The following is a 69,626-nucleotide window of genomic DNA, read 5'->3' on the forward strand; positions in this document are numbered from 1 at the left end:
AAAAAAATTAAAAAATATATATATATATATGTGTATATATATATATATATATATATATATATATATATATATATATATGGAAAGGAAATTGAATGACAGAAGATTTCTCATTTGAAAGTATGGTGGTCAGAAGGGAGTGGAACAACATTTTTAAAGTGAAAGAAAAGAACTGTCAATCCAGCGAAAAAGATCCTTCGAGAAGGATAAAGACATCTCATGTGAACAGTAACTAAAAGAATTTATGGCCAGCAGGTGTGCTTTGAGAGAAGTTCTCAGGTAGGAGGGAAATGAAGCAAGAAGGAAATTTGGAATGTCAAAAATGAAAAGAGAGCAATGGGAATTGTAAATATCTAGGAAAATAGACTATTTTTCGGTTGAAGGAAAAACCATCACATTGTCTAGTGGGATTTTTCAAGTATTTAGATCTAATACATACGGCAACTGCAACACAATGGCAAGCGGGTAGAGGGATCAACATGCTGGTGAGGTTTCCACAGTCTACTTGAAATGCTTACCATTCTACGTGAAATGGTAAAGTAGGAATATGATGTAGACTGTGAAATAAACTTAGAAACATATTTATTTTAACCCCTAGAGAATCCACTAAAAACAATACACACAAAACATATAGGCAGAAAATCCAGTTGATAATTTAAAACAGAACACTAAAAAGTATTCAAATAATTTTTTAAAAAGCATGGAAAGAGAAAACAGAGGAAGAAAAAGGAAGAAAAATAGATGATAAATAATGAAATGGTAGCCAAACCCAAACATATCAATAATTACATTAAATGTAAATGGTTTTTCTACAGTCAGCAAGAATATATTGTACACTCAAAAATCTGTTAGGAGGGTAGATATCATGTTAAGTGGGCTTTACACAATAAAATGAAAAAAAATAAATGGCCTAAACACACCAAAAAAAGAAAATATATATATAAATTGTCAAAATGGATTAAAATCCATGACCCAACCATAGGCTGTCTATGAGAGACTTACTTCAGATACGATATAGGTGGGTTAAGAATCAAAGGATAGAAAAGTATATACTAGGCAAACACTAATCAAGGAGGCTGGAGCGGCTAAATTAATACCAGACAAAGTAGACTTCAGAGCAATGAAAATGACTAGGGATAAGGAGGAACTTTACATAATGATTTAAGTGCCAATTCACAAAGAAGACATAACAATCCTAAAGGTCTATACACCTAACAACAAAGCTTTAAAGTGTTTGTTGCAGAAAAGTAATAAAACTGAAAGGAAAAATGGACAAAACTATGATTATAGTTGTAGACATCAACATTCCTCTCTCAGTAATTGATAGAAAAAATTGATGAGAAATAAAGGAAATAAAAGAATACCTCAAATTGACCTGACCCAATTGGCATTTATAGAACACTTCACTCAATAACAGTTGAATGCACATTTTTCTAAAGTGTCTTTTGAACATTTTCAGTATATATTATAACCTGGGTCTTTAAACCAAACCCTGAAACAGTTTTAAACTGTTTTAAACTGTTAACTTGAAATTATACAAAGTATGTTCTCTGACTATAGCTGAATTAAATTAGAAATATCTAACTCACATATATAAGAAAATCCCCAAATAGGAAATTAAACATCACACTTCTAAATAACCTATGAGTCAAAGAGGAAGTCTCAAGGGAATTCAGAACATAGTTTAGATGTAATGAAGATGAATATATATCAAAATTTGTGGAATGCAGCTAAAGCATAGCTTGGAGGCAGGAACTTTAGAGCATTAAGTGCTTATATTAGAACAGAAGAATGGTCTCAGATAAATAATATAAGCTCCCTCCTTAAACTAGGAAAGGAAAAGTAAGATAAAGCCAAAGTAAGCAGAAGGAAGGAAATAACAAAAACAAGAGCAGAAATCAATAAGATTGAAAACAAAAGCAATAGAGAAAATCAATGAAACTAAGAGCTGGCTCTTTGAAAAGTTCAATAAAATTAGTAAAACTACAGCTAGACTGACAAAAAAGAGAGAAAACACAATTTACCAATATCAGGAATTAAAGAGAAGATATCATTACAGACACCCACACACACACACATTACGGGGATGATAAAAGAATACCACAAACAACACTATGCACATAAAGTCATCAACTTCAACAAAATGAATGAATTCCTTGAAAAGCACAATCTTACCCAAACTCACCCAACAAGAAATAGATAACATGAACAGTCTCATATCTAGTAAATAAATAGAATTTTCAGTTTAAAATTTTATGAAAAAGAAAATAATCTAGGCCCGGACAGTTTCACTAGAAATTCCACTCAAACTTAAAGAAGAAATAACACCAATTCTACATAATCCCTCCCAGAAAATAGAAGAGGACGAAAGTCTAGCCCCTATTATGAGGTCAGCATTAATCTGATACAAAACCTGACAAAGGCAATTCAAGAAAAGAAAACAACAGACATATATCCCTCATGAACATATGTGCAAAATCCCTAATATAATATTAGCAAGTCGACTCCAGAAATAAATAAAAAGAATAGGGCTTCCCCGGTGGCGCAGTGGTTGAGAGTCCGCCTGCCGATGCAGGGGACACGGGTTTGTGCCCCGGTCCGGGAAGATCCCACATGCCGCAGAGCGTCTAGGCCCGTGAGCCATGGCCGCTAAGCCTGCGCATCCGGAGCCTGTGCTCCGCAACGGGAGAGGCCACAACAGTGAGAGGCCCGCGTACCGCCAAAAAAAAAAAAAAAAAAAGAATAACACTTCATTACCAAGTGAGGCTTATCCTAGGAATGCAAGGCTGGTTTAACATTTGAAAGTCAATGAATGTAATCTAGCATGTTAACAGACTAAAGAAGAAAAATCACATGATCATACCAATTGCAGAAAACGCTTTTGACACAAATTTAATATCAATCCATGACAAAACACTTGAAAACTAGGAATAGAAAGAAATTTTCTTAACCTTAAGGGCATCTACAAAAACCTATAGTCAATTTCATACTGAATGGTCAGAGACTGGATGTTATCCACTAAGATCAGGAATCAGGCAAGGTAGTCCACTCTCAGTTTCCAGCACTGAGAAGTTTCTTGCAATAAGGCAAAAAAAGCAGGGGGGCGGCATCTTTTCAAAGAACAAACTTTTGATTTCATTGATTTTCTTTATTGTTTTTCTATTTTATTTATCTCTGTTCTAGTCTTTATTATTTTCTTTCTTCTGCTAGCTTTGGGTTTAGTTTGCTCTTCTTTTTCTAGTTCCTTAAGGTGTAAATTTAGATTGTTGATTTGCAGTCTTTCTTTTTTTAAATGTAAGTCTTTATGGAGATACATTTTTTTCTTAGCACGGCATTCACTGCATCCATTAAGTTTGGCATGCTGTGTTTTTGTTTCCATTTGTCTCAAGATATATTCCAACTTCCCTTGTGATTTCTCCTTTGATCGATTGGTTGTTAAATAGAGTGTTATTTAAATTCCACACACTTAGAAATCTTCCTTCCTTCCGCTATTGATTTTTAGGTTCATTCCATTGTGTTGGGAAAAGACACTGTATATTTCAATCTTTATAATCTTTTAAAGCTTGTTTTGTAGCCTTACATATGGTCTATCTTGGAGAATATTCCATAAGCACTTGAGAAAATATGTATTCTGCAGTTGTTGTATATGTCTGTTAGGTTCAATTGGTTTCTACTTTGCTTTATATATTTTAGACCACTGATGTTTGGGGCACATACGTTTATAATTGTTACGTATTCTTGGTGAATTAATTCTTCTATCAGTGTGTAATGTCATTCTTTGTCTCTTTTAATAGTTTTTAAAAGGTTTTAAAGTCTATTTTGTCTGATACTAGTGTAGCCACCCTTGGTCTCTTTTGGTTGCTATTTACATAGATCATCTTTTTCCATCCTTTCACTTTTTTTTTTTTTGGCTGTGCCACAGGCATGCGGGATCTTAGTTCCCCAACCAGGGATTGAACCCGGGCCCCCTGAGTGGAAGCACAGAGTCCTAACAACTGGACCACCAGGGAATTCCCCATCCTTTCACTTTCAACCTATTTGTGTACTTAGATCTAAAGTAAATTTCCTTTGCTTGATTTTTGGCAAAAGTCCAGAGACATTTCACTAGGGAAAGGATAGTCTTTTCAACAAATGGTGTTGGAAGAATTGTACATTTATTGCATTAAAATATACCTATACCTCACACCTAATACAAAATTTAACTCAATCTGGATCATAGATCTACATGTAAAATGTAAAATTATAACTCTTTTAGAAGAAAGACCATGGACTAGGCAGAGTTATTAGATATGACATGACAAAAACAATTCATAAAAGAAAAAAATTGGTGAATTGAACTTCATCAAAATATTTTTAAAAACCCTTTATTTTGTGAAAGACACTGCTAAGAGAATGACAATAAGTACAGACTGGGAGAAAATGTTTGTTAATTACATACCCTGCAAAGGAATGTATCTACAATATAGAAATAACTCTCATTACTCAAAAATAAGAAAACAAACAACCCAAATTTAAAAATTAGCAAAATAGGGAATTCCCCAGCAGTCCAGTGGTTAGGACTCTGCGCTTCCACTGCAGGGGGCACAGGTCCAATCCCTGTTTGGGGAACTAAGATCCCGCAAGCCCATGGTGTGGCCAATAAAAATTTTTTTAAATTTTTTAATTAGCAAAATATTTAAACAGAATAATTTAAATGCTTCACCAAAGAAGATATGGAGGTGAAAGATAAGCACAACAATAGCCAGAAGGTAGAAACAAACCAACTGTCTGTCAATAGATGAATGGATTAAAAAATATGGTATAGACATATGATGGAATTTATCCATCCATAAAAAGGAATGGAGTACTGACACATGCTACTATGGATGAACCTTGAAGACATTATGCTAATAATCCAGACTCAAAAGGAAAAAGAATTCATGATTCCACTGGTATGAAGTACCTAAAATGGGCAAATTCAGAGAGACAAAAAGTAGAATAGAGATTCTCAGGGGCTGGGGTGGGGGAGGTGGGAATAGGAGGTTTATGTTTCGTGGGTAGAGTTTATGTTTGGGACGTTTAGGATGATGAAAAGTTCTGGAAATGGATGGTGGTGACAGTTGCAACAATGCATTGAAGGTACTTAATGCCACTGAATTATACAGTTGACCCTTGAACAACATGGGTTTGAACCACGTGGCTCCACTTATATGCGGATTTTTTTTCAACAGTAAATACTACTGGATCCACAGTCAGCTGAATCCACAGATGCAGAACTACAGGTACAAAGGAACTGTGTATACGGAGGAGCCATGTACAAGGAGGGCTGATTTAAAAGTTCCAGGTGGATTTTCAGCGCCATGGATGGTTGGCACCCCTAACCCCCGAGCTGTTCAAGGGTCAACTGTATACTTAAAAATGGTTAAAATGGTAAATTTTATGTTCTGTGTATTTTACCACAATAAAAAACTGTTGGCAAAAAGCCCGCAGTGAGAATTCACTACACATCTATTAGAATGGGGAAAAACCTGATCATACCAAGTTCTGGTGAGGCTGCTGAACAATGCGAGCTCTTACACACTGCTGGTGGGAATGCAAAGTGGTCCAGTTACTCTGGAAAACAGCTTTGCAGCTTCTTAAAAGTTAAACACATACTTACCCAAAAGATCCAGCAATGCCACTCCTGTGTATTGACTCAAAAGAAATGAAAATTTGTGTTCACGCTAAAACCTCTTCATGGGGCTTCCCTGGTGGCGCAGTGGTTAAGAATCTGCCTGCCAATGCAGGGGACCCGGGTTCAAGCCCTGGTCTGGGAAGATCCCACATGCCGCAGAGCAACGAAGCCCGTGTGCCAAAACTACTGAGCCTGTGCTCTAGAGCCCTCGAGCCACGACTACTGAGCCCGCGTGCCACAACTACTGAAGCCCGCGCGCCTAGAGCCCATGCTCTGCAACAGGAGAAGCCCCCACTCACGCAACTAGAGAAAGCTGTGCACAGCAGCAAAGAACCAAAGCAGCCAAAAATAACTAAATAAAACAAAACCCAAAACACCTCTGCATGAATGCTTATAGCAGCTCTATTCATGACCACCCCAAACTGGAAAAAACCCAATCCTTCAGTGAGTAAATGGTTAAACAAACAGCCGTCCTTCCATGCAATGGAATATTACTCAGCAATGAAAAAGAACAGACTTGATACAGCAACAGCATGGATGACTCCCAGAGGCAGTATGCTGGGTGAAAGAAGCCAGTCTCAAAGGTTACCTACTGTCTAATTCCGTTTGTATGTCATCCTGGAAAAGACAGGACTGTAGGATGTAGGACACATCTGTGATGGCCAGGGGTTAGGGATGGGGGGGGATTTGACTGCAAAGGGCAGCAGGAGGAATCTGAGGGTTTGGTGTTCGACAGTCCTGATTATGGTGGTGGTGGCACAAATGTACATGTGTGTAGAACTCATAGAACTGGAGAGCACCCCTCCCACTTCAACTTTACAATATACCAATTTAAAAAGAAGTAAAAGACTTGTAAACATCTGGACCTTCTGAGTGCTCACTGGGGTCTAGAGCCTGCACCGCATTCCACGTTATTACATAAGAATCCTTCACACACCCCACCAGTTGGGCCTACTATTCCCATTTTACAGATGAGGAAACTGAGGTGTAGGGAGGGGCCTGGGTGTGTCTGACTGCAGAACTCACGCTGGTAGCGACTACGCAGTTGAGAGCCTTGTAAAAGTCAAGTCCGTGTTCAGGCCGTGGGGGCAGCAGGACTGCTTCACGGGCCTTCGGGGAGACTGAGAAGATGCCCATGGCTTCCTCGGGGATAAACCTGGACTCTGGCACTGGACAGACCACCCAGTGGGAGGGGGACAGAGGCCGAGAGCCAAAGCGGATCACCCGGGCCGCCTGGCTAGGCGAGCACCGCAGGATGGCTGGAGCTGTCTGGACACCGTGCCAGGCAGGCCGAGGCAGCTGGTCACACCACGGCCGCTTCGAAGCTCCCGTCGGCCAGCACAGGCCCTGTCAAAGGAGCAGCCCTGGGCCAGGACACTCCCCACCCCTGAAAGCATAGCTGAAGAGGGAGTACTGGCCAAAAGTGGCCTCCCCCAGGCTTGCCATTAGGAACGGGATCAGGAGAGACTGAGGCCCTTAGAAGGACGAGCTGAGGCTGAATGGGGTAGGGGTTGGGGGAGAGGGCCATGGGGGGGCGGGGGGCAGCGTCAGAGGGAGCAGAGGCTGGGAAAGCAGGGGGGATGGCAGGCCTGACCGAGGTCTCAGCCACAGGGACAGATGGCGGGGGTGGACTTGCCCGAGGGACGGGTACGTCGGGGCCGGCCCCAGAACAGTGTTCCTCCGAGTGTGGCCAGGATGTTGCAGGGGGCCAGCTGGAGCTGCAGTCACCTGGGCTCCCGCCAGGCACACGGGGGGCCCCAAGTCTGAGAGGCTCTACGCCCAGTGAGGCGCCCAGAAGCCAAGGTCCCCTGCAGCCTCGCTACCTGCGGCAGCTCTCAGAGGGGCTTCCCCTGCTGCCCTTGCACCCACCAGAGGTAGCCTGGGGCACTGGGGGTGGGGATCTGCACTCAGGGCCCCGAGCGCCGCAGACAGCAACCGTGGCCCCTCTAAGATTGAAACCCAGCCACGCGGGTCTCCTTGCCTCGGACTCACTGCAGGCTGCGCCATTCAGGCCCAGGCCCACCTCCTTCTCCCAGCATTTCCTAACGAGGGTCGGGCTTCCTGAGCAGCTGAGAGCTGGGCCGAACGAACGCCTCAGGCTCACAGTGGCTTTGCTCTGGCAGCAGCCCTACAAGGCAATTCCGCCCTCACATCACCCGCATTTCCAGGGGAGGAAGCAGAACCCATGGAATGAGTGCCCAGGCCACTCTGGGTGACCCAGCCAGTCTCTGGGTGCCACGGTCTGAGCCCAGAGCCCTGCTCTCAACCCTGTTCCTACCGCTGTCCCAGGAGGGTTGGTTTCTTCCATGCTTGTGTCTTCTGGACCCTCTGCAAGCCTGGGGCGATCCCCGGGTGTGGGGAGCTGCAGGCTCATCTCTCTGCCAGGCCTCATCCTCGAGCTGAGCTTTTCCCATCCCACCGTCTACATCCTGAAGCCCCGCTGTCCTGAAGCCCCGCTGTCCTGAAGCCCCGCTGTCCGCAGCTTGCTGGCTGGGCCCTGCCTGCTCCAGCCTCACGCCTTCGCTCCTCCACCCCGCTGGCCTTTGTTTATGTGGCCCATTCTCCCCTCCCTGACCGCCCTCCCTCACCGGCCTGCACCCTGATTGTGGGTCAGCCCCTGCACTTCGGGTGCCTCTGGTCAAACACCATCTGGGAAGGCCTCCTTGACTTTCCACCAGCCCGCTAGAAGCGTATTCTAGAACCTGGCACCACGTTCTGGGACCACTGGCTTGTGGGTCTGGCTCCCTTTAGACAGAGAGCTCCCCCGGGCAGGGGCCCTGCGGGGCCAGCTTCACATCCACGGCCCCTGGCAGCACGGGGTATGTGGGCCCATTCCGGGGGTGCTGGTGGGTGAGAGGGGGGCGGGGAATGGGCTGGATGGAGGGAGAAATGTTCGTAATGGCCTACCTAAATCGTATGTCATTCTCCCATTGTGGAAATGAAGGAAAACCGAGACCCATTATTACTCCCTTTAATCACAAAGAACATCCGATTGGAAGAATCTCCGGGGGGGGGGTGTAAAAGGAAAACTGAAGAGTGCCGCCTCCCATCCTTCCTAGTCCCCTCCCCTGGGCGCCTGTGACAGGGATGAATCCTCCAGAGACTGTGCCCGCAGATTCTCACTTTCTCCCTACACACAGCTTCATTTTACAACAATAGTATTGTCCGCTGCACACTCTCTTTCTCCACGTGCCATGGCGGCCGTCCCTCCACTCACGATGCCCCCAGCTACCTCATTCTTCTGGAGGCTGCAGAATGTTCCAGTATCCAGTGTACCATGACGGATTCACCGCTTCCCCTAGGGATGGACATTTACGTTGTCTCTAATGATTTCGTCCTTATAAGTAATGTTGCTGTGGGACTTCCCTGGAGGTCCAGTGGTTAAGGACTCCGTGCTTGCATTGCCGGGGCCTGGGTTTGCTCCCTGGTCGGGGAACTAAGATACCACAGGCCTTGTGGAGCGCCCCCCCCTCAAAAAAAAAAATTGTTGCCGTGAACTTCCTTGGGCAGCCTGCAGCCTTCTGCAGCTGTTTCCGAGGGAAAGATTCCCCGAAGGGAACCGCGGCAGGGTCTGTGTGTTCTAAATGACACTGAGGTCCATCTTTCATTTGGGTTTTAGGAACCACTGTTTCTATTATTTAAATGGCATTCCTACCCTTGCAGCCCCTCCTCTTTAGTCCCCGGACAGCTTTACCATGAACTGATGTCTGGGATTAGAACTAGCCAGAACATCCACGCCCCACTTCCTCTGCCCCAGACTGCGCCAGTCGGCCCCAATTTCGAATTTGCTCCAACTTCCCAAAGCGGGCCCACAGTGGGGAACGCCTGCCCCATTTGCTGGGAGCTGGAAGCTCTGGCAACGGGTGTGGGTGGAGTGGGGTGCCCCTCCCTGCCGCCAGTTCCATCCCCCAAGGTCAGGCTCACACAGGAAGACAGCTGCGAGGAAGCCCTGGCTGCTGGCCAGCCTTGGAGAAGCCTTGTCCACGGTGCCTGCAAATGCGAGGCCCTGAGCTGTTCGCAGGGGGATTTAAAGGCCCCGAGGATGGAGGCAAGTGGGGACGCAGATGCAGGGGGCACCGAGGCTCCTCGGGGGGGAGCCAGGGCTGGAGGGAGCGTGCCGGCAGCTGCAGCCGGAGCGCCTGGGCACAGACTTCGGCCCCTGGCGTTTCCCCTGTGTCAGCTTTTCTATTTTAGGCTGGTTGCTCCTCGTCAGGGAATTCTCAGGGAGCCGTGGGAAACCCAGAAAGGCGGACGTTGGGTCTGCGCGGCTCCCGCGCGCCCTTCCGCGGCCCTGGGGTGCTCTCCAGCACCCGGGCGAGGGGCGCGCCCGGGTTGGCATGCTCGCTCGCCCACACGAAGGTCACCCTTTCCCTGGGTTACGCGTCCCGTCGAGAATGTTCCCAACTTGTGATCCAGTCAGTCTCCTGGATCTTATCCCACAGAAACAATTTGCAGACGTGAAACCCTGGCACCGGCCCAAGCGTGCAGCCCGGGGCTCACCGCGGCCGTGGGAAGGGGATGGAGAGCGCTGCGCGGGGTGACGTGGGAAAAGCCCGCGACAGGCGCTGAGCAGGAAGGGTGACTGCAGGACGGCTGTGATTACAGTTACGTGGAAACCGTATCTGCGCACGGAAAACGGCGGGCGGGCGGCTGGTGGCGCGCGCAGGAGACTCAAGGCCGAGGGCGGGGTCAAGCCCCAGCTCTGCCGTTCGCTTTGCCCTTGGGACCCTCTGCGCCTCCATTTTCCCTATCTGTGAACCTCAGAATAACTTTACCACCACGTTTGGGGTTTAAGGGGACCGTGTTTATAATCCTCAGACCAGGAGGACTCAGAAAGGCACACATTAGGGGCTCAGGAAGGGCATCTGCAGTGGGTTTTATAACAGGGACAAATGGAAATAGTTTGACAGGACCGGGAAACACCTGTGGGAGACCAGCAGCCAAATTCACATCCCTTAAAAAGGGCCCCATAAGCCGCTGCTGCACAATCCACACCGGCTCCCCCTCCCCCCACCCCCGCCAACCCGGGAAAAAAAACTCTAAAGCCTTGGAAAAATATCCCCTGGCTTTTTGGGCCTCTGATTTCCATCTTGCCTGTCACAGGAGCTGTTTCTTTTCTCGCTGCTGGGACCCTCACTAACCAGGGGTAGTTCACCCAGGCCGAGGCGGGGAGGGGCATTTGCAGACCATTTGCAGACCGGAACAGGTGGGGCCTGGCTTTGGAAGTGGGAGCCGCGTTCCGCGGATTCCTGCCGGGCGCTCCGCCCAGCCTGGCTCCGGGCCAGACCGGTGCCCGCAGCACCCAGCTCCACCTGGAGAGGGCCCACCCAGAGGCACCCAGGCCTGGACCCAGGCGGAGGCTCGAGGCAGAGGGGTTTCGTGGTGGGGATTTTCCAACAAGTGAGGGTAGGATTAAATCCAACTGGAAGTGAAATCTAACATTCCAGGATTCATTCATCTGGAGGGTCTAGCCCCTACTGTGTCCCCTCCCAGCAGGCATCTCAGCCCAGACGGGCCACCCCTGCTCCTATGAGCCCACAGGAGTGATGGAAGTGGAGGTGGCTTCAGGTGACTGTCCCCGCTTCCCTGAGACGGAGGGGCTGCCGGGGATGAGAGCTTTCAGTTCTGAAACAGGACAGTGCCAGGCAAACGGGATGGTCAGTCTCCCTGGGGAGAGCAACCTACAGGGTTGACCTCAGGGAGGGTGGCCCCAGGAGGGGAAGCCATGCAGGGGTGCTTCCTCGCCAGTGGGAGGGGGAAGGGAGACAAGGAAGGATACGTGGGGCTGGGGGCTACACTGGGCAAAGGCCACGGAAGGAGGGAGGCTGACATCAGGAGAGACCTTGTCAATGTCAAAAGCTGGTATGCTTGCTGTCTAAGCTGCTCTTTCTGTACCCAGGAAAGTGAGGCCAGGGGAGGAAGAGAAGGAGGGTGGCACAGTTAGGACTAGAAGTGGCTTTCTGGGCACCAGGGTTGAGAGCTGCGGGCCGTTGGGCCCCAGGGGTCGAGGGGCAACTGCCTGTCCTGATGGACTGTGGGGAGGTGTGGGGAAAGGGCGAGCAGAGATCAGGGAGGGAAAAGGGGAACAGAGTCTCCCAAACCAGCCGCCCTGGCGTAGTTACCAGGGGAAGAGGAGTTTTAACACAAAACCCCACTGACCTTGGCTGGCAGGAGCCTTGGGGTCTCCGGGCAGCGTCAGCAGCTCCCTGGATATGTGGCCCAGCAGAGGTGGCCCCTCCAGTCAGGAAATCTTGGTGAGCAGTGCCTGGAGGCCCTGGGTCCTGAGCGTCTCCCACGACCCTCCCCCATCAACTGCCATGGAATCCAGAGCTCTGGGCCTGGCCATTAAAGGGCCAGCGTTGCCCACCCAGCGTCCTGCCCGCTGTGGGGAGCATCACAGCCTTCCTGCCACGTCTGCCGCATCATCTGTTCCTGTCACCTCCTGGCAAGCCCCGATCGAGTGCTGTCCCTGATGAAATATTTATCACTAGGTGACAAAATATGGTTTTTCAAAAGCTTCAAGTCCTATAAGAAGGTGATGTTCTCCATTTCAGCTCTGCCACTTCCGTAGACCCCTGCTGACTGCTCCCGTTGACACAGGTTGCTCCTTTGCTGTTCATCCATCCATCCATCCACCCACCCACCCACCATCCACCCTACCATCCACCATGCAGGCATCTATCCATCCATCTGTCCATGTATCCATCCACCCACCATCCATCCATCCACCCGTCCATCCGAAAAGCACCACTGAGTGTGTATTGTGTAGTATGGTGGTTGCGAGTGCAGCCTCTGCCTTGCCAGCCCTGAATTCCATGGTTGCGCCTACTGCCTATGGGTCCTTGGGAAGCTTCTCAGCCTCTCTTATTCTCAACCTCAGTTTCCTCACTGTGAAAAGGAATAAAGGCACTTACTTCACAGGCTTGCTGTGAAGGTGAAGGTGCAGGCAGGTAACATATGTAACAAACTTTTACTAAAGAATAAAGCACGCAGGTGCTTCTCCTCTCATCCTGGGCCACCTGCCCAGAGTGCTGTGACGAGGACCCCGACGCGGCTCAGCCAGGAGACACTGAACAAGGAATTACGATGAAAGAAGAAAGTGTTTCTGCTGAGGACGAGCTGGGAGCCGTGAAAATGTAGCCAGGAAGACTCGCCAGGTTTGGGGCTCGGGGGAGGAAGCCCAAGTGGATGGACGTTGGCTGTCGGTGGGAAGGGTGCCCTGACAGCAGGAGAGCCTGGTGGAGGGACCTGGGTGAGTCCAGAGGGTGCCCAGACATGCTCGGGTTGTCTGGTTGATGGGACAGCCTGGAGATATGTTGTATTTATAGAAATCGTTCACGGAAACAGGTTCATTTGCCAATTAGCTCCCGCTGGCCAAAGCACAGTTATAAATGTTCTAAAAAACAAACCTCCAAGATGTTTTCTCCTTCTCTAGTTTGTACTCTCCCTTCCATTTCCACTTGTGATTTTTCTGAGCCTGACCGCATTTGGGGAGGGTTATAAAAGGATTTAAAACTTAAGACAATAAACAAATCACCTGCTTTTGTTAAATTGCTTTACTTGCTGTGTTATTTGGTTTCAGGATTTTAGCTATGACCGCAAAAACACTCAACAGATTTAGAAGATTTTCTCATTTTAACTGGAAGGCTCTATCTCCTGGGGGGTGGGGGGGAGGAAGGCAAGACCAATTTACCTGGGAGCCTGGTTTGAGTTGAGTTCCAGGGTCAGGAAGTACTTCCGATTTGGGGCTGGGATCCGGGGTGCACAGTTTGGGGGTGGCATTAGGCTACAGGGGGAGGCCAGTCTGGTAAACGCCGCCAGCAGAGACTGAGTTTGGACCCCAGGGCAATGGGAAGCCGGCTCTGAGTCGTAAACTGGGGAGTGACAGATTAGACCTGGGGTTTTATAAGTTCTTCTGACAGTGCTTCGGGGAGGTTTGGAAGAGGCCAGCTGGGAGGTGGGACTGGGGTAGGGATGGAGGGAGGGAAGAGGATGGCTATAAGAGCTGTCTGAGAGGTGAGGGAGGGGTCTACGTAATGGGCTCTGTTTCCGGCCCAGGCAGCCAGGTGGATGCAGATGCCCTTCTTCATCCGGAGCTGATTTTGTCACCTTTGGTAGTCAAGGCCTCATGCTCCAGGGCACCTGGCCCCAGATGACTAGGGCTGCCGGGCACAGAGATCCATATCCGGCCAGGCGGGGCCAGACTGGGACTTGGCTTCCCCCGCATCCTTCTTGGGAGGGGCATCCAGCCGGCTTGTCAATCGTGGCTCCTGTATCTATGACAACCACACAACTCATTTTCCCTGGGCATTTCCATTTAAAATGCTCTGTCCTTTTGTTTGCACGGGTTCCCGTGTCATATCTGGTGTTCCCATTTTTAGTTGGGAAATAAGAGACTGCATGTTATTCTACCCACGGGCCTGAATGGGGCTGCGGAGAACATCCACGACTCTAAGACCTTTGTGGGTAGCAGAAGTAGGGCAGTGGGGTGAGAATGCGCAGGCTTTGGGGCCAGAACGCCGGCTGCGGGTTCTCGTGCCCCTGAGCCCTCCTCTCCGGGCCTCCCCTTGCCCACTTGTAACTGGAGGTGGTGACGCAGCTCCCAGAGCCCGGGTTCTGAACCTTCTGGAGCTCAGGTTCTTCGCTTCAAACTTGGAAGGTAAGGGCCTCTGTACGGGGGTGTCCCGAGATTAATGGAGACGCCACGCGGAGACAGCGCCGGGGCCGGTCGGACGCTCTGGACGCGGTAGCCGCCGCTCCCCAGCGTGCGCGACGACGGAGGAACGCGACCGCACAGGTGCCCCAGCCCAGGAGAAACGTTAGGGCCCCGCCGTCCCCGCGAATCTCGGGGGCGGGGTGCTCTCTCCTCCCTGGGCGCTGCTGCAGGGCGAGCTCAGGATGTGAACAATCGAGGGGCACATGAGCATTTCCTGTATGTATCGTCTTCCTACTTCCGTTTTCAGAAAGTGCAGGAGAAGGGCTGGAACCGGCCACCTTTGGGGTTAACGCCCGTAAGCCGGAGGCACGGGCAGCACACTGTCCCTTTAAGGCGTTGAGCCAGGCCGAAGCGTTCTGCTCCTCTCCGCTCCCCGTAGCTGCCTTCCGAGAGGCCGGCTTTGTGCGTTTGCCCCGCCCCGCGCGCGCGCATGCGCACTGTTGTTCCCCCCCCCCCGCACTGCCTAGTTGAGCTCGGCCCGGCTCCCGCCCAGGCGGCGGACGACGCGAAGCCTTGAGCGCCCGCCCCCGTCCCCCAGCCGCCCGGCAGGTAAGTGGGGACCGCCCGGCCGGCAGGCACGCCCCGGGGGCGCGGGACCGGGGCCGACGCTGGCTCCCCCCGCGCCGCCCGCCGCCGCACGTGTTCCGGCGGGCCCGGCCCGGCGCCGGTTCAGCCCCGCCGGGCCTCCCGGCGCAGAAGCCCCGCGCCCGCTGCCTCGCCTCCGGGCGCCCGCTCTAAGCCCCTCCTCCCCACCGAGCGACCGGGCCCCGGCGGCCCCCTCCCCTGACCCGAACCAGCCCCAAACGGACCCGCACGGACCGCCGAGTCCCGGGGACCCCCGGCTTCTCCCGCCCCCAGCGGTCAGGTGACAAGCCCCCGGCCCCGGGACTGCGACTTCCTCCTGCAGCCGCCGTGCGTCCCCCCTTTGCCTCCAGAGAAAGACCCCTGAGCCGCCGAGCTTGGATGTGGCGCGCTGTCTGCTCGTCTCTGCTGCAGAGGCGCCCTCACCCTAACCTGCTGCTCACCCCCAGCCGGGGGCAGCCAGGCCGCATCTCCCCCCGCGCGAGCCCGGGGCCCAAGGGGTGCGGGGCTGCCGGCATGAAGGGAGAGACCACCACGCTCTTGCCCTGGAGTCTCAGAGCCCTTCCAGTCTGGCCTGCGAGAGCCATTTTGGGGGATGTGGAAGATGCTCCCCGGTAGCCTCCTCACCCTGTTTCTACCCGCCCAGGTCCGCTGTCGACACTGCCTCTGAGGTTGGCCGGGCCCCGTAGGAGGCGGAGAGGTAAGCCAGAACGCCCGCGTGTCTGAGAACCCAGGTGGGGTACGGAGAGCCGGGTTCCCTCGCTCTCAGTGGGCCTCGTTACCGCCCGTCTTCCCACACCCAGGGGCCCAGTCTCTGGGGTGGAGCCTAGTAATTTGCATTTTACCGGCAGCCCGGGAGAGCTTCTCTCCGAAGCTCTCCGAAGAAGTTCGGAAGCTTAGCCTTGGGTGGTGTGGCTCACCTAGGTGCCGAGAGGGAGTAGGTAGCAAGTGATCTGGAGGCGGCTCCGAACGTTGAGTCGAGAAGTTGTATTTCTAAAAGTTTGCTGAATTTTTGTGTTGATGTTTTTTGTGTTAATGTTTTGCTGGCCGAAGTGTTGGGTAGGGGTTGAGCTGGGAGGGGTTGGGCACCTTTCCTGTAAGACCACCGTTTGCGGGAGTCACACCACACCTCCTGGTGGGTCTTGATTTTTACTCTAGAAGGAGCTGCTCAGGCCTCTGGGCTGCCCTTTCCACGCCAGATGGAGCCTCTTCAGTTCCCACTGGTGTTTAGGTTGGACGGGCCCCGGGCTTCCCTCCTCTCAGCCCTAGTTGTGGTCTGCCTTTCTCAGACGCTAGGTTCTGTGAAACAGACCATCCAGCTCTCGTCCTTGGCTCCTTTCCCCCCACTTGTCCAGCCCCCCCAGGGGAGGGCAGCACTTGGGTTAATTGGCACGGCCTGCCTGCGCTAAAGATAATCACCAGGTAGGCAGCGTTTCCTGAGCACCAGCTTTTTGCTAGGACTTTGCCCCACCGGCAGCTTTCTTGACCTGCCCCTCCCCTCCCCGCCCCTACTGCTTGGGCTTTGAGTGCTGCCGGGTCCACTCCTGGGCCGGGATCCTCGCTGCAGGTAACCAGCTGTGGCCTCATGGGGTTGTCTGCACAGCTGTGTTGCATTGTGATTTCGCTCCCCTGCTCTTGGATGAAGACTTTAGGATGTGCTCTTTTTTTTTTTTTTTTTTTTTTTGCTGTACGCGGGCCTCTCACTGCTGTGGCCTCTCCCGTTGCGGAGCACAGGCTCCGGACACACAGGCTCCGCGGCCATGGCTCGCGGGCCCAGCCGCTGCACGGCATGTGGGATCTTCCGGGATAGGGGCACGAACCCGTGTCCCCTGCATCGGCAGGCGGACTCTCAACCACTGCGCCACCAGGGAAGCCCAGGGTGTGCTCTTTTTGATGGCTTCTGTTCGGCCTTGGTGCGACAAGGAGCCCGTGCAAGCTTCCAGTTTTAAGCGCCGAGCTAGAATTTACCAGGTGTGACCGCATTGGGTTAACGGTGGTGCCCAGCTTCCGGGGGGTGGCTGGCCGGTGATGCTTGCCGGCTGCCTTGGCTTCTCTGGAAAGGCGCCGTCCCTTGTTTCAGAGTCACCTGGCGACTCGGCTCCCGTCTGTGCTTTCCGGCTGCGTCTTGTCGTTGCTTCACCAGGGACGGAGAGCCTCCCGGCTGTTAGCGTTTTGGAAGCAGCCTTGTGTCTGCAGCCTACACGCGGCGACCTTGGAGTCCCGGGAGGTGTGGACCACTGGGGCCTGCTCTTGCGTGTTCAAACGTGGCTGTTAGCGCTTTTGCATCACTTGGGATGCATTTAAGGATATGGATGAGTTCCCAAACTTCTGCACCCTGTAGCTCGGTCTCCTGTAATTTGGCGTGTTTGTTTCCTGACAAGAAGTCTTTGATTTGTTTTTTTAAAAAAAAATGTATCAAGGGCTCCTTGAAGAGAATTACGTTTTGTCTGCCTGGACTGTGCTGCATTTCAGACATGCGGGTAACAAAATAGGAAGCACCCCTGAAGGTGGGTCTTGGACTCTGATCACAGAAGGGACGAGAGCAGCACAGTACCTGCAAAGGACTAGCGAGGAGTTACGTGCAGAGGACGCTTAATTTGGAACGGCACCTGCTGCAGAGCTCAGTGAGGTGGTCAGATTTTTAAAACTCTTTTTCCTGGAAATTAATTTTTGAAGTGTGGTTTATTGGCCTCGGTCCCCCACTGTAGGTTTGGATTAGCAGACAGCCCTTGCCACTGTGCGTCCTCCACTCGGAGCTGTGAACGCTCTACCCGCGTCGCCCTGCCTTGGTGGGCTGCAGAGCCATGGCAACCGAGGAGAAGAAGCCCGAGGCTGAGGCCGCCCGAGCACAGCCCACCCCGTCGTCATCGGCCACGCAGAGCAAGGCACGTCCCTGAGGGCTCCTGGGCACGAAGGCTGGGAGACCCTCGGAAATATTTCAAGCCCGGAACTCTGTTCCCTCCACACACACACTTAAATATTGCCAGTTTTTACTCCAAACTACATTCCCAGCCAGTCCAGTGCTGATTGTGGGCCGTGTCGGGGATTCCCAACCTGTCACCTGGGGAGGGGGCTTCACCAGCAGTACACATCCTTGGTCTTGATCGTAAGAGTCTGTGTGGGACCCGGGAAACGCCTCTTGTTCAGCACCTCGCCCCTGGCCTGCACAGTTTCCTGCGGAGGGCGGTGTGCAGACCCCTCCTGTAGACCGCAGGTGGGCCTCTCACCAAGGGCACAGGCCTTCAGGTGTGCGTTGGGGAGCCTGACCTCGGGTGGATGGGCTGCCGAAGCAGGGCTGGGGCTGCCGGAGGTTCCAGCTGCACTGCCGGGACTGCCTGGAGGGCGGCCTGGGTGACGGGGCTTCAGGAGAGGCAGGGCTTGTGAGGGGCACTCGGAGCCCGGGTTTAGGCAGGTGCACCCCGGTGGACGAGGGCTCTGGGAAGCGCCGTCACAGGGTAGGTGTGAGCGTGACATTCGGCCTGGGCGCCAGCTCCACGCCGGCGATCGGTGGGTTTGGACAGTGGTGGTTACTTTTCACTGACGTGTCCTCTCTTTAACAGCCCACACCTGTGAAACCGAACTACGCTCTGAAGTTCACCCTGGCCGGGCACACGAAAGCCGTGTCCTCTGTGAAGTTCAGCCCGAACGGGGAGTGGCTGGCGAGTTCGTGTAAGTGCCCCTGGGGCTTCCCTGCCTGTCCCCTTGACGTGCCCGTGCCGGTTGTGACTCTGAAGGGATGGGCCCGGGCCAGGGGGGAGGCCTGGGGGTGGGTGCCGAGGACCGCGGCTCCCTAGGGGAGGCCTGTGTTGCGGGCAGCCCAGATTTTGGCCCCTGGATGACTGGAGACCTCGGTTGCTTTTCATTCCTTTCTTTCAGCTGCAGATAAACTCATTAAGATTTGGGGAGCATACGACGGGAAATTTGAGAAAACCATCTCGGGTCACAAGCTGGTAGGTCTCAACCCTGGGCCGAAGTTGCTGCTGGACGTGGGTTGGGGCCCATCTCCCGGGCTTATCAGGTTAAGATTGAACCTCCCTGCCCCCAATTTTTGGGATAGTTACTTGCCTCTTGGTTTTTTTAAAAATTAGTTAATTAATTTTTGGCTGCATTGGGTTTTCACTGCCGTGAAGGGGCTTTCTCTAGTTGCGGCAAGCGGGAGCTGCTCTTCGTTGCGGTGCGCAGGCTTATTGCAGTGGCTTCTCTTGTTGCGGAGCCCGGGCTCTAGGCACTCGGGCTTCAGTAGTTGTGGCGCGCAGGCTCAGCTGCTCCGCGGCATGTGGGATCTTCCCGGAGCAGGGCTCGAGCCCGTGTCGCCTGCATTGGCAGGCGGATTCTCAGCCACTGCACCACCAGGGAAGCCCGCCTCTTGTTTTTCAAGTAGATCGTTTTGACCTCCCCAGATGAGTTTCTGCCCAACTGTGAGGCCTGGCAGAGCCACGGAGTACAGGCTTCTGGGCCCGGCCTGCGGGTTCAGTCTATATGGTCAGCACGAACTAGAGGGAGTGACTTGCTTAGTTATGTTCAGTTGGACGTTGAGGATTTGACTTTTGCTGGCTAATCCCATTTTGCTCAGATAGTGACCGTGTGTTTCCTCCCCCAGGGAATATCTGATGTGGCCTGGTCCTCAGATTCTAACCTCCTTGTTTCTGCCTCAGATGACAAAACCCTGAAGATATGGGACGTGAGCTCGGTAAGCCGCACGGGCCCCTCCTTGGGAAGCGTGTGCGTTTGGGGAAGGGGCTTGGGGTGGGACTGCGTCTGGGGAGCAGCCGTGCTTGTTGTCAGAGGGGCTTTACAGCTGTGGCGGGTCAGGTGCTGATGGGTTTAGCCGATATTTGAAGACATAACTACTGGGAATGACTTAGTCTCACAATACTTCCTCTCAGGGAAAGTGTCTGAAAACCCTGAAGGGACACAGCAATTACGTCTTTTGCTGTAACTTCAACCCCCAGTCCAACCTCATCGTCTCGGGCTCTGTGAGTTTGGGGCCTCCCCAGGGGCGGGGGTGAGCGGGGGGCCGTCCTGGGCTGCTCTGGGGGCTCGGGGGACGGCGAGTCTGCCACCTCCGTCCCCCCGGAGAACCACTGCCACCTGCCCCTCTGTCTCCAGTTTGACGAAAGCGTGAGGATATGGGACGTGAAGACGGGGAAGTGCCTCAAGACCTTGCCCGCGCACTCGGACCCCGTCTCAGCTGTGAGTCCCCCCCGCCCAGCCAGTTCGCGTCGCTCGCCCGACAGCAGGGCCATGAGCGGCGACTGGGCTCAGGGTCCCGTGCCCGTGGGAGGCGGGGCGGGGAGGCGTCCCTGCACGGAGGCTTACAGAACAGGCGGGGGCAGCGTGGGTGTTGCGTGGAGCCACCTTTGGGTGGGTGGGCAGAGGGCCCTGGGGTCCGGGTGGCCCAGTCATGGGTGAGGCGGTGGGAAGGTGGGACCCCGCGAGCGTGCTGCACGCGCGGTCCAAGGCTGCCGCCAGTGCGCAGGATGAACAGGCAGGGGTTAAACTACATGCGTGTCATAAACGGCTCCATTTACAAACGGCCAAAGTATTTCTTTGTCAGCAAAGAGCCCGAAGTGGTTCCTTAGCCAAGTTTGCCTTTTGAAAAGTGGAAGGGGTCACGTATAAACAGCTTGTTCGCTGTTACTGAGCAGATGGTCCTCCTCAGGTTCTAGAATTGGGGAGGTGAGTGACTTTAAGTGGCTTCAGCCTTGGAAGGCCTTTGTCCAGCGGAGGCCGTGGGCAGAGCCCCGACCCCTTGGGGGACACGTAACGTGTGCTGGTCGAAGCTGCCTGGCGCAGTGCTGGCCCTGTGTCACGGCCGGTGCCTGCGGCTGCGGGGAAGGCGCCCTTGCCGTCTGGGCTCCGGGCCCTCCTGAGCCTGTGCCGTCGCCCCTCTGTCCTCCACGCTGGGGGCCCGGTCTGAGCCGAGCTGGCTTCCAGACATGCCGCAAATGGGCACGTGTGAAGTAACCAGGAGACACTCGGAGTGAGGGCCGTGAGTTGAAAGAGTTCTGTCTGTGTTGCAGTGGTCAGGGATGGGGCTCTGATCGCAAACGATGGTAGGATTTTTAAAGTCTTTGCTCCTTACAAAAGTGACGTGTGCTTATTTTAAAAAAGGCAAGAGGCAACGTAGCGCGTAGCAAATCAGAGTCTCCTGAGCTCCCATCCTCAGAGGCAACTGCGCGCAGCTGGCAGCTACCGTCTGGGTGTTTTGGTTTTTTAAGTGCGTGTTTCCCAGCCCACCCCCTCTCGTTGGATGGCGGTGGTGCTACAGGACAGCGGCATCCTGTTCCAGCTTGTGCACTGCGGAAAGGTCTCGGGCACCTTCCGGCTCTGTGCCTGCAGGTGCTTGACACTCTCTGTCATCCCCCCGTGGATGCTGGCTTGTGACTTGCACTTTATGGAGAGAAGTGCAGTGCACGTCTGTTGAACAGCCTTGCACGCTTGTGCCACAGCGTTTGCGGGCAGGTGTTGGGGGAGCACCGGGTCTGCGAGTGGTCAGCCTTTGCGAGGCCAGTCCTGGATCAGAGCCCTCGGGGTGTGTGGGCTTCCTGCGGTCTTCCGCCCCCTTGAGTCCAGCTGCTGTCCCCCTGCCTGCACTCCCCCGTGTCAGTGCTTTCCTGAAGTCCCTGCTGTGCCCTTCATCCATCCCGCCCCCTCTCCGCAGCTGCTGGCCTCTGCATTTGCCTCACTTGCCCACTCTCTCCCTCCTCGGTGCGCCTGCAGGTGTCACCTCCAGAGAGCTCAGCGGCTGTCCGTCTGAGTCGAGACTTGGCGTCCCCACTGGGGTCTGTCTCGCCCCCCGCTTCCTTCTGGGTGGCACTGACTTCCTGGCCATCTTGCCCCTCACACCTGCGCGCTGGTCTGCCGGCGTGTGCCGGCGGTGCTGTCTGGACGTGGCTGGAACAGAGCAGAGCGTGGCCCTGGTGGGGCAGGCTTTGGGGCCCCACGTCAGCTCGTCATCACCCAGCGAAGGGGCTTCGATCAGATCATAGTTTGCAGGTTCAGAGGGATGAGTGTGATGAGATCCGCTGCTGTGAGTTTTAGGGAAACCGGCTTTGGGAGGTTGACGAGCACGTGGCTCAGGTTGGGGGGGGGCGCCGTGAGCACCGCCGGGGGCGTAGGACGAGGACAGTGACAGCGGCTCTTCACGGGCCACGCCAGCCACGCGGAGGCTGCCAGCCACACAGGTAGCACCGCAGGCTGAGACATGCAGGAGTGGGCAGTATGTAAGCTTCCAGCTTCTGAAGGTCCAGTGCCAGGGAAAGAACGTACAGTGTCTCGTTTATAACTTTAGCACCGGTTACGTGTTGAAGTAGCATTTCAGGTATATTGGGTTAAGTAGAAACCTGTCAGGTTTGTTTCACCTGTTAACTTCCCTGCTGCAGTGGCTAAGAAGTTTAGATGGCACACGTGGCTCCATCACGGGCCCCTCGACAGTCTGGACAGTGGTTCTCCAAGCGTGGTCCCCAGACCAGCCTCTGTTGGGACTGTGCAAGACATGTAGATTCTCGGGGCCCAGCGCTGGGCTTTGACAAGCCCTCCAGGTGCTTCTGCTACACGTGGGTTTGTCCCCTGGGGACACCTGGCACCGTCTGGAGACATTTATGTTGTCAACAACCAGATGCTACTGACATGTCGTGAGTCAAGGGCGGGGGAGCTGCTACACAGGACAGCCCATAGCAAAGGAGCGTGTGAACCGTGTGTCAGTGGTGTGAGGACCAGACGCTGGTCTGAACTGTGGCGGCAGGCGGGCGGCCCCAGCCCCGTCCCCGAGAGGTTGACCTGGGGCGCGACCCCCCATGGGACAGGCGTCACACGTAGCAGGAAAGAGGGCATTCCAGTGGGGAGCGGGGGTGTCGTAAAAAGGCTTTTCCTGCCCAGGACTCGAATGAAAACGACGGGAATTTATGATGAAATGTCACTTCGGACGTTGCGACTCCTTCTGTATACACTGAGATTCAGCTGGAAAAAAGAAAGAGGACAAACCCAATGGCAAACCACTTAGGAGGAAGGGACCGCTCACGTTGCCATTTCTTTATCAGAAGGTGTATCTCGCCTGTCTCTGTGGTGGGCAGTTAGGCATTCAGATAAAATAACTGGTGTGGACATATCACAGGTCGGCTTCTGGGCCCGGCACCTGATCTGGACATCGCACCTCTTCCCAGGCACAGAGTTTGGAGCAGCCTGGATCTCGTTCCTGCCCCGTCTGCAGAGCTCGAGTGTCCCAGGGGTTGGTGTCCGGGCCCTCGGAGCAGTAACCTGGCCGTCTTGTGGTTCTGGGGGTGCTCAGCTGGCAGGGTTATGCGGGTGGGAAAGCTCCGGAGTTTCTGAATAAGTGGGCATCCTTCTCCTGACTCTTCTGCTTTGTTCGATGGAAGTCGGGGAAGCCCTGGTCCTCCTGCCCCCACGGCCGTGTGGGTCCACAGACACGCTCTGGGCAGTGGGGCCTCTCCACGGAGCCAGCAGGTCTGGGTCGGTCGAGTCTGTTACTCTTCAGTGGTGCGTCTTGTAGTAAGTGATTTAGATACTAAAGACGTGTTTCAGGGTTGGTTTGCTTTCTGTGGTTCAGTCTTCCGTCGTGAAACAGACTGACGGTTACTTGAGACACCAGGTAAAAATGACCATTTTATCCACATTGCTTGTGGTCTACGTTAGAATCCTTGGGAAATCAGAACTTAAAGCTCACTCAGAATGCAGCAGGGTGTGTGTCCCTTTGTCGGGGGCCGGTGAACGGAAGGCCGTCCAGGTGAGGCGCAGTCTGTGTTGATGCTCTGAAAGTAAGTTTCTTTTCCCCCCTCCCGCTCCTTCATCCTCAGGTTCATTTTAATCGTGATGGATCCTTGATAGTTTCAAGTAGCTACGATGGTCTCTGGTAAGTGAAAGAGCTTTACTTCGTTGAGTCAGCAAGCATTTAACGGCCTCCCCTTGCACCGTTGTGCCTCTGGGCGTCCAGCGGAAGCCTCTGCCTCGAGGGGCTTGGGCAGGCGGGGTGGCGGTGAGCACGGCCGGGAGAGCGGGCTCCTGTCAGCAGCGAGGCCCCAGCCAGAGACGCGGGGAGGCACTGCCGTCCTGGACGTGGCTCCCCGTGGACCCCGAAGGGTGCGCCTCCCAAGCTCGTGGCGCTGGTGGGGAGGTGGAAGAAAGGTGTGCTGACGTGAACGTCCGAGAGTGTCCCGTCGGGGCCGTCAGGGTCCTGAACAGGTGGATGAAAACAGGTCCCGTCACGGAGGGTGAGGAGGAAGGGTGGAGGGGGCACCGTCTCCTGCAGAACATCCAGTCTAAGCGGATCACGCTCGTGGCCTTGGCGCTGCTAGTGTAAGTGCCTTCTGGATTCTTTAAGAGACACGAGGGAAGATGCGGAAATAAACGTTTTAAGTTTAACTGGGCACACGTGGGTATAAAGCATTAGGTATCTGGGCTTGGAAGGTTGCGTGTCACAGCTCACCTGGTTACCGGGGAGGGGACCCTGGGGAGGGGATGGGGCGGCAGCAGCCACCGGCCAGACCGATGGCCCGAGAAGGACTTCCCAGCTACGCGGGAGAAAGACAGTGTGGCTAGAAATTTGTCTACATTTAGTGAAAATAAAATAGAGAAACTCGAGTAACATAAGTGATAACGCGTAAAAATACCGTGGAAGAAACGGAGCTCAGGGTACTTGCTGGGTGCTACCGTGGCGGGGCTGCCTGAACACCCTCAAGAAAGGCTGTCAGGTTTGGGTTAAAAGCCCTTCTGACTCTTGTTGTTTTCAAGAAACACACCTAAGACGAAGTGATGAGTCAAGGCTCGGAAAAGAAGCGTGGGCAAGTGGGGTTGGGCAGATGGGAAGCAGAGACAAGAGTATCAGCCAGGGAGACGGTGACGGAAACGAACCACCGGGTAGAGTTGACGGGAAGGCTGAGAAAGCTCAGGCACCAGGCCCCCTGGCAGCCCAGAGCTGCCTTGGAGAAACTGGAAATATAGGGAGCTGAAACGTTGGTGAATGAGTTCGACGTGCCGCTTTGACTTTGCCAGCAGGGGGCTTGGGACTCAGCAGGGCTGCACGATGCCACAGGCTGTGTATTTGCTACCTGAGAGGAGTAAAGTGTGTCCTGTAAACAGAGGTGCTCGTTTTCCTAGGCGTGTGGCACATTCTCAGAATTCCTCGTGGACCGCCTCTAAAAGGTTTCTAAAGAAATCGGGGGAAAGAAAAGCATGCCAAGAAAAAGTAAGAGGAGAGGAAAGTTGTAAAGTTAAAAGGTGGAGAAAGGGGAAAATGACAGGAGAATTTACATAAGCTGTATTCTTAATAAGGCCAATGAAGTGGTCAGCCTTTATAAACCTAAGTAAGGAAAAAGAGCAGAAAAGGGCAAGACTCAATTAGAGGGGATGGGGATTCCCTGGCGGTCCAGTGGTGAGGACTCCGCGCTTCCACTGCCGCGGCCCGGGTTCAATCCCTGCTTGGGAAGCTGATAACCAAGGCGCGAGGCGTGGCCAAAAAATAAAAAATAAAAAGGGGGTGGAAAAGAGCAGTTTCGGGGGGATGAGGGACGAGCAGGAGGATGCCTGGCCCACCTCTGAGCAGGATGTTCAGACGGGGATTAATTCATACTTCCTAAATTGAGGAAGGGAGTCACCATGGCAGAGATTGGAAAAAGTGATTAAAGGTCTGAAAACTATATGGGTCCTATGATTTTACACTGGAATTGAGTTAAATAACAGAAACTTCTAAGGCTGTTGGAACTGGACCACAGGACAGGATGGGGAGCCCCCTGGTTCATTTCTGGGTCCAGCATGACCTAACTCGCCAGCTTGCTTGCGAGTCCAAAAATGACAGCCACGGAGGACACCTCACTAGTGAATCTTGAGGCCACACAACCCCCAGGACAATGTTACAGACCGAGTCCACAGTGTGTGGAAAAATAGTATTTCGTGACCAAGTGGGGTTTTTTTTTTTTTTTTTTTTTTTTTTTTTTTTTTGCGGTACACGGGCCTCTCACTGTTGTGGCCTCTCCCGTTGCGGAGCACAGGCTCCGGACGCGCAGGCTCAGCGGCCATGGCCCACGGGCCCAGCCGCTCCGCGGCATGTGGGATCTTCCCGGACCGGGGCACGAACCCGTGTCCCCTGCATCGGCAGGCGGACTCTCAACCACTGCGCCACCAGGGAAGCCCAAGTGGGGTTTTTGAGTCGTGAGACGATTGTAGTAATGTACCAACCAATAGGAAATTGAAAATCTAATAACTATACCAAGAAATTGGAGGCAAAGATCCATATAATTTTCTTACCGGTATAAGTCAGGTAGGCACCTGATAAAATCCAGCAGCCATTCCTAATAAAAACTCTAGCAAAATACGCCAGTATCACAGACTGTTTAACAGAAACTTAATAATCCTGTTTATAGTAAGTGGTAACGTGCTAAATCCATTTCTGCTGAAATCGGGCAGAAGTCATGCCCATCTCCTTTAGCATTTGGTGCTATTTGGAATTTCTAGCTAACGTGATAAGAAGATAAAGTCATTGTGTGAAAACTGGATAGAGACTTATCTCTTTGTAGGTGGTACATTTGTATGTTTTTTGGTTTGTTTTTTTTTTTTTTTTTGCGGTAGCGGGCCTCTCACTGCCGAGACCTCTCCCGTTGTGGAGCACAGGCTCCGGATGCGCAGGCTCAGCGGCCGTGGCTCACGGGCCCAGCCGCTCCGCGACATGTGGGATCTTCCCGGACCAGGGCACGAACCCGTGTCCCCTGCATCGGCAGGCGGACTCTCAACCACTGCGCCACCAGGGAAGCCCTGGATGTTTTTTAAAACTTAAAAGTCACGTGTTAGTACTTTTACAAATAGGGACTCATTTAAGCCTCATAACCGTCCTGTGACTCGGGTACTGGGTGGTCGCCATCCCCGATCCTCGGTTGGGAAGCTGAGGCAGGGTTAAGCCCCTGCCCGCCATCCCCCAGCTGGTCAGCGACAGAGCCAGGGTCTGGAGTACACCTCGGGCTCTGGAACCCAGGCTCTGAGCCACCAAGCCTGCTAGTTACAAAACGGACAAGTATTTGGTGAGGTCACTGTTTGCAATTGACAGTTTTTCGCTATCCTGGGAGCTGCCAGTTAGTGGATGAGAACAAGTTCCCCCCGTAAGAGTCACAAAAGCATTGGGGTACTTAGAATGTGATTAACAAGAGAGCAAGGCCTGTATGCAGGAAATGGTGAAATGTAACTAGAGGGACACAAAGCAAAGAGGGAGGGACGGGACCAGGCACGTCCTCATCCTGGCGGTGGGGAACACCCGTCTCCTGGGCTGATACGTTGTAAGTGGTTCGATTGAGAACCCCTCCAACTAGATAAAATGAATTTAAAATTCTTAGAGAAGCATAAACTGAGTTCTCTGCCAGTAGAATTAAGAAAACAAACAGTGAGTGGGGGAGTGCTGTTTCTGGGTGTTAAAACCCGAGACACCGTTACTGCGTCCCCCAGGGCGGGATTGGCTCCGAAGGGCCGCAGGTGGGACAGTGAACGCTTGGGTGATAACCCCTGCGTTCCCGTCACCTGTAAAACCCGCGTGCCCTCGACCCAACGCCCGCCCCCATCGCGGGGCATCTGTGCTCCAGAAGTGTCCGCGTGAATACACCGCCACGGTTCCCAAAACAGGGCGTTGTGTTGGCAGAAATCACAGAAACACTGAGATTGCAGCGACGGGATGCCTGGCGCATCCCGTTGGGGAATGGTGGCTCTTTGAGTGGGTTCTCTTGCTCCTGAATAGAGGACGTCCAGAAAAGTGCCTCCGATATCCCGTTTTTATAAAAAACACTCTGCCCCAGGGGCCGTGTGCTTGGCGTGTTTGCGCGTGGAGAGCCCTGCAGGGACGCAGGTCGGGCTGTTGGCCTCGCAGCCGCGGGTGTACAGGGAGGGCCCGGCGTTCCCTTCTGGGCCGTCCCGCCTGTCGCCGAGCACGCTCTCCGCTCTCCGGCAAGAGCACACGCGTGCACTCTGCACGTGCCGCGCCCATTCTGGTCCCCAGGACTCAAGGGAGTGGTTGTGAACGATGACTGGAAAAACGAGATAGGACTGCCTGTGGATTGGTCCTGAAACGTCTGCATTGAGAGCCGCCTGTAGTCACCTGCTGTGCCCGTTGCTTTGCAGCCGGATCTGGGACACCGCCTCGGGCCAGTGCCTGAAGACACTGATCGGTGAGTACTGCCGCCGCCTGCCTGCAGGGGGCCGTGTCCCCGGGGACAGTCTGCCGCGCGTCGACTGTGACAGCTTCTCCCATGCTCCCTGCCCTCCGTCTGTGGTTCTCCGGAAGCCTCCCTTTCTCCCCGCTGGGCCTGCTCCCTCTGGGAGGGCTCCTTCTCTCCTGACCGGTTCCATCTCCCATCCGCTCCTTCCTGATTGGCTCTGCCTTCTGGCCTGGCGTGGCGCTGCCCCGCGGTGTCCTCTGAAGGACCCGCGAGACCCTCGGACTCCCCCCGTGCTCAGCAGACCCTTGTCTTCTTGTCTTCCTCCCCGGCCTGGGGACCCTCCGCTTGGGTCATTCCTTGAGCAGATGGGGTCGAGCCCCTGCTCTCCGTGAGCCCTGTCTGCTGGGGGTGCAGAGGTGGGGTGGGGGAAGTGGGCAAGGGGCCCCGAGGTCTCTGCACATGGGGCTGGGCTGTGCCTTGGGGAGGAGGGGAGGGCGGCAGGGAGTGGAGGGACAGCGTGGTCTGGGCGGCAGCTGGTGCTGCTGGGCGTGTGGCCAGAGGATGGCCTTGGGCCTGGGAAGGTGATGGGAGAGATGGAGCCCTGGAGGGGTCCGGTCACTGACTGGGGGGAAGGTCTTTGCAGTGTTGAGTTGAGCAGGCAGGGTCGCCGGGGCGGGGCGCTTACCTGAGCCTCCTGTCCCCGGCTGTCCTGGGAACAAGCGTGGCTGTGAGAGTGCACCGGGGCCACCGTGACAGGACACCGTGGCTGCACGGCTTCAATAGCACAGACCCGTCCCCACCTCCTGCTCTGACAGGGATGCCAGTCAGACTGGCTTGGGCGCTCCCCCGCCCCCCGCCTTATTTTAACTTAGCCCACCTCCAGGGCGCTGTCTCCGAGGTGCCGGGCTAGGGCTTCAGCAGGAGAACTGGGGAGGGACATAGTGGTCTCTGTGGTTTTCTTGCTCTGCGAGGGGGGCCACCCTTCTGACGTGCGTCCTTCCCCCCGACCGCGGCATCTCCCCGTGTCTGTCGCGCTGTCTTCCCCCCCCCCGAGGCCTGGGCGGCCACCTCTGCCCGGCAGGAAGTGTCCTCGTGCCCAGGCGGCCGAGCGCGGGCAGTCCCTGCAGCCGCCCCACAGCTGGGCGGGAAGCCGAGGCCAGAGAGGTTGACAGCCGGCAGCAGCGAGCGGTCTGGGGCCGGGCCGGGAGGGGTGGTGGGGAGCGGAGTCCCGTCCCGTTTCTAACCTCGGGTCTAGGGCGTTAGAACCTCGGGCGTTGACGGGCCAGCCCCGCGGTGCTTCACTGTCGGAGCCTGATTAGACCTCTGGGCACTGCCTCCCGTCGTCCGAGCTGGGGGGGTGCGGCCTTCCGTGTGGCCCCGCGGCCGGGTGGCCCTCGCCGGCCTCTCGTGGGCGTTTTCAGTGGCTGGGACCAGCCGGAGGGAGCAGAGGCCGCCGGTGCGCGGGGGGCAGGCCTGGGCCTCCTGGGGTGGTGACGCGCGTGCCGCTCCCCGCCTGGTGCTCGGGACACGTGGCCACGCCGGCCCCCCACCAGGGCGCGCGCCCAGGGCTCTCCTCGCTCAGGCTGGGACACACGCCTCCCGAGGAGGCGTGGGACCGTCACGGAGCCCCAGCGCCTCCTGGGTGCGTGCTCTCGTGCCAGCAGCCGAGAGGGTGGCAGGGCCTCTGACCCGCCTTCCCAGGGCCACTCCAGGGCGTGCGCTCTGACCCCAAGTGTCGGGAGCAAGGGTGCACTGTGACGTCACCAGGGTGCTTTCCAGGGAGAAATTACGCGCCTTCCACTATAACCATGCAACCGGAGAGCGCCCGCCCGAGCCCCTGTGTTCTCAGGGGGATAGTTTCTCGGTTTAGCTGGGTGTTTGCAAGCTCTCTCCTGTGAGGAAGGCGATCCCGAGGCCGACTGGCCGCAGGGCCTTCGCTCCTGAAGTCCTAGTGTCACGGGGTCACTGGGAGAACCGGCTCTCACACTGGCACGAGCAGCGGGTGAGGGAGGTGGCTGGCCCTGGGGGACGCCCGCGAGGGGCGGTGTCGGCACAGGTGGCGGTGGCCTCTCCGGGTGGCCGTGAGGGAGCCCCCCTTCCCGGCAGAGCCAGTGCCCCGCTGGCAGCCGTCTCTGTGCTCCGTGCAGACGATGACAACCCTCCCGTGTCGTTTGTGAAGTTTTCTCCGAACGGCAAGTACATCCTGGCCGCGACCTTGGACAAGTAAGTGCTTCCGTCCCTGGCGCGGTGTGAGCGGCCAGGCCGCCGCCCCCCAGGGCCAGATGCCAGCGTGGAAGGCGATTCATCCCGCTGGGGCTGGGCTCCGGACTTGGGTGCCACGCTGCGAGGGCCCGTCTGTGCGGGGGCTGGATCTCAGGTTGTTGGCTCCGTGGTCACCGTGGCCCGTCCTGTCTGAGGCGGTGGCGGGCACGGTGGCCTCGAGGTGCTCCCCGGTCTGCCCGGGCACCCTGCTTCTCCCCCGACAAGCTTCCGGGCAGATGTCCCCGGCCGCCGGGCGCCCTCCTGGGAGGTGGTTGGCGCTCTGCCTCCTCTGCCCCGCGGGCTGCCCTCAGGTGGGCTTGCAGGGTCGGCCCCCACGGGAGGAGGAAGGACTGCCCTAGCCGGGGCTTCTCCTGTCCCTTTCTGGCGGCAGCGAGGACCCCTTACCGGCTTAGGGACACTGAGTAGCTTCCTTTAGAAAAGTGTCTTTGACCCACAAATGCCTGGAGGTCCCACACTCTGCTCGGGTGTCCTCACGGTCCCTGGACGCCGTGCGGGGCACCTGCACCCGGAGGGGGTGGGGCGGCCGCGGGGGAGCGCACTGACCCGCCCCCTCTGCCTTGCAGCACGCTGAAGCTCTGGGACTACAGCAAAGGCAAGGTGAGCGGCGGGCGTGGGCTCGCGGAGGGGTCGTGCGGGGTCCTGGGCTGTGGCCAGAGGGGCCCAGAAAGCAACTCTGTCGCTATGGTTTGGTGCACGTTGCCTGACGACTCAGGTTAAAGCCTGACCTGGGCGGGTTGTGCGGTGGGGGTCACGGTGCTCTTCAGAGCCGTCCAGTCGGCTGTAAGATGCCTGGACGGGGGCAGCACCTGGGATGCATGCAGGGCGGTCGTGACTGAGCAGACGTCCCCTGGCCGTTTCAGTGCCTGAAGACGTACACGGGCCACAAGAATGAGAAGTACTGCATATTTGCTAATTTCTCTGTCACTGGAGGGAAGGTAAGTCGTCTCCCAGCTCAGGAGCTCCTCCGCCCGCTTCGTGAGACGGGCCTTGTGCTCTCACCCACAGAACAAATAGGAATTTCCTGTTTTTTAACCAAAACGAAGTCACGCCACACAAAGTGCTGGTGACTCTCACTTGTTTCGGGGTGTCCTGTCCCGGCTGCTGGGGGCCCACAGGCTCCGTTGTCACACTGAGGCCTCCTGGGAGTCGGTCCCCGGTGGGTTCTGGTCCCTCGTGGGTGGCCCTCGCCAACCCTCAGGCTCAGACTGAGGAGCTGCCGGGGACGAGCAGCCGAGCCGTGAGTGACGGCAAATGTCCAACATGGCGATGGGGGGAGGGCGGGGGCCCTGGGCCCGCACGGGGGCGGGTGTGCCGGGGGGTGCAGGGCACTGTCCATCCACGTGTGCGCCCTGACCCCGCGTTCTCCCCCCTCGTCTGCGACCAGTGGATTGTGTCGGGCTCAGAGGACAACCTGGTCTACATCTGGAACCTGCAGACCAAGGAGATCGTACAGAAGCTTCAGGGCCACACAGGTGAGCTCGGCATGTGTGCCGCCGCCCTCCTGCGCCTGGTGCCCCGGGAAACCCGACCCAGCGCGTGTGGGCACCTTGGGCTGCCTGCTCCGCCTCCTCTCCTCGCCTGCGGGTGACTGGGGGACGCTGCCCGTTTTGGGGCTGCTTTCAGGGGGGGTGGTCTGGTCCTGGCTCCCGCAGGCTGAGGCCACATCCCAAGGCCACAGCCTTTAACCTCTTCTTCCTATCGGCCGGGCTGCCCGGCCCCACAGCCCACGCGGGCACTGTGGCCTGTCCCGCGTGGAGGTGAGGCGTGGAAGTGGGGCGGGGAGCAGGGACGCCCGCCGTCCCCCTGGCTGCTCCGGCTCCTCCGGGGCTCTTCCCCCGTGCTCAGTGGAGAGTGGTGTTGAGCCCTTTGAGAATCAGATCAGAGTGACACCCTCTTCCCTAAGAAGGCAGCTCCACCTGGGAGCAGGGCCTGACCCTGGAGGCCGGCACCGGCCTTCGGCCTCCATCGTTGGCCTGTTACTTCTGCTCCTCTGCTGTGCGGGCAGGACGCTCAGAGGCTCATTTGAAGCCACTCAGGCCAGAGGGAAAATTCTGGGGTTCATTTTATTTAAAAGCTACAAACACATTAACCTGACGGACCCCAAGTGGCAGGCAGCTCGCGGGATCTGCCGTCCCCGCCCTGGTGGACTCGCAGAGTTGGCCCCTCGGGGCGAGCGCTGTGGAGGGGGGCAGCCCCGGGCTCTGGTCCAGGTGCAGAGGGTGCAGTGTTGACACCGTGAGACCGACAGCGGCCCCCCAGCTGTGCCCCCGGCCCGTGTGGCGCCCCAGCCTCCGGGCTGGGTTCTGGGCTGGGTGCCCCGCTGTCTTCCTGCTCGGGCCCTGGGCTCTCAGTGCACCACGGGCGGGGCCCTGTGGGGAGGGGCCGGGTCCAAGGAATGAACTGGTTGTCGCCGTCCCCGTTTCCAGATGTTGTCATCTCGACGGCCTGTCACCCGACCGAGAACATCATCGCTTCGGCCGCCCTGGAGAACGACAAGACGATCAAGCTCTGGAAGAGTGACTGCTAGGCCCGCCGTGCGGAGGGACTGTCGGGAAGCCCACCCGGGTTGGCGAGAGTGCAGCTCTCGGAGGGGCTCCCGTGGTCCAGGCCCAGGGACCGGAGGGGCCTGGGCCTGAGCCGCCTCTGAAGACGACTTGGCTGGGGCGTGTCTCCCACTGGAGGGTTCTAGAAGTTGCTGGTGAAGTTTCTCGCCAATTCCTCTCTCACCGTTGGGGAAGAGTTCCTAGTCTGTTTTGTGTTCAAAGAGAGTCAACAGAAATTTTTAATTTTTTATTACAAAAAGGTGAAGTTCAATTTACCACGAGTTGTGTGTTCTTCCAGTAACTGTCCTGTACTGTTTATGCGATTTTATGACCCAGTGCCAGTGCTGTGACCATGGCTGTGTTGCCGCCACGGCTTCTGGCCGCCAGCCTGGCCCGCCCGAACTCGGGGGTTGCCCCTGTCAGTGCTCAGCAGATGCTCTGGAGACACTGTCCCGCCTGTAGCAGTAGCCACGTGTCTTGAGTCTTTCTGGGAAGCGCAGAGCGGTGTGCACTGATGACCGGGTAAAAGCCTTCTGTGTTTTGGGGTTGTTGCCCCTGTGCTGTTGGCGTGGCGACCACACTCAGGGCTTCCGTTTGTCCCACAGGTGGTCACACTACAGGCAGCGCCTCGGGCTGTAATGCAGGGAGGGTCGTGTGTGCGTGTGGCAGCCGAGTTCTCACGCAAAGCTTTCCTCCATGTGGCTCTTTGAGGAAAAGTCTCACAGTTGGCAGGAGGTTGAAAGGATTTTTCTCACGAGACAGGTCCCCCGAGTGATGTGCCCACTCTTCCCTTGTCCACGCGGGGTCCGGGGCCGCAGAGGGCGAGTCAGCCGGCCCCACGGGCTAATGGCATGTAGATGGGGGGCCTAGTTGGGATGCTGCCGGGGACCCTGCGATGTCGTCCTGTGGACCGTGGCGGACGCTGGCGAGGGCGGGGGTGTGGGCGGCCCGGGTCTGGGGCGCACAGGCTGGTGCCCGCCCCCGCCGCCAACCGCGGGACCCACGGGCTTGGGAGCCGGCCCCTCGCGGGGAGCTGGGTGTCATCCGCCCTCCTCGCCCACCCAGTGGCTCTGCTTGCTGGGTCAGGGGCCTCTTCCTGCCGGCGGGAGTGGGGTGTGGGGCGCACCGGACTGCAGGGCAGTGTTGTCGCAGTGCCGTCCACAGGGAGGGACCCCTCCCTGCAGCCAGGCCACCCTGGGGTTCCAATCCCGCCTGCGGCCCCGAGACCTTTGCTGGGGAGGCGCGTCCCCTGCCTGATGCCGGGCGGCGGGGCCAGTCCTTGGGCTCCGGGGGTCCCTGAAGATGGGGGAGCGCTAGCCCACCCCCCAGCGGCCGCTGTGGCCCAGAGAGGACAGTCGCACCGGCGTCTGGAAACGAGCCTCCCGCCATTCCCCCCCCCCCACCACGTGGGAAGAAGCCGTGCGGACGCTGGCTGTCGTAGGAGCGAGTTGCTCTGGGGAAAGGACCCCCGTGTCGGCAGCGTCCGCACGGGGGACGCTGAGGCCCCGCGTCGGTGGCGGAGGCCTGGCCTCGGGATTTCCGAGGCCTTGAGGTTCTTTGGGTTTTGTTGGTTCCGGTGTCGGACTTGCCCCAGGGGGAGGGGCGTGCGTGCAGAGTGCCGTGTCCTTGAATATAGTTTATTTTTTCTACATTTGAATTCTCTGTTGTAGATTTATGTAAAAATACATTCTCTTTTTGAAAATAAAGAATTTCCTGTCTTGTAACTGTGTCCCCGCGAGAACTGTTTACCTTTCTTTCCGTGTAGCGGCTTCCGGAGTGGGAGGCGGGCCCCGAGGCGGTGCTTCTTGCTGCGCAGGCTCTGCAGTGCCACGTGCGCTAGCGGAAGGTTCTTGGTCTTTAAAAAATGCCATTTTCTTACTATGACGATTATATATTTGTGCTAATTATAACAGTAGGAAAAGAAAAGGCAAAGATAATAAATCACCCAGATGCCTCTTACCACTAACATTTTGGGGAGTATCTTCTATTATATTAAAAACAAAAACTTCGTTGTGGAACATTTCGAACGTACATAAAAGTGGAGAAAATCCCTGTGTTCTATCATCCGATTTCAAAAACTTGTAACATCTTGTTTCAGGCATCCCTCCCTGGTTATTTTAGTATAAATCCCCAATGTTTTATAATTTAAGCAGTGAATTCATGGTATCTCTAAAAGATAATTCTCCAAAAGCATTACCCCAGTACCGTTTTCACACCTAAAATATGAATTCTTTAATCTAGTGTCCAGGTTTCCCTAGTCATCTTAATATCTTAAAGTGTACGTGCCTACGTATGTACACACAGGTACATGTACACATATGTACGTATACACCCGCGCACATGCACACAAGCTTGATGTGAACCGGGCCCCAGCAAAGCCCCCGCCTGTGTTTCCTTCTTGAACCTCCAGGTTCCCCCGTTTCTCCCTCGGCATCTCTGTGGAGAATGGGTCACTCGTCCCCTAGGTGTCCAGGTCTGGGTTTGCTGCCTGCACCTCCGAGGGGCTGCCGACCACCTTCCCGTCTCCCCGTTTCCTGAGAGCCGGAGTGGACTGACCGCCACCCCTGTCTGTTTAAATCGTTGGTCAGGTTGCTTCTATTTACTTTGACCATCATTTTAACTGGGTCCTTAAATGAGCCCTGCATTTGAAACTCGCAGCAGTTTGTGCTCTGGACATCAAGGGGGAACCTGGTTCAGGGCATCTTTGGCCTCGCCTTCCCTGACCACTCGTGCCTGCTGCTCACCCCACAGAGGTCGTCTGCTTTGGATTTGTCCACTAAGGCTCTGGAATGGTCCAGGATGTGAGCTCCTGGGGCTGGGCTCCTCCCCCACCTGGATCAGTGTCCCACGGAGGATGGCTGCTCAATTACTATTTGTCCCCCGAATGTCTGTGATGCTGAAGAGACGCACATGGAGACTTTGAAGCCCCCAAGGCCTCAGACGTCGGCCACCTGCGGGACCTGGTCTGACCGCCAGGTCACCTGCCTAACCTCCCCCACCCCCTTCCTGCTCCCACGCTGAGACACACTGACAGGAAGTGGAAGCCACCTGGGTGTCCTGATGTCCGCTCCCCGGCCCTGCCCCCCACCCTGTGGCTGGGGACGAGGAGGTGAAGGCACACCTGCCCCAGGTGCAATGATGCCCATACAAGGAAGCTGTGATCCACTTTGTATTCTGAAAAATCCCAAGCATCTCATTAAAGACCTAAACGTGAGGCCAGACACTATCAAACTCTCAGAGGAAAACACAGGCAGAACACTCATGACACAAATCACAGCAAGATCCTTTTTGACCCACCTCCTAGAGAAATGGAAATAAACAAATGGGACCTAATGGAACTTCAAAGCTTTCGCACAGCAAAGGAAACCATAAACAAGAGGAAAAGACAACCCTCAGAATGGGAGAAAGTATTTGCAAATGAAGCAACGGACAGAGGATTCATCTCCAAAATTTACAAGCAGCTCATGCAGCTCAATATCAAAAAAACAAACAACCCAATCCCAAAATGGGCAGCAGACCTAAATAGACATTTCTCCAAAGAAGACATACAGAGGGCCAACAAACACGTGAAAGGATGCTCAACATCACTAATCATTAGAGAAATGCAAATTAAAAATACAATGAGGTATCACCTCACACCGGTCAGAATGGCCCTCATCAAAAACTCTACAAACAATAAATGCTGGAGAGGGTGTGGAGAAAAGGGAACCCTCTTGCACTGTTGGTGGGAATGTAAATGGATGCAGCCACTATGGAGAACAGTATGGAGGTTCCTTAAGAAACGAAAAATAGACCTTACGACCCAGCAATCCCACTACTGGGCATATACCCTGAGAAAACCATAATTCAAAAAGAGTCATGTACCACAATGTTCATTGCAGCTCTATTTACAATAGCCAGGACATGGAAGCAACCTAAGTGTCCATCGACAGATGATTGGATAAAGAAGATGTGGCACATATACACGATGGAATATTACTCAGCCATAAAAGGAAATGAAATTGAGTTATTTGTAGTGAGGTGGATGGACCTAGAGTCTGTCATACAGAGTAAAGTGAGTCAGAAAGAGAAAAACAAATACCATATGCTAACATATATATATTGAATTTTTAAAAGAAGGTTCTGAAGAACCGAGGGACAGGACAGGAATAAAGACACAGACGTAGAGAATGGACTTGAGGACACGGGGAGGGGGAAGGGTAAGCTGGGACGAAGTGAGAGAGTGGCACTGACATCTATACACCACCACATGTAAAATAGATAGCTAGTGGGAAGCAGCCACATAGCACAGGGAGATCAGCTCAGTGCTTTGTGAGCAGCTGGAGGGGTGGGATAGGGAGGGAGGAGATATGGGGATATACGTATACGTATAGCTGATTCACTTTGTTATACAGCAGAAACTAACACACCATTGAAAAGCAATTATACTCCAATAAAGATGTAAAAAAAAAAAAGGCCAAGCATCTCAAAGAGCCGAGAAAGTAGAGTCGCCTAAGTGTTTGTCCACGCGGCACACATATGTATCACACAACCGTGTATCACAGACCCCTCTGTCGCACACCCCGCCTCTACACCCGCGAGCGTCACGCCCACGTGTCAGTGTGGAACGTGCAGCACACATCGTGTAGCGATGCGCCCCCGTGCACCACACGCCCTTGTGTCCGCACAGCAAAAAACAGTGGTTAGATGCCACGAAGTAGGTGGCAATGCCTTAACCGTATGCGTGTTGTCAGGCCCGAAGGCCTCTTCCATCCTTGTCAAGGGGAGTGCTAACCTTCTCTCCTTTCATACAACACGCTTTTCTCTTTGCGCGCTCCCTATTTGAGGGCCCAGGGGCGTACCGCCTTTCGCTTACGGCGACTTCGGGTTCTCGCCTCAGACACGCTGGTGAAAGCGGTCGCGTCCAACGGAGAGCCGCAAATAAGTCCTTTCTAAGTCTCTATATTATTTTAGCGCGATGAAAAAACTTCTTTTTCGTGTTCTAATATATTCGTAAAGCCAGCCAATCAGAGGCTGAGAGGAATACCCGGAACTCCGAGCGTCCCTCAGGAAAATAGATTCCCCCGGAAACAAAACAGGGTTGGCGCGCACTTCCTACAGCGACACGCCTCGCGGAAATGGCTCGGAACTTTCTGCGGAAATGGAAGTGGTTGGTAGCGAATCAGAGGACGAGGAAGGAAGAGTCGCTCCACGGACATCCGGACGCGGCCCTGCGCTTGGAACTGTGGGTGCGGCGGGAGCCGGGGCGCGGTCTGCGCATGCTCCCAGCCTACGCCACCCGTCTTCCGCGCATGCTCTTTGCCCGCTCCGCGCCATATTTGAGCCGACGGTTCGAACCCCGGGGTTGGACAGAGTCTGCGCGGAGCCGGCTTCTGCTTTTCCCGTCCGTCCTTTCCCTAGAGCTTTGAGATTTAAATCCGATGCTTCGGGTGCTGGCCGTCCCCGCAGTGTAGACGGTGGGGCCATGCGGCCTCGGGCCGATGCGGTGACGCGGTGCCTCCCCATGGCTGCGGGCGCGTGGTTCTCCGGCCGGACGCGCGTGTGCGCTGGGCTCTGTGCGGCCGGGGGCGACCCTCCGATGAACTGCGCGGGCTGAGAAAGGCGTGTGTGCGTGTGCATGTGTGCATAAGCATATGTGCATATGTGTGCAGACACGCCTGCGTATCCACAGTGTTCGTGCACGCCCAGGCGTCCATGAGCGCGCCCGTCCACACCGTGTATGCGCGCACAGACAGCACAGAAGGGCAGTGGACAGAAGGGGTGGCCGGTGGGTCCAGCCAAGGGACGCTGAGCCGGCGGGGGTGGACACGGCCTGCAGGAGGCTAGCAGTGTCCCCCATGCCGTTCTCCTTTGAGAAGTTTCCGATCAGCCGGTTAGTTACAGGTGGAGAGCTAACCAAGTGCGCACGGGAGAGCTCTGCCCAGTTTGCAGAGCATCGTGGGAGAGAAGGGAGAGACGAGCCGAGGGACAGGCAGGCGTGACCAAGGGACAGGCAGGCAGCCACCGGGGACTGGGTCAGCTGGGAGTGGGTGCGCGTGTGCTCTGGGCAAGGCCCTGTCCTGCCCTGTGTCGGCGCTCCCAGGTTCAGCGCGGGGCCTGGGTGTCACCCTGGAGCCGGTCAGTACAGCGGGCAGCTGCAAGGGGCATCAGTCCTGTCTCAGTCACTGCTCTTTCCAGCTGCCCACACCGTCCTAGCGGCCGGGCTTCCTTAGTCCCAAACCTGCGGGGCTGTAACTCGTCACTAAGGACAAGCCGCTACAGGCCGTGCTCAGCACCCACTGTGTGCCAAGGCCCCAGTGGCCCTGCGCTAACATCTTCCCGTTTCACGCCCCTCCCCCACGAGGTTGGTGCCATGAGCACCCACACTTGATAGCTGAGGACACAAGCCAGAGTGGTTGGGTGACGTGGACATCACACCTCCAGTGGGGCAGCAGAGGGGTTAGAGCCGGGCTGCGGGGTGAGGGTCGGGGAGTCTGCTCGTGCCAAACTGTCCTGCTCCACGGCTGGGACTTCTGTTCACAGCACCTCTGCCTTGAGCCTCCTGGGACCCTCTGGTCTGGGCACATGGGAGGGTCCATCCAAAGTGGCCCGAGGCCCCAGTGATGTCACCTCCTGCCCATCGACAGGCCACATGGGGCCTTGCCCTTCCCTTGAGTCTGTAAGCTCCTGGTCCCCATTGGCTTGGAACAAAGGGGCAGCTGGCTCCTGAGGAACCCCAGACCAGGCCTCTCAAGCTTTAGGCTGACTCCAAACCACCTGGTGTTAAAATGAAGATTCTTGGGCAGAGTCTGAACCTGGGGGTCTAGGGGCAGGCCCGGGAATCTGCGAATTCACGAAGCCTTTTGGGCCCCCACCTACCGCCCCCCTCTTGACGGCCTGTCTTTGCTCTGGGTGGAGAGTGGGTGACTTCACTTCTTCCAGGCGACTTCAAGATGATGACACAGACTGGGGAAGAACTTCCAGAATAAGGTGGAGGCTGCCTGTGCGGGAAGGTGGCCAGAGGGTCTTCGCAGTGTTGAGAGGACCAGCCGGGAAGGACCCGGGAGGAGCAGCTCCCTGCCGGGACTGGCGCAGACGTGGGTTCCTGGGCTGCATTTATTGAGGCTGCCTTTCCGGGCGCCTGCTGGTGCCTCCAGGACTCCCGATCATCATCGGACCCGAGTTCACCGGGAACGCAACTCACTAGACCATCCCCAGGGGTTGTTCCTAAAGGCCCCCACGTGGGATCAGGGGCTACACCCAGAAAAGTCCCAGAAGTAAGAGAAGGCGAGATCACCCACCTGACCTGCCTGTTCTGCAGAAGCTGAGGGAGAGGAGGGGCTTGCTGAGCGCCCCCCCGCCCGTTGTTTCCTGGGTGGTTGTGGGGGGGGGACCCAGACCCAGATGGTGGAAGTGTGGGGTCCCCTCCAGCCCTGGCGAAGCCCCAGGCCTGTGTGAGCCTTTTCCCTACAAGTGTCCTGGTGGAGATGCTAGATTAAATACCGATGCCTGGTTAGATTGGAATCTCAGGTAAACAATGAGCACTAAAAGTGTAAGTATGCCTCAAATATTTTATGGGGCGTGCTTATACTAAAACGTATTCATTGTTGCTCTGAAATTGTCCTGGATTTTCATTTGCTAAATTTGGCAACCCCAGGAACAGGGGAGGGGGCCCTCTTGTCATCTGCCCGGGAAGCAGCCCCTCCCAAATTGTGCTCCAGGGACCACTATGCAAAAAAGGGAAGGGCTTCCCTGGTGGCGCAGTGGTTGAGAGCCCGCCTGCCGATGCAAGGGACACGGGTTCGTGCCCCGGTCCGGGATGATCCCACATGCCGCGGAGCGGCTGGGCCCGTGAGCCACGGCTGCTGGGCCTGTGCATCCGGAGCCTGTGCTCCACAACGGGAGAGGCCACAGCACTGAGAGGCCCTCGTACTGCAAAAAAAAAAAAAAAAAGGGAAGGTGCCCTATGGAAAAAAAGGGAAGGAGCTTGTTTGGGGAATTCTGTGTTGAACCAAGTTGCAGAGTCTTTCTCCACCACCACCCCTTTTTTTAAAATTTATTTTATTTATTTATTTTTGGCTGTGTTGGGTCTTCATTGCTGTGCGCGGCTTTCTCTAGTTGCTGCGAGTGGGGGCTGCTCTTCATTGCAGTGCAGGGGCTTCTCATTGCGGTGGCTTCTCTTGTTGTGGAGCACGGGCTCTAGGCACGCGGGCTCAGTAGTTGTGTCGCAGGCTCTAGAGCGCAGGCTCAGTAGTTGTGGCGCACAGGCTTAGCTGCTCCGCGGCATGTGGGATCTTCCCAGACCAGGGCTCGAACCTGAGTCTACTGCATTGGCAGGCAGATTCCCAACCACTGCGCCACCAGGGAAGCCTCCCCCACCCCCTTTATAAAGGAAAGCCTGCTGGGGGACCATGGATGTTGTGAAAATGAGGGCTGGAGGGGGCGTGGTCATTTAGTCATCCATCTTGGCTCATGGGCTGGTGGCATGCAGGTCTGTGCAGGAGGGAGAAGAGAGGGCCCAGGGGAGGGAAGAAAGCAGAGGAGGAGGGGGAGGAGGAAGGCCAAAGACAGAGGGGAGGAGGCTGACCTCAGCAGTTCTTGGGTCCATCCAGACCAGCCAGGGTCCATGCCAGGGCACCCCCTGGTGGTGGCCACCGGATTTGCCAGCACAGAGCTTGGATGGTTGGCTCTGCAAAGCCAGCCCCATTCCAGTCCCTCAGTCCACTTCTAGCCCTGGGGAAGCACTCCGCAGTGGGCACTGGGTCGACGACTTCAGGCAGTGATCCGGGTTATTCGGAGCCAGATAATCCTGCTTCCGCTCTGATTATAATACTCTTATTTCCAGGTACAGGTGATTCTGGAGAGCTTGAGTTTTCCAGCTCTCCGGTGAAGTCTGCACCCGATCTGGAGAAATGTCAGGGTCAGGAGTCAGGCAGCTGAAGGAAGTCTGAAGCCAGTTTGGGCCCCCAAATGTGGCCAGTTCCCTTTCCCAGAAACCCACCTGTGGGACGGCCCAGCTGGGCCGGCTTTCACACCTCAGGCTTCGTGGCACCTGCAAGGAAGGGCAGAGCCATGGATGGAAACGCTCTTCACGCCCCCGGCACCATCCTGTGGAACTAGGGATTTGGTGGGATGAGAGCTAACTCTTGATTCAAGGATTTGTCTTGACTCATCTTGCTGTCAGCATCAGTGGGCTGCGTGGGGTGAGGGTGGGCGACTATGGGGGAGCCTGGCCCCTGCCCCGCTCACCTCCAGCTCACAGACCTCTGCCTGCTGACCAGGCGGCCCCTAAGCCCTTTCCAGCTCCCTGGGAGGTCCTCAGCTGGGCGGGGGAGAGCAGTGACATTCCCAGGAACCGCGACAGGCCCTGAGGACGTGTCGCCTTTTGGAATGGGAGACCTTGGTGACCCAGGAACCTTCTGGGGCCGTCACGAGCCTTTCAGAGTGACTGCTGGGGCTCAGAGCATCAGCTTCAAGGCCATTGCTAGCGGCCACCACCTAGACTTGGGGCCTTTGGAATCAGAGAGGCCCCAGCCTGGGGGTGCCCCTGTCCACTGGCTCCTGTCTTGCTGGCCGTGGAGTGGCTGGTGGGTTGCCCCCTGGGTGGTGGGTTTCTGCCCCTTGCCTGTTCTTTGCTCTCTGTAGGAAGGGACACCCCAAGGCTGGGCATCCACCCCAGGAGGTCGCTCCCGTGGGAGCAGCGCTGGGTGGGTGGGGAGCTCGGGCTTTCTCCTCCACCAGGGGGCGGGGTTGCACCTCTCAGGGTCTATGCCGCCGTGATGGAGCTGGAGCACCCGGCCCTGGGGGAAGGGCCTACATCTCACCTTCTCTGAACCTCAGCTCAGCCCCTGGAGCAGAACCTACTTTCTTGTTCAGAGTCCGGCTCTCTGTGGCCCAGGGCAGGTCACCTCACGGCCGAGCCTCAGTTTCCTCCCCTATGGGACCGGAGCTCAGGGCCTGGCTCACAGGGAGGGTTCAGGAGAGGGTGGCTGTTACCGTCCTATTTTCCAGGTAGAGAAACCGAGGCTCAGGGCATTTCCAGGATGCCTGAAGGTGGTACCCCCAGGTACGGCAGGCAGTGGGGTCTGGAGCCCAGGCTCTTGGGCCCCCAGAGGTACTGGGAGGTGCTGGGAGGTGCTGGGAGGTACTGGGAGGTGCTGGGAGGTGCTGCGGGCGGGTGGCCGTGCGGGGAGACGTCAGATTTGTGCGGTTCCTGACATGCGCCCGACACACAAAATCTCTATCCACGTGTAGCCTGGACACTTTTCCTGGAGTTAATTCTTTCAGAAGTCCATTTTTTTCTCATTATACATGGTACACCTACTCACTGCACGTGCATTTAAAACCACACAGGAGCGAAATAACCCTACATCTTACCAACGAACCATTTCGATCGGCACACTTTTTGCATTTTTACTGGTTTCCTGTTTCCTATAAATTACTGTGTTTTAAAATAGGTTTGCAATGACTTGAGGGGTACCCTAGGCAGGACCAGCAGTAATATATATATATATATATATATTTTTTTTTTTTTTCCAATTTCAAAGCCTCACAATTTTTCCTGGCGGTAGAAGACTCATCTAGAGGTCTGCTGTGCAGAGGAGGGAGGGAAGGTCCAGGTAAGGGGACTAATTCCCAGATGTTTCTGTGTGTTAATGGGCCCAGATGGCTTAAGGCAGGATATTCTTTGCAGTGCTGAGACTCCGCCCCTCTCGGCCTAGTGTTCCTGAGGATGAGGTGTATCGCTGTGCCAAAGTACAAAGTTGGTGCTGTTTCTTTTTTTTTTTTGCGGTACGTGGGCCTCTCACTGCTGTGGCCTCTCTCGCTGCGGAGCACAGGCTCCGGATGCACAGGGTCAGCGGCCATGGCTCATGGGCCCAGCGGCTCTGTGGCCCGTGGGATCTTCCCGGACCGGGGCACGAACCCGTGTCCCCTGCATCAGCAGGTGGACTCTCAACCACTGCGCCACCAGGGAAGCCCAGTGCTATTTCTTTTTGTCCACAAGAGCTGTTATGAAATGGATGCAGTGTCTTGCAGTTGATGGCAGGAGGGAGAAAACGTGATCTTTGAAACCTGCTTTTTCCCTCTGCGGTGTCTGGAGCCTCCGGGCAGGCAGGGTGGCAATGTCCCCCAACCGTCCCTCCAAGGGATGCCCCCAGGTCGCTCGGCCAAGCCCACAGGGAGGGTGATGACGGTCCAGGGGGTGAGGCCTCTCCTCGGGGGCTGCTATTAATAAAGTGACCGCTGACCCCGGATGTGTGGAAGGAGGAGAGGACCGAGCGTTCCCAAGGCTGGCGTTCAGCCGGAGGCCTTTCTCGCGTGACCGGCCGGCCCCCCGGGCGCTCCGGCTCTGCCCTGGCCCCCACGGCCCCGATGGACAGGAAGCTCCTCGGGGACCAAGCACGGGGACTGCCCTTCCTCCAGGATATAAATGTCCCAGGACCAGCTCCCTGCAAGCGTCCTGAGGCCCCGAGGGAGGGAGCCTCAGGCCCGGGGGGCCAGGCAGGACCCAGACACAGGTCACCCGCCCTCCAGGAGCTGGCTCACAGCGGCTCCAGAACTTTCTCAGGCTGCCCCACTGCCCGGCTCCACTTACAGGCCCCAGAGGCAGCCTGGCAGAGGGTCCTGGTTTATTTCTCTTCTCCTTCGGTCATTTGTGGGACAGAAGAGGGGACGGTGTCCACGCGCCAGGAGTCCTTCCCCTCGCTGGGGAGACAGGGAAGACGTGATGGGGCAGTACGTGGCGTTGGTGCGTCTCGTGTCCCCTGCATCCGTGTGCCGTCCTCCTGGGCCCGTGCCCCGGCCCTCGGGTTTCAGGAAGCAGAGACAAATGTTTAAACGAGCCATTGCTGGAACCACCTGGCCGACGAGAGACTGTGCGGGCACACGTCCTACACCTCGTCTGGGCCCACCTATGCCGGCTGCTCTGTCTTGGTTTCCTCACTGGTCCTTGCACAGCTCTGCCGCCCCCGCCCCATGGGTGAGATGCTCACTCCGGGCCCCGCAGCCGGGAGGAGTGGCGCTGGCAGCCATCCCACTGTGGCCCCCTGGCTGGGCATCTGGGCTCTTCCCAAAAGGCTGCAGGGATGTAGCCACTGGGGCCTGGGTTCTGTTCCCTCCGGTTGGAAACTGGAAAAACTCTTGCTGGAGGGAGAAGCAAGCGCCCCCAGGACTGTTAAAAGGACCCAAATAGCCTGGATAATCACCAGTGATTCTCATCACCCTGCCCCCCAGCAGGCCCCGTTCTGCTCCCTGGACAGTGTGTTGGGGTCACGGAGGCCTGGAGGCCTGGGATGGAGCACAGACCTCTTAGTTCTTGGCCCTGGTGGGTCAAGTTTGGCAAGGGTGCTGGAGGACTCAAAATGATGAAACATTTACACACCCTTCGCTTGGGGCACCACAACTCACCCTTAAGAGTGAGACTGGAACGAATTTAGCTTAAAAAAGGCTGCCAGACAGAGCATGGCTGACCCAGGAGGAAGTGGCAGGCGCTGGCTGCCTTCCCCTCTCCCCCTCAGGCCGATCAAAGCCGCCCCACCCTCTGAGTGCAAGCTGCAACCAGGTGCTACCCGGAGGATTTCCACCCCTGGGACCTGGGCATTGCTTTCTCCAGGTGACAGGGGAGAAAACTGAGGCTCAGAGAGGACCCCCAGCCAGAAGAGAACAGAGAGGGATTTGAAGGCAGCTTCAGGTAACTGCAAAGCCCGGGCTAGCCCCTGCTGTCTACCAGGGGACCGAGACTTCTGCCACGAGCCGAGCCCCCAGCCCCACACGGGGGTCTGGTCCCACCCCCTGGCCAAATACCGTGGGATGTCTGCTAGAGTTCTCCCCCAGGGCCGGTGTGCACAGCGCCTAAAGGCTCCAAGAAGTCCTGTGGGAAAGAATTCTGCTCCCCGTTGCCCACCCAGCACTTCCCAAAGCCCCGTCCCCACGGAGCAGCGCCAATAGCACCCCGTCGTGGATCTAGGGCTCCACAGACGTGCATTGGGAAGAGTGCTGCCCTGCAGGGAAGGAGGAAGGCTGTGAGCTCCGGGAAGCGTGGGGGTGGACTGGTCTCTCCTGCCTGCATGGTCCTTCCCCGGGCAGGGCGGGGGCAGGCCGGTGAGGATGAGACCACCCAACCGGTTGCCCCTGGAACACCCGGCACCCCTCTGTAGGAGCCTCAGGGCCCTGGGGCGAGACCTTCCCCTCTCTGCACCCCTCTTCTCAACGGTGAAGGGAGATGGAAACGGTGCCCACCTTTCAGGGGAAACACAGGGGAAGACCTCGCCCAGCAGTGGTTGTAGATGCTCTTCATTCAGGAGACCATTGCTTGTGGAAGATCAGCCCCGGCAAGAAGACATCCCCCAAAGGCACACGACCCTACCTTCTTGGAGCTTCAGGCCTGGCAGGGAGCCGGCAGTGAACAAATGACTCCTGGATTAGTTTCGTGAGGGTTCCAGGGGCTGAGGGAACTAGTCTGGGGGACGGGCAGGGAAGGAAGAGATCTGGAGTCGGAGTCAGGGTTTACCCAGGAAAGGAGGAGAGGGCTTTGGGGTGAAGACACCGCCCGTGTAAAGGCCCTGGGGCAGGAAGGAGCAGTGCCCTCCAGGACCGAGAGGAAGGAGAGACGCACAGGAACACCCGCGGAGGAGTCTGGGAGGCTGCAGAGGCAGCAGTGGGTGGGGCCAGGCAACAGGATCGGATTCCCCAGGGCAAAGGCGGGCAGCATGGAGGAGGTGGCCCAGTGGGTCACTGCGGTCGTCCGGGTGGGACGTGGGGCTGGTCTGCCCTGGGAGCGGTGGCCTCTGCCTCAGTGCTCCTCCCAGCGTCCGACAGCTGCTGCCCTGCCCGTCCCTCTTGTCCAGGGCCCCAGGGTGCTGCACTTAGGGAGGCTTGCGCGTGCTCTGCCCATGTGTCCGCTCGGGGAGATGGGCAGCGCCGGGCCCTCTCCCAGCAGCCTGCCCCTCCCAGCCAACTCCACTGGCCCCAGATGCAGGAGATGCTACTCTGGAGAGGGCTGAGAAGCGTCTGTTGGAAATTTGGGGATGCGGTTCTGGGAACGCACTCTGGATGGCGGGGGCCCAGGCCTGGACCATAACTGTGCCGGGCTTGGAGGGGGTGCCCTGGGGGTGACGAGGGAGGTGGGGAGTCACTGCTGCAGCCTCTGCCCTACTTCCGGCGTCTCCCTGTACCGCGATGGTGGGGGGGACAGCAGTGTCCACTCCCGGGCCCGGCTCCGTGCCAGCTCGGGCCTCCCCAGGACCACGAGGTAGGCGGTGGTCTCCCATTTACGGATGAAGGAAGCAAGCACAGGATGGGATCACGGCAGAGTGGGGTGGGTGTCATCTTTTGGGTCACGTGCCCTAACCTGGACTTTCTATGGACAGCGAGGGCTCAGCCCCAGAGGCAGGCGTGACTGAGAAGCTCCCACAGAGGGCGGGGCCGGAGGGGTAGAGGTCAGGGGGAGGCCTGGACACTGCTGGCCCGGCCCGGCTCATTGAAGCATCCTGCCCTGACGTGATGACCCTGCTGTTGCCCCGGCAGCCTCTGCTATTTCTGGCCCCTCTGAGCCTTGGCCTGATCACGTCCCCAGCTCCCTGCAGGCTCCACACTCGGCCCGCTGCCCACAGAGGGGACAAGAGCCGCGTTGGACCCCTGAGCTCGCTGCAAAGACAGGGAGGTGGTTATTGTGTACCTCCCACTCACCAGGCCAGATGTCGGGGTGTGGCCAGAGCCTAAAGGAAAGGCGGGAGGGCCCGGTTCTGCTCTCTGGGGCTCTCTGCGAGGATGGAGCAGGGTCGTCTTCGGCTTGGATTCTGGGGTCCCACCCACCGGGCTGCATCCCTGCTGTGTCCTCGGTGGGGTGGAGAGGGGCAAATGAAGCTGTCTGCCTGAGGCTCCTGCAGCTGCTGTAACAAAGCACCATAGACTGGGGGGATGAAAACCACAGAAACACATGCTCTCCCAGTGCTGGAGGCCTGAAGTCTGAAATCCAGGTGTGGCAGGGCCGCACTCCCTCCAGAGGCTCCAGGGGAGGGTCCTTCCTGCCTCTTCCAGCTGTTGGGGGCCCAGGCGTCCTTGGCTCGCATTCACAGGTTCCAGGGGACATATCTCTGTGGGGCCAGCATTCACCCCAGTATACTCTCCAAGCCTCAGTCTCCACATCTGGAAATGGGCCCCTCGTGAAGACCAGATGGGCTGAGCAGAGCGAGCTGCTGCTGTTTCTGTGCCCAGCCTGGACCTCCTCCTTCACCCACAGAGGGCTCAGTCCCCTCCAGTGAAGCAGCCCCTCCTCGGGGATCAGGACCTGGGTTTTGGCCCTGCTTTGTCACCAGTCCCTTAGAGACCTTGGGGAAGTTGCTCCTGCATCTTTGAAATGGGAAGATTCCTGCTGGGGGTAGGGGGATGGAGTCATAGGCCTTTTAGACTCTGAGAGAAGCCTGTTCCCGCTCTATAAAAATGCTACTATGTTCATGATTCCAGGGGCTCAGAGCCCTCCAGAACCTGGGTTCATTTCGGGCTATCCATTCGGCCCAGAATGAAACATGGAGGCTGGCGAAGCTGCGTAGGCAGCTGGGAGGCAGACCGGTGCACTGGCCCCAGCTGAGGCTGCGTTTCCACCTTCAGGCCTGAGGGCAGGAAAGGAGGGCTGGGGCCAGGCAGCAGCTCTGCCCAGGGCCCCTTGGCCCTGAAGGTGTGGCCGTGGGCCTTTTCCTCACCAAACAGGCGGGCCGCTCCCCCAGCCCGCAGCCCCCTTGGCCAGCAGTGAGCCCCACGGTACTGCCCCAGGCTCCCCACAGCCGTGGCTCACGGACCGGCTGGCTGGCTAGCGGACGTGCCGTGTCCACTCATCCCTCCCTGCCCAATTCCCTTGTTTATTTAGCCTGGAGTAACCCCTGCGTTGCCTCTGCTCAACTGGGAGCCAACATCCTCCACACTTGGCCCGTGACCTTGGGATTCTGGGCCCAGGGCTCCTCTTCCCTTCCGGGCTGGTGTCCAGGGTGGGCCTGGGGGACTGGAACACGCGGCCCTGTGCTGACCACAGCAGGCAGCAAAGTGTGGACTGAGCGTGGCCGGGGCCTCCTCCCCCGCGTCTCCTCCTCTGTAAAAGGGGGTGACCCCGCCTGCCGCCAGGGGCCCCGAAGTGTGCACAGTAGGTGTGACCCTGAGTGCGGCAGGCATTTCTGTGGGAGTGAGGGCACATCTCGGGGCTCGGGGACATGAGCAAGCCCTCAGCTGGGGGTTCTCGGGAAGGTTTCACAGAAGGAGAGGTGAGTGGACGTCTGGCTCTGGTGGGTGTCACCTTCCAGAAGGAGGAGACTGATCAAAACACAGGGAAAATGAGGAAGGTACACAGGACAGGAGGTGGACGGGGCTGAATTCGGCTGGGAGGTCAGGGAAGGCTTCTCCCGATCCAGCTTCCATCGGAAGGCGGGGACAGAGCCAGCCACACGGTGATCTGGAGAAAGGGAATCCTCGGCTGGCACGTGCAAAGGCCCTGAGGGGGATGAGCAGGGGTGGAGCTCAGGAGGGCCTCAGGGCCTCCTTTGCTGCCGTCTTTGGGCTCAGCCCCCTCTGATCCCGACCCCAAGCTCTGAACGTCCTGGCCCCCATACTGGGCTCCTGACGTCTGCCGCGTGGCCCTGAATCCATCAACCCCTGGGCGCTCATCATTCCTCACACCTCACCTCACGTCCCCCGGCTCAGCTGCGGCGTCTAAGGGTGAAGCTTAGACACACCCGCGTGCCTGCCTTCCCTGCTGCCACACCGCCACCCTCCCCTGGGCTCCCTGGTCACTCCTGTGGCATCGCCTCTTTGATTGCTGCCCCCGTCATGCCGCCTCCCTCCCAGGCTGTCCTTCTGCTGCCGCGGCTGCCGTCACACCCAGAACCCCGTCCCCACCCCCCCTGTTGTCACCCCATTCCTCCGCTCCCCTTACCCAGAGACCCCTTAAGAGGCGTGTTCCCCTTGCAGCCCCGTCCCCTTTTGCCCAGGAAACCCTCCCCCACAGCGTGGCTCCCCCTCCTCCAAGGGTCACCTGTGCAGAGCCCCATCCTCTCTAACTGGACCGTCTTTACCCTTCCTTCTTCCACGTGGCTGCGGAGCCCTCCCTGCCGGGACCCCTGCGGGCTGCCCGTGTGCTTGGCCTCAGGTGCTGGTGGGTCCCCGTCTCCCCCCTCGGCTGTCTGCACTCCTTAGAGGCGTCGTCCAGGCCTTGGCTTCTAGTCCCTTCCATGGGCCGATGGCCCCACACCCCTCCCCCTTCAGCTCCTGCACCGGGGTGTCCAACCAGGAGTCCTGGCCACCCCGTTGCCTGCCGCCCCCAGACCAGTTCCCCGCACCGTCCTGTCTCGGACAGTGGCCCCTCGTTCACTGACGGGAGAAAACGGAGGAGGGAGAAAGCTGGTCTCCACGCTGGCTCTGGACTGAGCGAGCGAGGGGTGGGCTCCCGGCAGGCAGGGGGACTTGGCTTTGACCTCAGAAGCACCTGTCCGCCGAGGTGTCTCTCCTGGACGCATGCTGCCCAGGGGTCACAGGAGTCTCACGAGCAGCCCGGGCGGCGTGGGGGGCCGGTGGGGATGCTGCTGGAGGGGTGGGGCTCCAGCAGGGTCCGCCCCTGCCTTTCCAGCTGCGATGTGGGAGCAGCGGACAGACCGGCCGCCTGCCCACCAGGTCCGGCTCACGTGCCAGGGGTGATGTGCTGGGTTCCAGTGCCAGGTCCTGAGGGCGGGTTATCAGTTCCCGCGCTGAGAAGGCGACCGGTCACCTGGCGGTTTCAAAGGCCACTGCTGCTGACGTGGCCACAGCTCCCTCCAGTTTCACCCTCAGAGACCCTGGGGTGGGGGGAGTCAGGTGTCACCCCCTTCCCAGGTGAGCTCCGAGGCCCTGTGACCTGCTGAAGATCACGCGGTCGGTTCCAGGCCAGGGGCCTTTCTGTGGCCTGTTTCTAGGCTCTGAGGAGAGCTTTGGAAAAGAGGGAAGTTTTAGCATTTAGCTGTGGAAAAAACCCCTCAGATATTCAGTATACAAAAAATGAAACAGAAAGAATAGAAAAGGGAAAAAGAGAGAATCAGTTCTACCACCCAGAGACCACAGCATTTTGGTGTAGGTCTTTGTGCCTTGTGTGTGTGTGTGTGTCTGTGTGTCTGTGTGTGTGCGTGTGACAGTTGCCCTGTTTCCCTCCAGGACAATAAATGGGGAAACTGAGTACCTTTTCCCTCCATCTCATTAATTTTAGGTATTAACAGAACAATCACTGCCAATTCATGAGGGGTAAAGAGATGTCTTCTTTCTTTTAACTTTTGAATTTTGTGGAGTAAAAAACACTTTGAAGGGCTTGTTGACTGTAAGTGAATTGGTGTTCCTGTCCTTTGTCTGTTTTTCACCTGATGGGATAACCATCTTCGTTACGTGCTTGTAGGACTCTTTTCTATACTAATAATAGAAAATCTTTTCCAGCCGTATATGCAGCAAGTACTTCTCCAAGTTTGTCCTTTTTGTCCTTTGGCTCTGTCTGCGATTTGTCGTTGGAGTTTGAACATTGACGCTTTTCTGGATCCGTTCAAGTTGCTCTTTCCTTGATGGTGGTCACGCTGGCGTGCGTGGGTGGGGGGGCCTTGGGGAGGGGGCAGCCCCTGGCCGGGCGCCGTCACTGTGAAGCTATGGCTGGAGGGGAGGACTGTTCTCTGAGCCTGGAGCCCGCGCTACTGGGGGCTTTCTGCCGGGGCGGGGTGAGGACGTGCCCGTGCCATCGAACTGTTCCTGGAAACGCATTTCGTGGTGGGACAGTTTGGGGTCATCCCTTTTGGCTCCTGTCAACCTAAACAGGACATTCTGTGCAGTAACAGAGATTATGCTTTGTTTGTTTGTTGGAAAATCAAAGATATGTGAACGGGTGTGGGTGTGTGTGCGAGCGTGTGTAGGGAAGCGTAGCAAGACTCACCCAATTAGCAGTTAAAAAAACGCCTTTTGACCATCCTTAAAAAGCCACTTCCTTTTCAGTGCAGACCACCGATGATGGGCCGGGCCCCTCCCTGAGCCCTCAGCCCTCCCAGCATGGGAGAGCCCTGCCAGGGGGGGCGGGGGGAGGGTGGGAGGCAGCAAGCAAAGGGAGGGTTGGCCGAGGGCAGCACATGGGTGTCCAAGGCACCCAGGCTTCCCCTCAGCATCCGGCGGCTCCCCCAATGTGGGCGAAGACAGGAGTCCTTGAGCCGTGTCCAGCACATTCTGTCGTGTCAGGTAGAGGTCGCGTTTGCTCCGGACAAAGGCTGTTTGGCCAACAGGCTTCCCAGCACCATGCCCTGGATGGGGGCCACTGCCTGTGTGTCTCTTCAGACCCACTTTAGAGATGGAGAAGCTGAGGCCTGGCGATGGGGTCAAGATGCCCAAAGTCACAGAGCCAGTGGGAGCCTTGATAGGCCTGGATCCCCGTCGCCCGGCCCCACACTCCGCCAGGGCTGTCTCTGCCTCATCACTTGACTGTGTTGGAAACAGACACCGTCTTGCCACTCAGGTGTGGTCAGGCTCACAGCTCCAGGTTTTGCCCCCGTGAGATGGGGAAGACACCTCCAGCCTAGGGTCGTGATGGCAAAGGTCCCATCAGATGGTGAGAATACAGTCGCTGGCAGACAGTTGGTGCCCAGTCAATGCTGGTGATGACAGAAGAGAACAGTGTAGAATTGGTTTCACGTTGTGATTGTTTTTACATTAATGATTCCCATGAGGCTCCCAGCCTGGGGAGGAAGGGATGATTTCACGCTCTCATGATGCGCCTGTTGGGGCAAGTACCCTGCCTCCCAAATAAACCTTCAGCCAACCGAGAAGTGGTCAGATGGCCAACCTCCCAAGGATGCCCTAGAGTGGGCCCACCTCACACGTCCCTGTGACCTCCCTGGGTGATGAGATTGGGGTCCTGGCACCAGGTCCCTGGACTCCCGGGGCGAGGGACCTCAGAATAGAGCACTGGCCCTGGGGTCCTGAGGCCAGTTTTCCAGTCCTGGCTGTCCTTCTCCAGCTCAGCCTCGGTGTTCTCCTCTGTAAGATGGGTCTATGTCCCTCGCCATCAGTGAGAAGCAGGCAGACTCGGTTTCTGTGTCAGCCCCACGGGCATCCTACCAACACAGAGCACCTCGACACTTCCCTGCACGTCTCACCTGCCGCTTCCTGGTTCTCTCAGGCCCTGGGAAAGAGGCCAACTGATGCACCTGGAACCGTCGCAGAGTGTCTGGGCTTTGGATCACTGAACCCAGGAGGAGTGCCCTCTGGATTGACGGCCGGCCTGTCTCGGACGGGCGCAGGCTGGTTCTAATACCTGAGCGTCTGCCTCATTTCCACCAGCCCAGACAGCAGACGGGCAGCTCCGGGCCAGCCCAGAGGCTTTCCATCAGGAGGTGCTGGGCGGAGGCCACAGAAAGCCCAGTGTGGGGGCTCGGGTCCCCCTCACTGCCACACAAAGCCACACTTGTCCAGAGCCCAGGCCCTGTCTGCACCGGCCAAGGGGCCACATGGGGACCACTCAGCATGGAGGCCCTGGAGCCTCTGGAGGGGTTAGAGCCAGCCAGGTGGGGAGTGAGAGGGTGGCATGTGAGGCAGTGATGTCCCCTGGCCCAGCATTCTCAGACAGGAAAGAGGTCAACCCAAAGACCTACAGGGGGTCGGGCAGAGCTGGCCCTGGAGCCAGGAGTCCTGGCCCCCAGCTGGTGCTGGATGCCGAGCCAGGAGGAAGTTAGAAGGTCCCAGAGCCCAGGGCCCCCCAGACACACCTCAGGATGGGCAGGGGCGGGCAGACAGAGCCCCACCAGTCTCCAAAGGTTTAAGGCGCTCAGAGTGTTTGATTTTCTCCCCATTCCTGCCCCCTCGGAGTCCAATTAATCAATAGAAGAATTCTCTGGTGCCGTACTTCTCCAAGCCCCACAGGCTGCTACAAGATTGATTAACACAAACCTCAATTTCTCAGGCTGCACGCCTCTGAAAACATAGCACTTTTTCAGACTGAATTGCTACTGTGCGCCCGGTGTAAATAAAGGAGAGGGGGTAACGCAGAAGATTTGTTACTGTGCACGGGCTGCCGTTCCCTCTCCACCAGCGCTATTGGCGGGAGGGGGTTGGCAGGGAGAAGGAGAGAGAGAGAGAGAGAGAGAGGGAGAGAGGAGCTCAGGGGAGGGGAAAACCCAGGAGGTGCGATGGGGTCGAGGGATCGGGGAGGCAAGTGTCCTTGGTTGGTTTCTGGTGGTCTGTGGAGGGGTGGAAGCGGAGCGGGGCACTGCTGGCCTTGCAGCGGCAGCCGGTGGGGTGGCCTGGACCCTGGCACTTGGGTCCTCGCTCCCTCCTTCTTTCCTGCATCCCTGCAGAGCAGGCCTTCTGAACAGGCTCAGCAGGCTCAGGCTGGGCCCCAGGGGGTGCAGGACCCAAAGGCCTTGCCAGGCTTGGCCTGACCATCGGAGGCCAGCAGGGTGAGAGCCCGAAGCAAGGAGACTGGAAACCAGGGACCAGGCACAGGGACACTGGCCCTGCGGACAGTGGGGTTGAAGGCCCAGAGGCCAGGAGAGCTGCTTCACGCAGTCACCCCTTTGCTGTGACCAGGACCTGTTTGGTGCCCTCCCAGCTGTCTCCCTAGCGCCGGTCCTCTCCCTTGGCCTGGTCCTCAGCCGGCACCCACTCAGCTCCCAGGGTGCCTCCAACCTCTGCGCTCCTTGTCTCTACATCGGAGGCACCACGGGACCCAGAATGCAAGTTGCAAACGTGGTAGCGTGATTTTAAATTTTAAATTTCCAGCAGCTGCAAGAAAAAAAGTAAACTGGTGAAATTAGCTTCAGTAATGTTTTGTGTAACATAACGTACCCCACAGACGGTCATGTCAACACGTAATGACTAGGAAATAGCGATCGGTGCATCTGCTGTTCGGGCTGAGTCTCTGCAGGCAGGGCCGCGCTTCACATCGCAGCATCTTTCTTCGGGCCGGCCTGTTGCAGGTGCTCAGTGGCCAGCGTGGCCAGTGGGCCGTGGTGGACGGTGCGGCTCTGGACCACAGTGGCCTTGGCCTGCCAAGTGTGGGTGCCCCCTTTAGTCCTGGCGACAAGTCAGGGAGCTAGTGGGTCCTCCCTCCACAGATGAGGGGCTGGCCCAGTGCCCAGCACGGGGTTGGGGGGGTGTTGGGGGGGTGGCGACTCCGTTGTTGAGGGCAGGAAGGAGAACCCAAGTTCCAGGCCAGAATTGCAGCTTCCGTCAGCTCCAGGCAGGCCTCCTGCACCCTGACCGCGGGGGCTCTGGGGCCTTTGAGGGACCGAGAGCAGGGCCAGCGGCCGGGTGTTGGGGATTACTATTATCTTCGTTGTTATTGTTATTATTATTCCCATTGGAATCCAGCTGGAATCCCTGACATGCCTCCCCTACCAGTGCCCTCAAGTAGAGCTCAAGCCCCTCCCCTTCGCCCTCCAGACCCCCAAAGCCGGCCCGCCCTCTGTCTCTCTCCTGTTCCTTCCCCCTTCACAAGGCCGACTGCAGCTTTGCCCTCAGGACCTGGCTTCTTAACAATCTGGTGACGTCTCTGAGGGCTTGCCAGGCGCTGGGCGCTGGAGGAGCCCCGGCAGCTTGAGATCTGGGGTCCTGCCTTGCTCCTGGAGGCCCTTTTCTGCTGACAGAGAGGGGCCCCTGCCCCCTGGCTTCCCCCAGGCCCTGCCTCCTTGGCCCCTGCGTGTTGGGAGCTTCAGGGTCCTGGGCTGGAAATCTCAACTCGAGTCAAAAAGTGTGAGAGGCAGTGTGGAGGTTGGGGGGGGTCGCTTGCCACTGGAGGCTCCCCGCCCTCCCCGCCCTCAGCCTCTCACTCACCAGATGTTTCCTGAGCACCGACCTGTGTCCAGGGGACACACGTGTCGACCGTGCCCGAGGTGGCTGTCGGGACAGACGAGAGAGCACGTGGTGACCGGGCTGAGGGAGGGCTGAGCTAGCACAAGTTCCGGGTCTGTGGAGCAGCCCCGCAGGCTTCCAGGAGGAGGCGGCTCCTGAAGCTTGAGTGTGAGTTACGTGGGGGAAGGAACCGGGCCAGGGTGAGGGGCAAGGGGCCTGAGGCTGCAGGCGGGGGCTGGAGGCTGTGGGGCCGGGTACCCGAGGGTGGCGTGGCCTGGCCCAGGTGGGCCGGGGAAGCAGGAGGAGGGGGCGTTGGAGGGAGGCTCAGAGTCAGACGGATGGCCCGTGATGGGCAAGGTCAGGACTGAGGCTAGTGCTTCTTCTACCCCCTGCAGTGCCCTTCGTCATTTGCTGTGTGTGGCATTGCCCCAGAAGCTTCCGCGGAAGCAGGCCAGCGGCGCCAGTGCACCCCAGCCATCTCCCCTGTGGCTGTGTTCCCTCCTCCCGTGTCACCTTGAAGCCCCCCTTCTCCCCACTCCGCTCTTCATTGAAGAGAAGGGCCAGGGACCAAGAGGATTCGAGCCCTTGGCTACTGCAGCTGAGGGCCCAAGGCGGCTTCTGCTGTCCTGTTTTCCATTACAGTCTGAAGTCCATGGGTTCTTGAGGGTCCCCGGTGGGTGGAGAGCCCAGAACCAGGGGTAATGCACCTTTTCTCTCAGCAGGGGGGCTTCTGGGGCCTTCCTGGAATCGGGAGCCGTGGCCCAAGAACCTGAGGGTTCCCATTACCACCCCCACCCCTCGGCCCCGAGGAGCTGCCTGGGCAGAAGTCTTCCTCTCGACTTGAACTTGACGTACAAGGAACGCGCACACAGCGGTAGAGGCTGCCTGCGCGGGGAAGGAAGGCTCCCAGGGCCACTGTCAGGCTCAGACACTCCGGCCTCTCCTTTCCGAGCTCAGCGGGCCTCTGCCTCCTCCACTTGCCTGCACCCATTTTCGGGATTTTTTGGGTCCTGGAGGCCTGAGCAGCGCCTGCAGGTCCCTAACGTCCCACAGTGAGAACAATGCAAGGTGACCCTGTGTGTACCTGCCCCCAGCCCCCTAAGAGCCCTCAGTTCTAAGCCTGCCTCCCTGATGCCCTCTGACACTGGTTATCCCTGGGGAATGGAAATTGGATGGGGTGCAATATTTATTTATTACTGTACTGATGGATTTTTTTCCAGTGAGCTGTATTACTGTTTTTATTTAAAAACTATTGAAAAAATTGAGGTTTAGCTCGTATACAGTCAAGGGCACAACTGGTAAGTCTCTAGCTCTCTGAGATTTTACATACTTTTCCTGTTCAATTTTTGAAAGGTAACAAAACATAGATTTTATTTATTTATTAATTTTTGGCTGTGTTGGGTCTTCGTTGCTGCGCGTGGGCTTTCTCTAGTTGCAGCGAGCGGGGGCTACTCTTCGTTGCAGTGCGCCCGCTTCTCATTGCCGTGGTTTCTCTTGTTGCAGAGCACAGGCTCTAGGCGCATGGGCTTCCATAGTTGTGGCTCAAGGGCTTCCGTAGTTGTGGCTCCCGGACTTCCATAGTTGTGGCTCAAGGGCTTCCGTAGTTGTGGCTCCCGGGCTCTAGAGCACAGGCTCAGTAGTTGTAGCGCATGGGCTTAGTTGCTCCGTGAATTGTGGGATCTTCCTGGACCAGGGCTCGAACCCGCATCCCCTGCATTGGCAGGCAGATTCTTTTTTTTTTTTTTTGCGGTACTCGGGCCTCTCACTGTTGTGGCCTCCCCCGTTGCGGAGCACAGGCTCCAGACGCACAGGCTCAGCAGCCATGGCTCACGGGCCCAGCCGCTCCGCGGCATGTGGGATCTTCCCGGACTGGGGCACGAACCCATGTCCCCTGCATCAGCAGGCGGACTCTCAACCACTGCACCACCAGGGAAGCCCCGGCAGGCGGATTCTTAACCACCGTGCCACCAGGGAGGTCTGAAACGTAGATTTTAGAAGAGCCTCTCTGAATCATCTCTGCTGTGCCGGGTAGGAAGGAGATAACACCCCCGACTAGCCTCCCTTTGCTGAGAACTTGACTCCCCCACCCCTCCAAGCTGTCCTCACCAGGAGTGAGTGTCTGGGGTAAACAGGTGCAGAAACAGGCTCAGAGAAGGCGGGAGTCACGGGTGGGAGGAGACCAGACTCAGGCTCTGGACTCTCAATCCAGTGCTCTCCGTGCAGCCACACCCTGGGTCTCGGGTCCCTTCCCCAGGAGGTGCCCCAGGGACCGAGGCCATCAGCCCCGTTGCACAGAGCGTGCAGAGCACGGTCAGCCAGCACACAGGCACGCACACGTTCATTCTTTCATTGAACAAACACCCGGAACCTGCGATGGTGCCAGGCACTGTGCCACCTCCTTTAGACGCAGTGGCTCTTTAATACCCAGCGATGTGGGGATTATTGTCCCCATGTTGTAAGAAGAGGAAACCAAAACTCAGAGAGGGTAAGAGACTTGCTCAAGGTCACACAGCCAGAGAGTGATGGGGAGGGAACTGAGCTCGGGCAGGTCTCCTCCCCAAACCCCCAAATCCATTGCCTTCATCTGCCACCCTCTCCATGGCTTGGCCCCAACCAGCAAGACTTCTGCCACTCCCTCAGTGCCATCGGGGGATCTCCGGGGTGGGGACAGTTCCTCTGTAGGAGAAGGAGCTGCTGGCAGGGCTGGCAGGGTCTCGCTGTGAGGTGGGCTGTGGAGAGGACAGGCAGAGGGGCTCCGGGCTGCTGCGTCTCTGCTGTTGGGTCACGTCTGTGCTCAGAGGTCTGGCTTATCCCAAACCTCTGCTCCATGGAGGGGAAGCAGGCCCAGAGAGGGGGCGCACACTGCCCCAAGTCACACAGCAGCTAAGCTGAGCCTGGTCTGGCGCCCAGTAATCATGGGCTGGTAATCACAAGGGTGTGTGTGGGGGGGTGAGTGCCACCCACTGCTCGTGAACTTCGAGTGGCACCAGGCGAGTGAGTCAGGCCCACCGCGGGCTCGGCGCGTGGGTGGGCAGGCAGGCGAGCGGCAGACGGGCAGCAAGTGGGCGGGCACTTGAGTTAAGTGTGGCTAATTTGGTACAAGAACACGGATGCCACTTGCAATTGCTGCATCTTGGAGGAACAGGGAACATTATGAGGACTGTTCCAGGCACAGCAAGAAGGGGGGCCCAAAGGGGCTGCTGTGCACGAGGTCTACAGAGTGTGCGGGGTGGGCAAAGGCACCCAGGCCCCTGCAGCCACTTCCCCTGCCAGGGCGCTGGGGTGCGCACCTGCAGCCTGTTGGAAAGGCAAACTTGGCTCCAGCGTGCTGACAGGTCGGGATGAAGGCAGAGGCCGAGGACTCTGTCCGCCTGTGGCCACGCTGGGCTCACTTTGCACCCTGAGGCAGGTCCCCACGTGCTTGCTCTCTCTGTGTCTCTGAGTTTCCCTCTCTTCCCTTTGAGACAGGCTGGGACCTGGGACACTTTGTTGCAGTGTTTGCACCTGGTTAAACAGCTCCTGGAGCAACAAAATACAAAGAAACTATAAGGGACTAAAAATGACTGCGTGCGTGCACAGTTGGGGCAAATTATGGACAACAAGATACAAAGAGACCAAAAAGCCCAACTGCCACTTCTGAAGAGCCCAGAGCAAAAGCAGGGGGTTGGGAGCAAAAGCAGGGCACTGAGCATGCCCCCTGCACACACCACCACCAAGGGGGTGGGCAGACCCCCTAAGCCACCTCTCCGGCCCAACCCCTGGATACACCCCTACCCTCACCCCATATAAGGAACCAGACTCCCCCCCACCACCGCCAGCTCAGCGAGTAAGGGAACCTGTTACTGGTTCGCGCTCCCCGCTGCTGCAGCAGGGGCCCCAGTAAAGTCTTGCCTGAATTTCTTGTCTGGCCTCTGATCAGTTTCTATTGATTAAGGAGGCCAAGAACCCTGGTCGGTAACACCTGCCTTGCATGGGGAGAAAGAGGAGGGTCCTGGAGGTGAGCGTGGTGTGAGACACTCGGCAGGGACACCACGGAACATCCTGGCCTGGGAGGGGCTCGGCTGGAGGGACAGAGCCGGCCCCCAAGTTGGGTGTCTGTGTCCGTGCCTATGCCTGCGTCCCAGCTGGCTGCAGGGTGAAGCTGCCAGTTCAAGACTTGGCAGTTCTCCTTAAAAACATCCATGCCCTCGATTCCAAAATACAAACACCCACCTAGGTTCTAGACGGGAAGGAAAGAAATACGGAGCCAGTGGGCAGGCTACGCCTGAGCTATCCTGGGGAACTACATGGTCTCAGGAGATCTCCACGAATCAAACAGTCAAGACCTGCAGCTTCTGCTCTGACACAGGCCCCTGCTGGCCAGGTGACCATAAAGAATATGCAAAAAGAATAATAATTCTCCCTACTTTGAAAGGAATATTGCAAACTCGAGAGATAATGTTTAGGGACTGCTAGCCTACCGTCCCTGGTGTATAGTGAGGGCTTCTTGACTGTTAGCATCGTATTTGTTTGGGCTTGTGGATAAGAAGCCACAGAGGTGAGAAGTCCCTCATCCTAGAGCATGAGTTAGTGGCCCTTGGGTGCCAACTGCTGCCAGAGCATCAGAAAGGCTGAGGCCCAGATGCTGCACCAGGTGCGATGCCAGAGAAGGGCTGAGCTGGAACAGGGTATCCAAGAAGGCCTGATGAATCCTCACTCATTTTCTCTCCTTTGAACAGCACTTTTGGGATTGGCCCAGGGCAATGTGGAGTCTTAGCCAGGATACTGGATGTGGAGTTCCAGAGTCCCAGACGGTAATCCTCTGCTTAGGTGTTACCCAACTCCTGATGACCCCATTCACCCAGGGACACACAGCTAGTCTAGGGGAGTGGTTACGGGCAAGGGAAATGACCACATATTTTGGATTGAATGAAAATTGAAACACCACAGATCAACTTTGTGCGATGCAGGTAAAACAATGTTTACAGGAAAATTTATAGCTTAAATTTATTTAAGGAAAATTTAAATATTTATTTAGAAAATTTTCTTAAAGGAACACTTAGAGTTAAATGCTTATATTAAAAAAGAAAACCAGTGATCTAAGCTTCCACCGTAAGAAACTAGAAAAAGAAGCAAATTCAAAGCAAACAGAAAGAAGGAAACAGTAATCAATGAGACAGAAAACGGAAAGGCAACAGGAAAAAATACTGAATGAAACCAAAGTTGCCTCTACAAAAAGATTATACATAATTGACAAATCTCTAGTTAGACGGACCAAGAAAAAAGACAGAAGGCACAAATTACCAATACCAAGAATGGAAAAGGGGACATCACTACAGATGCTATAGATATTAAAGAGGATAATGAAGAATATTACAAGCAATTTTATGCCCACAGAGTCTACAACTTGGATGAAGTAGACAAATTCCTTGAAAGACGTAAGCTGTCAAAGCTCACACAAGAAAAAACAGGCTCACATATGTGCTAAAGTCCCATTAATACTAAAGAGTTTGATGTTAAAAACCTTCCAACAGGGACTCCCCTGGTGGTCCAGAAGGTAAGACTCCATGTTCCCAGCGCAGGGGGCCTGGGTTTGATCCCTGGTTGGGGAACTAGATCCCGCCTGCATGCTGCAACTAAGAGTCCACATGCTGCAACTAAGAAGCCTGCATGCCACAACGAATAACCTGCATGCTGAAGATCCCGCATGCCTCAACTAAGACCCGGCACAGCCAAAATAAATAAATACATAAATATTAAAACCAAAACAAACCCTCCAACAACGACGACAAACTCCAGACCTAGAGGAGTTTTCTGGCCAATTCTACCAAACACTTAAAAAAGAAATAATACCAAAATCATACACAATCTCTTCCAGAAAATAGAAAAGGAGGGAACAACTACCAACTCTTTTTATAAAGTCAGCATTACCCTGGTACCAAAACCTGACAAAGACGTTACAAGGAAAGAAAACTATAGACTAATATCCTTCATGAAATCGGACATAAACGTTCTTAACAAAATAGTATCAAATCAAATCCAGCAATATCCCAAAGGGATAATCCGTCATGACCAATGGGATTTATCCTAGGAATGCAAGTCTGGCTCAACATTCAATAATTAATCAATATTATTCACCATATCAACAGATTAGAGAAGAAAAACCATATTTCAACAGACGTAAAAAGAAACATTGATAAGCTCAACCTCTACTCATGAAAAAAACTTTGAGCAACTCAGAAGGAGAAGGGAATTTCTTCAATCTCACAAAAGGTGTCTACAAAAACCCTCTACCTAACATCGTAATTAATGGTGAAATACTGAATGGTTTCCCTCTAAGATCAGGGCCAAAGCGAGGGTATGCAGTGTCATTACTCCTATTCAATACTGTACTGGAATAAGTATTGCCAGTAGAATAAGGCAAGGAAAAAATATATACACAGATTGGAAAGGAAGATATAAAACTTCTTCTGTTTGCATTCAACATGACCGGAGGCTCCCTATTTAGGAAGGTGGGGTTTTTTGTTTAAAAAAAAATTTTTTTTAAATATATATTTTAAAATTTTATTTTATTTATTTATTTATTTTGGGCTATGTTGGGTCTTTGCTGCTGTGTGCAGGCTTTCTCTAGTTGTGGCGAGGGGGCGGCTACTCTTTGTAGTGGTGTGTGGGCTTCTCATTGTGGTGGTACCTCTTACTGAAGAGCAAGGGCTCTAGGTGCGTGGGCTTCAGTAGTTGTGGCTCAGGGGCTCAGCAGTTGTGGCTCGTGGGCTCTAGAGCACAGTTTCCGTAGTTGTGGCACACGGGCTTAGTTGCTCCACGGCGTGTGGGATCTTCCCGGACCAGGGCTCAAACCCGTGTCCCCTGCATTGGCAGGAAGATTCTTAACCACTGAGCCACCAGGGAAGCCCTGTTTTTTTTTTTAGCTGACTAAATTCATGTAATAGTCATAGGACCACTCAGTTTTTCTATTTCTATTATTTTCTATTTCTTCTTGAGTTTTTTTGTTTTGATGAATTATTTTATTAATTAATTTTAAGAAATTTGCCCATTTCATCTAACTTCATGTATTTTTCAAATGTATAGGTATCTTGTTCATTCTAAATAGATGTTAGACATCTGTTTGTGTCTTTATCTTAGAGTCTTTGTCAGACTGCTATACAAACTTGATTTCTTCTTTCTCCCATTTCTTCCTGTGTTTTTCAAACATTAGTTTGGGGGCTCATTTTGAGTTGGAGGACTTGGGGTTTTGCTTTCACACTCTCTTCCTCCCTGACCAGCCCTGACCAGCTTTGTGTTTGTCTACCAGCCCCTCGCCCCTAGTCCAGAACCAGGTCTTGAGGTGATGTTTATGGAGGGTTGTGACACAGGGGTCAAGCGGATCCAGTCCTGGAGGCAGAAGGCAGCTTGGCTGGGCTTTTCCCCTTGAGCTCTGGCATCAGCCTTCCTCACTCCCATCTCCATGGCATGCAGCCCCTCTACAGGACCACCTGGTGTGGGAGCTGCCCTGCTCTGTTCTTGTCCCCTTCTACAGACCTGTGTCGGCCCCCACCTGGACCGGGGTACCTGCTCCCTGCAGGGACTGCCAAGAGTCCGGACGCCCCACCCTGACTTTGTGTCCCTCATTTCTGGAGAGGTTACCGCGGTTTTAGCCCACCATGTGTGTTGGGTCACCTCCTTTGCGTGGCTTTTATCACTGGAGCAGTAGGATGGGAGAAGGGTGCACCCATGAGCTATTTTGGTGCACCCTTTGTTTTGGAGTGTGATTTGCTCCCTTTGTCTGTCTTGGCTTCTCCAAACCAGAGTAGATAGGGTGGTCTGGCCCTGGAAACCAAAGCCTTTTAGAATGTTTCCTGAGAAACACAGCCACTTTCCCCTGTGGTGAATCTGCCCACCCCGACCCCGAGAGGCAGACATGACCATGGGTTTTGAAGTCACGTCTTTCTTCCCTCTACATGTGTCTCTACCTTTACAAATTTTGGCATGGGTGGCATGTCAAGACAGTGATAAGATCAGTGGCCTTCTTTCAGTTGCCCTCAGACTGAGGGCCTCCTGGTCAGTCTCCCTGACCGCAGCTTAAATATCACTCCTGAGAGACGACCCCCCAGCCAGTTTTCCCCCTTCAAGTTCCCCCCTGCACCCCATCTTTGCCTTTGTGGCATTTGATGGCCTTGCAGGGCAATGGCCATCGTCCAGAAGGCTGGCCCTTGGTGCCAGAACTGCTGGAGAGACCAATTCACCTCCATCAAATGGGGTTCTGGGTGTTTTGAGCCCAGACTCCCCCGGCCTGCTCACCATTGTCTGGTTCTGCCTCTCTCGGTGGGTAATGCCTGGAATAAGACTGAGTTGGTTCCCTTTTATCCACCGCTGGGCATCTGGCTGCACAAGTCTCATTCTCTGAGGACCACTTGCGGGCGCTCCCTGCTTCTTCAAAAGGAAGGCAAGGCATCTCCAACTCGGAGTGTGCGTGCCCCGGAGGTCCTTTTCAGGGGTCCAGGGTGACTTCCTGTTTGAAGATTTGCTAAGTTTATGGAATTTGAGAAACGCTCTGTTAATAAAGGCAGAAGTAACCTTTGACCCACCCTCCCCCCTTACATCCTGTAACAGGAAGCCAGCGATTCTGCCCCACCTACCAGAGGGGCAAGAAAACATCCCTGGGAGGAAGGCCGTTGCCTTTTCACCCCATCCTCTATCTGGAAAGTTCTGTGCCCTCTTCCCTCGGGGGATGAGTAAGACAGCTGTGTGAGGCCTCAGGATTTTTAAAATAAGGGCCGGAGCACTGCAGAGACAGGGGGCCGGGGGTCCCCCTCTCTCAGGGGTGCCCATTAGGAGATGGGGAAGCTGGTGGATCGGCAGGGGGCGCCCAGGAATACCTGTCTGGAAGGAAGCCCAGTTCTCTGCCAGGGCGAGGTGGGGGAGAGGCCATCAATTTGAGAGTTTTATTTACCTTGAACTACTCAGGCAAGCAGACACATTATTTAGGGACTAGAATAAAAAGCCATTCACTTTACTTCAATTGACCGTTTAGTTCAATTTGTGTGTTACTGCAGGTAATCACTCCAGTAATGACGTGCTATAACCCCCACTGATTGGGAGCTGGCCCCGGCTCTGTATTAACACCGTGCGCTGCCTATACTAATTACCCATGTGTTACCATGGTTATCTGCGTGGACGCCATGTTAACACGACACCCTGGAAACATAAAGCAATAGCGGATTTTGAATTAAATCTTTGTGTTCTCTTAGAGCTAAAAGTGCACTTCACATCAAATAATCATGAATAAAATGAGATCATCTTGGCGGAGTTGCCAGGAAGCTGATGAACTGAATGCAGAAATGTGACTTTGCCCTGCTCGAGAATTAGCGCCTCCCAAACGTTGTTGGGTTGCTAGGCGACCCCGCAAGATGACATCACTCACACAACCGTGCTGCCCTCAACGGCCTCTCTCCATGTTTATAGCGCCTCCGTGGAGAGGGTGCGCATGATAGAAACGACATTATTTTTCTCCCGGATGATGGGTATGACCGGTGGGCAGGATTCCGAGGGCTGTGCAAAAAGAGAATTTGGGAACACCCGTGTGACTCTGTCTCTGGGAGAAAGATGCTTTATTGCCAGCAGGTTACAATAACGGCTCCGAATGAAAAGGTGTGTGTCACTGTACATGTCTGAGAGCTGGGTCAGCGGTGGGTCCATCTTCCGTCTGTGAACAGGCAACGAGACGTGTGTACAGGTGTCGTGGAGGCAAAGAAGTGGCGGGGCCCCCGAGCTGCGGAGTGTGCCCCACCCCTGGCCCTGTTGGCCCCGGTTCCCTGCTCTAGCCTAGAACCAACACCAGGAGGGAATAACCAGAGCGGGGACACGGCAGCCTTGCATGGTGCTGAGCACCCCATCATGGGGGGCATCCAAGGGGAAGCTGGACAATGAGAGCAGAGAGGAAAAGGAGAGGTGGGAGGTCGAAGGGCATGTGGCTGGCCCGGCTGACCCCAGCAGTCTCCCCCAGTTGTCATGGGCTCTGGCTCTGCGGCCGTGTCTCGGTGCTCACTCCCAGCCGGGCTGGACACACGGTGGAGGCCTCTGGGAGCTCGAGGTCTGGGGCGGGCAGAGGTGAGCGGACCCCAGTGAGGAGTGAGCCTGACCTGCCCCCTCCCAGGGGAGGGGGGCGGGCATCCTGGAGGGGCTTTAGAAGGTCAAGGCCGGAGCGCAGGCCTCCTGGGGAAGGATGGGGGCTGGACTTCCCCTGAGGGCACTGGGGAGCCATGGGGGCTTCAGCAGAGGGAGGTACACAGCTCAGGGCGAACGGCTGGGTGAGTCCAGGCACCAAAACGCACCTGGTCTCAGGTTTGGGGCAGGACAGGTCCAAAGCCACCCTCACTCTTGCCTGGTCATCAGCTTCCCTGCATGTGGGCTCAGTCCTAGCAACCTGCAACCGAGCTCACTCCCCTCCCCGCATCTCTTTTCAAACTCCTCCTCCTCACTTCCGGCTTCAATCAAGAGTCCATCCTCAGAAAGGCTCTCATGCTCAGCCTTCCGGTCCGAAGCACTGGCCCCACCTGGCCTTCTCCTCCCTCTGGGCAGGGCCTTCTCCGTCTCCTGGGCTGGTCCTTCTGGCTCTTTCCCCCCTGGGAGCACCGGGACTCAGCCCCATCTGTGCCCCTCCCCCAGGACCTCTCCCAGCCCTTTAAATGCCATCCATGTGGGGATGGCTCCTGGGCACCAGTCCCCCCTGTGATCCAGAATTGTGTTCATCCAGCCACCCACTCAACTCCTCAACGTGTCAACCTCTTACAACCTTTTTTTTCTTTTTAAAAATTAAAAAAATTGTTTTTAATGTTTTGGCCACACCACACAGCATGTGGGATTCTATTTCCTCAGCCAGGGATCAAACCCATAGCTCCCTGCATTTGAAGCGTGGAGTCTTAACCACTGGACCACCAGGGAAGTCCCGTATCTCTTACAACCTTGATTGTGAGATTACCTAGCAGCTCATAATTGGCGTGTCCAAACCAGAAACCCGCTCTTCCCCGTGTCCGCCCGCCCCTTAAATGACGGCATCATTGTCCATCAGGCCCCGCTGGCCCTGCCGCACCCTGGTGGACACCCTGAGACACTGCCCTCTGTGCACCCTCTGCCCAGCCATGCCCCTCCATCCCACCCCAGGGCCTTTGCACCTGCTGTTCCCCCACAGGAGCTGCTCCCTCCCTCCCTCAGCTCAAGGGGCCCACCCGTCCCTGCCATTCTCAGTCCTTGCCCCTGCTTGTTTGCTGTGTGACATCCATCACACTCACCAGAAACCATATTCTTTATTTACTTGGGAGACATCCATCTCCCTCCTTAGGGTGGAAATTCTGCCCTGCTCACGTCAAAATAGGAGCTGTTATGGTGGTGGCAGGTGAAATACCCAGGATGGCCCAGAACAGGCTGCTTTCTAGGGCTTAAATCCCTCAGCACCCAGAACAAAGTGCAGACAGCCATCTGGGATAGAACAGTGGCTCACTTCTTCCTTTACTGAGTCAAGACCCTCAAACAAACAAAACAAACACCCAACTTCCGTCCGCTGTCACCACGAGTTCATAAAACAAAGGACATCTAAACCCCCAGGGAGTGAAAGTCACATGAGGTCAGAAGAGAGGACGGCCCGTCACACGTCCTGTTCTTGTTGGTCACTGATGGTAAAAGACGTTGGCACCACCAGAGCCCGGTCTGGGGACCCGGGCTTGCGAGACTTTGGATCTAACTCAGCCTCCCAGAGGTCCTGGGAGTTGGTGTGACACCTGGGCCCCGGGCTGGCTGCTGTGGTCATGGTCCTGACGCTGAGTGAGCCCACGGTCCTCGAGATGCCACACCGCTGTGCACACGGCCCCAAGGCCTTCGGCAGCTAGAATGGGCATCCCTTGTGGATTTGGAAATGAAGCCCTGACACTGTCCCCTGTTTCATCACCGTGTTGCCCATGAGCACATCGAGGTCGACATTCATGGGCCTGAAACGCTTTCCAGGGGTGAAGGCAAACCCAGAAGTGCTGACTCTCCACTTCCTTTGTCCTATTTATATGCAGCTTGAACACTCTCGGGCCAACTCCTAAAAACCTGTGTGGCTAATTATTTAGCAAGGAAGAACTTGGCACGCGTGGGCTTATAAGCAGCGCCAAGATCCCCGGGACCCTTACTGTGAGAAGGATGTTCCTACTGGATGTTCCTCGGGCCCGGGCCTCTGACACACAGAGCAGGGCCACCCGCGTGGGGGCCCCACCCTCCGGGACTTCCTGGATCTCTCCTCCCTGCGTCTTAGGCAAGCTGTCCTGCTCACGGCCGATGTCCGTCCCTCCCTGGGCTCTGGCCCGTTGTCCTTCCTGACACAAGCCAACCCAACCACATGGACAAACGGAGGCCTCCCTCGCTGGGAGCTGCCTCGGTTGGGCCGGGCAAGGTCTTTGGGTCCATGGCAACCACAGAAGCCTCGGAGGCAGAGTAGGAGCTGAGACTGGCTTGGTGGACAGGAAGTCTTGGAAGTTTTGGAGCAGAGGTGTGGGTGAGCACTGTCCTGCTTCAGGAAGACAACCGGGGTGGGTTTGTGCTGGGCGGGCTGGGGGCCAGGGCCCAGGGATGGTTGGAGGAGGGTGGGATGAGGGGTGAGGCCCCAGCTACATCATTAATGATCGTGGCTCCTTGCCATAGGGCATTTCTCCAGCCAGGCTCTGTACCCACTGCTTTACGGGCCTCGCCTCACAGAAAACATACCTTGGGGCACAGGCACCCATTTTACAGATGAGGAAACTGAGGCTCAGAGAGGGGACGCCACTCAGGAGCTGGCCATTAGCAGAATCTGGGCTCCAGAGTCTAACTCAGGAGGTGGATCAGAGAATGGCCCCTGAGAGAAGATGCCAGAGGTGACCATGGAGGTGCCCGAAGGGGACGGGGCATTCTCAGAGGGGTGCAGGTGACCCGGGCTGGGGCGTGGTCGCCATTCATAGTGCCCTGGATTGGTAAGAAGGCTCTGAAAACAGGAGGAGAAGAAACACTCCCCATTCCTCCCTGCTTCCCTCCAGCACAGGGGGCTCACTCCTTCCTCTCTGAGAGGTTCAGCCCCATCCCAGCCTCCTGCCTTCACTGGCTTCACACCCGGAGACCACCTGGCCAGGAGATGGAGGAGGATCATTGTCACTGCCAGTGTGCACAGCAGCAGCATCCCCCAGCTACCCCTGCCCTCTGGGTCCTGAGACGGCCCCGGCTGGCCAGGTGAGGGTATGTCCCCTGGCAAAGAGGTGACTCGACTCTGTTGGTTGCTGTGGGCACCCGGCAGAAATTGTCAAAGGTGGGTCGTTCTGGACCAAACATACAGCCCACATACAGTGGACGCTGCCAAAACCCTGCGTTCATCTACTGAACGGAGGCAGGGGTGTCCAAGGCCCACTTTATAAATTGCATCTGCCCTCTGCGTGGAAGACGATTAACAACCCTACAGGGCTCTGAACCTGCACACATGAGGCTGGGGAGGCTGATGCCCTTGCAGCCTGGCCTTGGACTTGCCCTCTGGGATTGCCCACAGGCTGCCAGCTGTGTTTGCAGTGAGGCTTTCTGTCCTCTGATGCTTGTTGACACCTGCCGCATGCCAGGTATCCTGGGGCTGGCGCAGTGTGGTGTCAAGAGCCTGTTTCAAACTTCGCCTCTTGCAGGCTGCGGGCTCTTCCCAAGTAATTTCACCTATTGGAGTCTGGTTTTGCTCACCTCTAAGTGGGGAGGCCATCTGACTCAAAGCTGCCATGAGGCTCTTGAAGGTTACAGGGGAGATGTAGGCAGAGCAGCTGGCTCAGCCAGGCTGTGGGAGCCCTCAGTGAGTGCTGGCTCTCTCCCCTCCCCTCCTCCACCCTTGCCTTCCCTTCCCCCTTGTTCCCCAGGGAACACGTGGGTGCCTGGTCTCC

General features: G+C 56.1%; 1 protein-coding gene across 1 annotated transcript; it reads left to right on the forward strand.

Annotated features, from left to right (window-relative positions):
- Positions 1 to 14,799: 14,799 nt before the first annotated feature.
- WDR5 (WD repeat domain 5) lies at positions 14,800 to 33,196 on the forward strand. The gene is made up of 15 exons (XM_081236732.1): positions 14,800 to 14,915; positions 15,595 to 15,648; positions 17,657 to 17,833; positions 18,509 to 18,617; positions 18,825 to 18,898; positions 19,549 to 19,638; positions 19,835 to 19,924; positions 20,058 to 20,141; positions 23,765 to 23,820; positions 28,062 to 28,108; positions 30,247 to 30,322; positions 30,946 to 30,979; positions 31,243 to 31,317; positions 31,767 to 31,854; positions 32,809 to 33,196. The coding sequence occupies exons 3-15, from the start codon at positions 17,753 to 17,755 to the stop codon at positions 32,907 to 32,909; spliced, it is 1,005 nt and encodes a 334-aa protein (XP_081092858.1). The 5' UTR covers positions 14,800 to 14,915; positions 15,595 to 15,648; positions 17,657 to 17,752; the 3' UTR covers positions 32,910 to 33,196.
- Positions 33,197 to 69,626: the final 36,430 nt, after the last annotated feature.

This window comes from Mesoplodon bidens (assembly GCF_964165515.1).
Source record: "Mesoplodon bidens genome assembly, chromosome: 6".
NCBI classification, from domain to species: domain Eukaryota; kingdom Metazoa; phylum Chordata; class Mammalia; order Artiodactyla; family Ziphiidae; genus Mesoplodon; species Mesoplodon bidens.

Bases quoted from the DNA above. Each gene is read 5' to 3' on its own strand.
- WDR5 (XM_081236732.1), top strand. From the start codon at position 17,753: ATGGCAACCGAGGAGAAGAAGCCCGAGGCTGAGGCCGCCCGAGCACAG. The intron at 17,834-18,508 runs GCACGTCCCTGA...TCTCTTTAACAG, and splicing joins CATCGGCCACGCAGAGCAAG to CCCACACCTGTGAAACCGAA. The intron at 23,821-28,061 runs GTAAGTGAAAGA...GTTGCTTTGCAG, and splicing joins AGTAGCTACGATGGTCTCTG to CCGGATCTGGGACACCGCCT.